This window comes from Papaver somniferum, chromosome 2, assembly GCF_003573695.1.
Source record: "Papaver somniferum cultivar HN1 chromosome 2, ASM357369v1, whole genome shotgun sequence".
NCBI lineage: Eukaryota > Viridiplantae > Streptophyta > Magnoliopsida > Ranunculales > Papaveraceae > Papaver > Papaver somniferum.
Genome location: NC_039359.1, coordinates 143,331,540 through 143,403,628, shown reverse-complemented (window position 1 = coordinate 143,403,628; position 72,089 = coordinate 143,331,540). Strand labels below are relative to the sequence as shown.

Genomic DNA, 72,089 nt, shown 5'->3' with positions numbered 1-72,089 from the left:
TAATGCATAAACTAATGCTAAGATCAACTTCTCAATCTTTGAGTAATTCTTCTCGGCAGTATTAAAAGTTTTGTTAATGTAATAAATGGGTTTCTCCACTCCTGCTTCTACTCGCAATAACACAACACTTAATGCATGCGACGTCGTCGCAAGATAGATCAATAATTCTTCTCCTGATTCTGCTTTTTGTAAAATAGTTGTATTCATAAGATGTTCTTTGATCCCTTGAAAATATTTTTCGCATTCATCAGTCCATTTGAATTTCGCACCCTTCTTGAGTATATCGAAAAAATATTTGCATTTGTCTGAATCTCCCTGCGAAGCTAGAAGTCCATTTAACTTCTGTACATATTTTATCGTTGCTGGTGTTGGCATGTCACGAATTGCTTGCACTTTTTTTGGATCAACCTGTATTCCTTCTTTTGATACAATGTAGCCTAAAAATTTTCCCGATGCAACTCCAATAGTACACTTCTCAGGATTCAGTTTAATGTTGTACCACCGCATTTGTTCAAAAATCTCCCTCAGGTCTTGTACATGGTCTTTGGCTTCTTTACTCTTTACTAACATGTCGTCCACGTATACTTCTAATGTTTTGTGTATCCATTTTGCGAACACCTTCTCTACCATTCTTTGGTATGTTGCTCCCGCATTTCGCAAACCAAATGGCATTTTCGTGTAACAATATAAACCTCTAGGGGCGAAGAAAGCAGTATGTTCTTGATCTTCTTCAGCGAGAGGCATTTGATTATACCGTTTGTACCCATCTAAAGACGATACCCTATCATTTCCCGTTGCGGATTCCACCATTTGAGGAATATATGGTAACGAAAAACTATCTTTAGGGCAAGATTTGTTTAAATCAGTGAAATCTATGAAAATCCTTATTCCTTTGTTTTTCTTTGGGACAATGACCATATTCGCTATCCATTCTGGGTATTTATCTTCTCTTATGATTCCCGCATCAAGCATTTTCTGTAGTTCTTCTTCTATTTGGGAATGGTAAGCTGTTGCGATTTTTCTTATTCTTTGTTTAAATGGTCTCACATTCTTGTTAATATCCAACTTGTGGCATGCAATTGATGGATCTATTCCTGGTATCTCATCCATGCTCCCTGCGAAAACGTCTTTATATTCTCGCAAAAGATTGACAGTTCTTTCTTCTTCTTCTACATACATCTTGGTTCCAATTCTCAATATTAGAGGTTTTTCTATAGTCCCAACGTTTATTTCTTTTGTTGGTTCTGCGGCAGTGTAACTGGGCTTGGGTTCTCCCATTGGTGTTGGTTCTTTTATTGTTTTCACAGGTCCTTCTCCTTCTTCCGAAATTTCGCTGGGTATTCCATTGCCTTCTTTTGCCCTTATCATATATACTCTAAATTCTTCTTCTTTCTTTGCCTCATTTGCCAACTTTCTGCGAAATTGTTTCCTTTTTGCTTGTCCTTCATAATACTTTATTTCAATTTGATGACATAATTTCGCATTGTCAACATCTCCTCTGATTTCTCCTATTCCATTTGGTGTGGGGAATTTAATACATTGATGCAATGTTGATACTACAGCTTTTATCGCATGTATCCATGGTCTTCCTAGAAACATATTATATGGCGATTCCATATCCACCACGCATAGTGTTACGTGTGTTTCGATCTCTCCTAGTGGAATTCGTACCACTATTTCTCCTTTAGGTTTTGTTATGGATTTTCCAAAGCCATGCACAAAATATGTTGAACTGGACATTTCTTCATCTTTAAATCTCATTCCCCTGAATGCATGATAGAATATTATATCCACTGAACTTCCTGTATCGATTAAAGTTTTGTTTAGTATCCATTCTCCCGTGGATTTTGTTGTTGTCTCCTTCTTTTTCGCGTAATAGGCACTGTAATAACCAATGGAGATATGTGGTTCAAATTTTCTTTTGGTATTTCTGCCGCCATGAATGTAATTTTTTGATTTTCCCAATCTTTCAAGGGTGATGTCTTTTCTACCGCCATAACCTTCCTTCCTTCAAAATTTCGTTTATGTATTCTTCCTTTGATGTTTTCATGGAATTCATTAACCATTGTTTTTGTTATCATATTACACTCCAATCTTTTGTCATCTTCATTGACTCTAATAATTTTTCTTTTAACTGGTTCATTGATATATTTAATCACTTTCTTGATTTGAACAATCTCAACAACAATCTTCAACTTTCGATCTTCAGCGTCCCTGTTTCTAGCGCCATTATGTAGTTGCAGGAAATCCTACACTACACCCCTCATATGATTTCATTAACACTCAACTCATTTAAGATTAACAATCTTAATTTTATTGATGAATCTTTGAACAATCTTACAAAAAAACATAAAGGAATCAAGAATAACCACTGCTCTAGATTTTCTCTCTCTTATTTACTTGTTTCTTACTCAAAAAAGATCTCTCTCTCTCCTTTACAACTGAACGACTATTTATAGGGAAATACATAGTGGATGATAGCTAATCTGTCCTTTATTTTCGGATATGACTTGTGACATTCTCGCAACCATACAAATGTTAATCTCGCAAACTCTCTAATTTTCGCAGAATCATTACATTCTTCTCATGATTTTAGCTGACGTCGTTTATTATGTCACTTCTAAAATTATTCTGCGACGCTGTTGTGTTGTGTTGTTGACAATTTCGCTGAGGCATTATTGCTGCGATATTCTGATCCTACAATTTCTTTTCCGCATTATATTTTATATAATAGAAATAATATAGGTTGTGCGTTCGTGATCATCAACTTCTCTAATCCAACTTTTGGTTGTTGATTGTAGTTGATTGATCCTTGGACATTGGTCTTTGGTACCGTCCAAGTTATCTCTCTTTGATAAAGACTCGCTATTGATTTTAGCTTGAGTAGTAATGAAATCGAGATATTGAGATAATAAATCTTTGAGATACTTTTTATCTAGATTGAGTCTGACTGTCTAGTTGATTCTCTAGCAAAGTATTTCGGAGTTAGTCCATACGGATTGCTAAGCGAAATATTGGGTGGCGTTGTTAGACCCCCTCTTTTTCAATTGGTATCAGAGCAGGCAAACACGTTAAAGACCTCATCAGTCTGTGTTTGTAGCTATCTAACTTTATGGATTATAAAGTCTCAATTAACGCTTCACCAGGTTCGAAAAACAACCGCAAGAAAAGGTCTGACAAACTGATATCTCTTCAAAAAGGGTTGGATGAACAAATCCGGATCAACTATGGTCTTGTTGCTGAAATTGCAATTCTTAAGGATTTGATATCCGGAAATACTTCCCTTAAGAGGTTGAAAAATCTCAGATGTTCCTCTCTCATGAAAAGTCGTAAGTCAGGTAGTATTCAATGACAGGATGTTGAGAAAACTGATATGACAAGGAACCAGTCAGACAATCTTCAAAGCATAGGCTCATGTTGCAATTCATCCGATCATTTGCAGCGAGTTTGTATGTACTTTCAAAAGAGTCTTAATGTTGCAAGTAATCTTTGTAAGAAAGCTAAACAACTGTATGACTCCCAAAAAGTTCATACAACCCTACCAAGAAACTCTAAATCGATAAGTACTAGTAGTATGGGTGCCTTTGCTTTAAGATTTACATCTCCTTTTCAATGGTTTCTTGATAATGGATGTAGTCGTCATATGACAGGAGATCTCACTTGGTTTATATCATCAATTGACTATGAAGGAGGTCCTATAATGTTTGGAGATAGAAGATGTTGCTACATTAGCAAAAAGGGAACGATCAAGCTACCCGGTGTTCCAGAAATCCATGATGTGGTATACATTAAAGGTATGACTGCTAATCTTCTTTCTATTAGTCAAATTTGCGACAAGGGCCATCGAGTTGTCTTCAATTCTAATGGATGTGACATTGTTGACAAAACCGGGGAGGTTATCTTTCAAGGAACTCATGGTAAAAACAACCGTTATCTTCTTGATACTCAGTTTAGCAACCGCTGCAATTTGACTAAGGTGGAATCTACACATCTTTGGCATGAGCATTTTGGTCACATCAATTATCGCCTCCTAACTAAGATCATTAACAAAGAACTTGTTAGAGGCATTCCCAAAATCAATGCAAAGATTGAAGGTGTGTGTGGTGCCTGTCAAAAGGGGAAGCAAACGAAAGTTCACCACAAATCATCACGAGATATTCTCACTAAATCTCCACTTGATTTAATTCATATGGATCTCTTCGGACCAATTCAACTACCCACTGTTTCCGGTAAGAAGTATGCTTTAGTTATGGTAGATGATTACACCATATTCACTTGGGTTGTATTCCTACCTCATAAGAATGAAACCCTGAGTGAATTCAAGATTATTGTTAAAAGGATCCAGAACGAACAAGGTCGCAAACTAAAGAAAATTAGGAGCGATCGTGGCAATGAATTCAAAGACACCAAGGTATTTGATTTCTGTGACGAACTAGGGATCATTCAACAATACTCACCACCTATTACTCCTCAAGCTAATGGAGTTGCTAAAAGAAAGAATAGGAACATTCAGGAATTGGCCAGGGTAATGCTCCATAACAAAAACTTACCTTTAAGATTTTGGGGAGAAGCTGTCTTCACATCGTGCTACTTGATCAACCGTGTGTATTTGCAGTCTAAAACCCTTAACACTCCTTATGATCTATGGTATGGAAGGAAACCCAACCTACATTATCTCAGGGTTTTTGGAAGTAAGTGTTATATTCTGAAAGATCGAGAACAGAAAGGGAAATTCGACACCAAAAGTGACGAAGGTATCTTTCTCGGCTACGCATCTGATAGTCGTGGTTTTCGAGTTTTTAATCTCAGAACTCAAGTCATGATGAAATCTGCTAATGTTATTATCAACGACATTAGTAACTTTCATCAAGATAGTCCTCCTGCTGAATTGCCTCCAACTGAGACAATTGAGAAAGTTAAAGAAATTCCAGAATCATTCGAAGTTATCACAACTGTTACTGATCCTGACATTTCTAGTGACGAGGAGAAGAGCACTGATCAAGCCATTCCTGATGAACATGTACGTTTTCCTCCACGACATCTTTGGGTTCAAAGAGGATCATGACCCCAACATCATTATTGGGGGAAGGGATTCTACAGCCAAAACAAGAGGTCAACTTCAAAATATATGCAATTTTGGTTGTTATTTTTCGCAGGTGGAACCAAGGAATATTGATGAAGCTCTGAAAGATCCTTTTTGGGTAAATGCAATGCATGAAGAGTTAAATAAATTTGAAAGACAAGATGTCTGGGAATGTGTATTTTGTCCTCCTAATGTCAATATTGTTGGTACCAAATGGATATTCAAGAACAAGTCTGATGAGCATGGCACAATTGTCAGAAATAAATCTATACTTGTCGCTCAAGGATATTCACAGATTGAAGGAATCGATTTTGACGAAACCTTTGCTCCTGTGGCACGTCTTGAGTCCATTCGACTTTTATTGGCCCATGCCTGCTTTCTCAAGATTAAGTTGTTTCAGATGGACATAAAATCAGCGTTTCTGAATGGAATTTTAAAAGAAGAAGTCTATGTTTCTCAACCTAAAGGATTCGAAAATCCTGACTTCCCTGATCATGTGATGAAGCTTAAAAAGGTGTTATATGGATTGAAACAAGCACCAAGAGTATGGTTTGAAAAACTACTACCTCTCTTATCAGAAAAGGATTCTCAAGAGGAAGAGCTTATAAAACATTGTTTACCAAATGGAGTGAGAAAGATGTTGTCGTTGCTCAAATCTATGTAGATGATATCATCTATGGATCAACCTCTGAAAAACTTGCAAAGGACTTTCAAGTCTCTCTTGCTAAAGAATTCGAAATGAGCAATGTTGGTGAGTTAAAAATTTTCTTAGGGTTACAGATTCAACAACATAAGGAGGGTATTTACTTATCCTAAGAGAAGTACGCACGTAATCTTGTGTCAAGATTTGGTCTGGATAAGTCGTCTCCTAAACTGACTCCTATGCCTACTACTGGTAAATTGCATAGGGATGAGAAAGGAGCAAAAGTGGATCAAAAATTATATCGATCCATTATAGGTAGCCTTTTGTATCTTATAGCCACTAGACCTGAAATCTCTTTCAGTGTTGGTTGTTGTGCCAGATTTCAGGCGGATCCAAAAGAATCTCATCTTGCAGCTGCGAAGAGAATCATATGATGTATAAATCATACTGCTGGGTATGGTCTCTCGTACACTTTTGATAGTAATGATGATCTTTCTGCTTATTCTGATGCTGATTGGGCAGGTTGTGTAGAAGACAAAAAAAGTACATCATGGGGCTTCTACTATGTAGGTCTCAATCTTGTAGCATGGCATAGCAAGAAGCGAAATTCTCAATCCCTGTCTACATGTGAAGCAGAATATATTGCAGCTGGATCATGTTGTACTCAACTCCTATGGATGAAACAGATGCTTGTTGATTATGGAATTGATACTGGGATAATGAAGATCTTTTGTGATAACTCCAGTGTGATTCGAATTACTGAGAATCCTGTTGAGCACTCAAGAACAAAGCACATCTACATAAGGTACCATTTTATTCGTGACCTTTATGAAAATGGTATCATCAGTATGGAATTTGTGCCTTCCGAACACCAATTAGCTGATATTCTAACCAAACCCTTAGACACTGCGATTTTTCAACACTTGCGGCAGTCTATTGGTGTTGTTTTGGTTCATTAAAACGTTTTATTGACTATTTCCCCTTCGCTTATCCTTATCTTTTGGGCAATTGAGTCTAAAACCCCAGTAGGTACTTTCCAGATCAGTTTCTGTAGGTTTGTCGTTTTCATCTTTTTGGTATCTTTTTGTTTCAAAATACTTCTTTTCTTTCGAAATTAAGGTCGTTCTTGTTGTTCCTTTGGGAATGACATCAAATGGGGGATATTTCTTTTGAACTTGTGCTTAATGGTAATATCTTGCGGGGAGTGCGGTTGTGGAATTTTATAGGGGTTATCTTGCGTCTTAAAACTCCTTGATGAATGTTATTATCTTCGGCTATAAGATTGCATCTAAATTAAGATGATATGTTGTCTTTCTATTGGTCATGAAATGTCTCTTGTGGAAATTTCATTATGAACCCGTTCTTGTACCTTTGCCAATTTTATTGACAAAAAGGGGGAGAAATATTGTAGGTCACACTACAAATACATATGGTTTTCGGATCATTGTGTAAGGGGGAGTGGTTTCCATGATCGATATGGAGTATTGACTAAGGGGGAGTGATACATATCACCATAGTATTATTGTTAAAGTCGTGATGCAATTGGACTTTGGTGTTCATAATAATACTATGACATTGTATAATAATGATCGAGAATCTCGATTTCTCTCATTGTTATAGCTATGTTTCTTCAACAACGGTGATACTAAACTTACAACCTTTGGGATCATTGGAGTACTTGGAAGGACGAAGATTTCAAGGAACTTTGAAGATTGGACTATGGAATAGGAGCCACTAAAGTTTATCTTTTTTGTATTTCATATGTATTAATAGTTTTGTCACTAAAATTGACAAAGGGGGAGATTGTTAGAGCATAGCTCGGTCAACCTCGCATGTTTGTCAATGTTAGTGATCAAAACTATAAAGTCTTAATTTCTAACCTATTAGCTAAGTCTCGGACTAGGATAGGAAAAGTGTAGTTGATCTCAAGGACTTCATGGTGATTCAACGACAACGACAAAGATCTACACCAAGGAACCGTGGAACATCATCAACAAAAAGGTATGTGAAGACTTGAACTTATCTATCACTCGAAAGTCTATCTATTCTTCTCCTACTTCTTATGAGACAAAAGTCGTATGCTATATAGACTAGATCATATACACTTGATATTTCGAGCTGAGTATTCATTGCTTATCTTTTACTCGAAATCATGTGTTGGTAAAGCGTTTCGCTATGATCAGGTTTATCTTCACCTAGTGACGAAAGTCATGAAAGTTTCAATCACTTTGGAAATTGCTCTGACGAGAAAGGTTTGTTGTTCGTCACGACTGAATATCGCCCTCTGGGAATGTTTCAATGATTGAAATTAGAGTTTAGATTATATAACCATGTATTCCTTGAACCGAAGTTTTCGAACTTTGCTGATCAAGAGAAATCGGTAGGATTGTGGAATTGGCTTGCCAAGTCCGCGAACTGGCGGAAGTTCTCGACCCGAGAATTTCTGCGGAGTTTGGAAAACTCAACCGATTAACTTAAGTCTGCGAACTTGTTTGTGAGCTTAAGAGGTTATGATCTAAAGATGTGCTCTGAACATGAAACATTAATTATTAAGGAATGCTTTATGCAAACCGTGGTTATAATGTTCATGAGCCGATTTTAATCGAATCGAATCATCTTTGTTTCAATTGTGTCTTGTGTAGTTACATAAGATCTCATAGCAATTGAACAACTCTTAACTAGTTCATTTGAGTCAATTGAACTAGTTACGGTGAAGAAGAACATGATTAATATGAGATGCTCATATGGTTGACCTTTTGGGTTATCATGTTGAACTAACATACGTGTACTCGTTTGGGCATGGTTTTTATCAATCCCAGTAAACATGTACCCAAGTGTGTGTGACAAGCTATGTCTTTTGATCTAACGATTGAGAGATATTGGCTTGAATCTAAATCAGTTTTTTATCTGACGGTGAATAAAGTTTGCTTTGTACCTAAGGCAAAACCCTGATTTGAAGGCTATATAAAGGAGACTTATAGCATTGAGCAAACCTAATCCCCACACTTCTGTGTGCTACTAGTGCTCTCGCTATAGTCGATCTCCATTAACTCTTGAGTTTCTTCTCTAAACTCGAGTTAACGACTTAAAGACTTCATTAGGATTGTGAAGCCAGACCGATACTACTTCTATCGTAGTTGTGTGATATGATATTGCATATTCTATCGTACGAGTACAATCGATTGATTGGCTTGAGATCGTGAAAGTTCTCCGATAGGCAAGATAAAGAAGTCACAAACATCTTCGTCTCACTGTTTGTGATTCCTCGACAATCCGCTTGTGTAGTCAGGAAGGATTGTAGAGAGGTGATTGATTAATCTAGGTTGTTCTTCGGGAATATATGTCCAGATTATCAATTGGTTCATGTTACCTTGATTTTATATCTAAAGATGGAACATAAACTAGGGTTTATCTGTGGGAGACTGATTTATCCTTTCGATAGACTTTTCTGTATGAGACAGATTCGTTTATTATCATGTCTGTGATTTTGGGTTGCAGCAAATCTTTGTTGTGGGTGAGATCAACAAAGGGAATCAAGTACGCAGTGTCCTGCTGGGATCAGAGGCGTATGAGTACAATTGTACCTTGTATCAGTGTGATATTGGTAGGGGTTCAACTATAGATCAGTCCGAAGTTAGTTTGCAGTAGGCTAGTGTCTGTAGCAGCTTAATACAGTGTGTATTCAATCTGGACTAGGTCCCAGGATTTTTCTGCATTTGCGGTTTCCTCGTTAACAAAACTTCTGGTGTCTGTGTTATTTCTTTTCCGCATTATATTTTATATAATATAAATAATACAGGTTGTGGGTTCGTGATCATCAACTTCTCTAATCCAACTTTTGGTTGTTGATTGTAGTTGATTGATCCTTGGACATTGGTCTTTGGTACCGTCCAAGTTATCTCTCTTTGATAAAGACTCGCTATTGATTTTAGCTTGAGTAGTAATGAAATCGAGAGATTGAGATAATAACTCTTTGAGATACTTTTTATCTGGATTGAGTCTGACTGTCTAGTTGATTCTCTAGCAAAGTATTTCGGAGTTAGTCCATACAGATTTCTAAGCGAAATATTGGGTGGCGTTGTTAGACCCCCGCTTTTTCAATTGGTATCAGAGCAGTCAAACACGTTAAAGACCTCCTCAGTCTGTGTTTGTAGCGATCTGACTTTATGGATTATAAAGTCTCAATTAACGCTTCACCAGGTTCGAAAAACAACCGCAAGAAAAGGTCTGACAAACTGATATCTCTTCAAAAAGGGTTGGATGAACAAATCCGGATCAACTATGGTCTTGTTGCTGAAATTGCAATTCTTAAGGATTTGATATCCGGAAATACTTCCCTTAAGAGGTTGAAAAATCTCAGATGTTCCTCTCTCATGAAAAGTCGTAAGTCAGGTAGTATTCAATGACAGGATGTTGAGAAAACTGATATGACAAGGAACCAGTCAGACAATCTTCAAAGCATAGGCTCATGTTGCAATTCATCCGATCATCTGCAGCGAGTTTGTATGTCCTTTCAAAAGAGTCTTAATGTCGCAAGTAATCTTTGTAAGAAAGCTAAACAACTGTATGACTCCCTAAAAGTTCATACAACCCTACTAGGAAACTCTAAATCGAGAAGTACTAGTAGTATGGGTTCCTTTGCTTTAAGATCTACATCTCCTTTTCAGTGGTTTCTTGATAGTGGATGTAGTCGTCATATGACAGGAGATTTTACTTGGTTTATATCATCAGTTGACTATGAAGGAGGTCTTGTAACGTTCGGAGATGGAAGCTGTTGCTAAATTAGCAAAAAGGGAACGATCAAGCTACCCAGTGTTCCAGAAATCCATGATGTGGTATACATTAAAGGTATGACTGCTAATCTTATTTTTATTAGTCAAATTTGCGACAAGGGCCATCGAGTTGTCTTCAATGCGAATGGATGTGACATTGTTGGAAAAATCGGGAAGGTAATATTTCAAGGAACTCGTGGTAAAAACAACTGTTATCTTCTTGATACTCAGTTTAGCAACCGCTGCAATTTGAATAAGGTGGAATCTACACATCTTTGGCATGAGCGTTTTGGTCACATCAATTATCGCCTCCTAACTAAGATCATTAACAAAGAACTTGTTAGAGGCATTCCCAAAATCAATGCAAAGATTGAAGGTGTATGTGGTGCCTGTCAAAAGGGGAAGCAAACGAAAGTTTACCACAAATCATCAGATTGTTGAGTCTGACTGTCTAGTTGATTCTCTAGCAAAGTATTTCGGAGTTAGTCCATATAGATTTCTAAGCAAAATATTGGGTGGTGTTGTTAGACCCCCGCTTTTTCAGTTTTGACTTGCATCTTCACTGTGAAGAGTCGCTCCCTAAGATCATCTTTAGAAGGTCTTTTTTTTGCCCCTGCAATAAGAGAAAGCTTGGAATTGGGTTCCGTTTGTCCGTGGACTTCCTTCGGAGTTTGAGCGACTAGTGCTGCCTTCTTGGCTTCTTTCCTATTGTTATAGTATTTTTCAAGAGGTAAGTAAAAGTTCGTTGCTCGGACTTGAATAGATTTTAAAACGAAAATATATGTACAAATTTGTCACAAGATGTTCGAGAGGTATTGGGACTAAGGACTTGGCCAATTCTTCATGCATGTGGTATATTTTATTTATTCTTAACAATTACTGCTCAAAACATAAATATATGGACTCTTATTTTGCCAAAATAGATTCTCAGAATATTAGTTATAAATCGTAAGCATGGGACATCAAACATTTAAGCAAGCATGCCGCATCAAATAAAATGATAACTAATTAATTAAAATCATTTTTCAATTTTTAATCAGTGCAAAAGTCATAAAAAGAATAAATTAAATTTACCACAATGACGAAAATAGACTCCCTCCGTCGTCCCAATGTTGGGTTTAGCTCCTCATATTAATCATAATCTCAAAATGTTTTATTATTGCTCCAAAGTTGATTACAATTGAGTAAACAATGCAACAGAGAAATCGCAACAGCAGTTCCTGTTGCGAAGACGATGTTGGACTTTTACAGAGAAACAAATGGTGACGGAAAATTAAATGCTGTGGTTTATTTCTCTGTTGCAAAATATGATGAAGAAACTGTTGCGATGAAGATAAACGTTGCAGAGCAGTTGAAGAAACAGTTGCAAATGGATGAAGGAACCGTGGCCGATTCCTTGTTCTTCACGGGCAGCAGCAACAGAGTTCTGAAAACTCTGATTTCTGCTCCTCTGGCCCTCCTTTCGACTCCCAACTCTCGACAGACCTTCCCTGTGATAGTAGAAACCTATTTATACACCTAAGCCTCATTGAATCTCGCCATAACTCCTCAAAAATCTTCACAATGAAGAAAAATATTTTTGAGAATAATTTCTTATTTCTTCCTCTGTGTACGTTAATTGTCTTGGAAATCTTCATAAACTGATTTATACGCATCCTAGGAGAATATCTGGGCTTAACTACACAAACATGCAACATCTTTTACGTGATTTTCTTTCCAAAAATGAGACGATATTCTTTTCTCTGTTTTGATTGGGAATTGATTTTCTGGACAAATTTGATCGATCCCAACCACCATAATATCTTCATATACTCATATCACATATACCCATTAAGTCTAAGCTCTTTAATCTCGTTAAAACACCTTCAAATGTCGAATTGAAAATCTGCCAGTAAAGGAAAGAATTTTCCCGCCAAAACAAATTTTGAATTTTGAAAGAAGGTCGCCCCTTATCCAGTGGTCGCCCCTTATCCAAAAGCGAGAGTCCGAATAACACTTGTCCTCCGGGTGCCAAAATCAACTTTTCGAGCCGAATTTTCTTAAAATATTTATTTCCAAAAAATACCTACAAATACATAAAATAACAAAATTAGTACAAAATCGAGTGCCAACAATACGGACATTGAGGACAAATTAGACACAAAAATGTGTCTATCAAATACCCCCAAACTTATTATTTGCTAGTCCTCGAGCAAAATTTATTCTTGAAAAGTGACCGAGTTAATCTCGGGTGGGTTTATCAGAGGTGTACCCACAAAAACCAATACTCGAGACCCTAGCTATCTACGCAGAACCTTGGAAAGCACTAAAGAACCTCCTTGGTTGGCATACAATTATTGACTCTAAGAGGAAGAACCCTGATGCGAAATTCCAATTGCTGTACACGAGTTTGCACTCAAGCATACTAAAATCCATATAAGTGACAGAGCTCTACTAAGATAGTTTCACGATGGACATCATACTCGGAGTCAGACTAATCACATGAAAAGATTAAGAAGATGGAAAAAGAAAAATGTAGATGGTTGAAAAGAGAACGGTGTTTCCCATATCTGTCTGAAGGCCTCTGCCAAGATGAACCTAACCTAAATGACTGAGATACCGGTCTGACTAATATTAACACACCGACATATACAAGGGAACCAGTGGTCAATAACTTAAATCTAGATCAACAAACTGGAAAATACAAGGGAACCAGCAGTTGACTACACATAACAATAACCATTTTTTTTTTTTTTAACTTAACGGCATGAATAGATCTTTTGGATCCAAGCGCATGCTTCTTGTCAGCAGATTACACGATAGTTCCCACGGGTCCTGCATTCCACGCTTGCTTAGGCGACGGAAACAGGGAGAACACACGCATATTGCTATCCAAGTGTTAATACTTATTCCGATTGGTCTAACTGGTCCGGTCTTTTTTTTTTCTTTTTTTTTTTTGAAAAAGGTAACTCAGTCACTCTATTTCACCCTAGCAAAGGTAACAACTTAAATCGTGTGCCCCACCAAATCACTTGAAACAAAAGAAAACTAAAAATAGAAAGTGAAAAGGACTCGACAAGATATGGCGAAACTATCATGTTATTTCTAACACCTGAGCTCTGTGCTTTTATGAATATACTCTATAGATGTTTCCATCTAGTCATATTGGTTCCTCAACTCCTAAAACAAAAATGTTTCCATCCACTTAGATTGGTTAGTGCTATCCTAAATACGCATAAATTTCTAGGCTCTGGAGTTTATTTATTGCAACTAAAAAGTTTCTCCCATACCCCCAAACTTAAATCTAACATTGTCCTCAATGTTCTAAAGATGAAACTAAAAGCATGAACAAGGAGAAACTGTTACCATTTGAAGCGAAAGAGTTAAGGAAAGATATTACCGTGTTGCATGAGATTGGGTTACCTCCCAAGAAGTGCTAAGTTTAAAGTCTTCAGCCAGACGTAGGAAAGGTTTAGTCAACTCGAACCGTATAACAGTAGCCGGAATAACTGTGGGTCTTTAAAACCAAAAAGAGCTGACAAAAGGAAACTGCAGTGAACCAAGAAAATGTACAAGACTAGCATGCCCTTACCTAGTTTCCTGATAACTATCGCTAATTGCGGTTCAGGTTCAGGTTCTATGAAGGGGTCTAAATAAACTATTTTCCTCGGATGCATTTCCTCATAGGTAGGATCCAAATTATTAGGTCCTAGAGTTTGGAAAAACTCAGATAAGAACCTGGAGTCACAAAATAACCTAAATAACTTAGGATCCTCTAAGTCAATTAGGTATGACTTACAAAGTTGACCACGGTCAGAGTAGTGGTCATTCTGAAGCAAATGTGTCGATTCTAATTTCCTAAAGTACTTAGGCTTAGTCTCAGAACTTAATAAGTGACACATTTGAAATCTATACGTTCCCACAATTGGAAGAAAACTATTTGGTGGGAAAACAAAGTCAATCTGGGTATCATAGCCTGGGCAAACCACATCGACCAGAGGATGGGTTTCTAACGACTGAACCTTTTTCAGGACATCATTAGGTTCGGGAAAACGAGTATGAAGGTAATCTTGTAAAATTGTCGAGGCAGAGATATCAAGTCCTAAGTGAAGGGACTTTCTGAGAGTTAAAGGTAAGGCACTATGAAGGTGATAATCACCCCCAAACTTAGAGTTTTTAGTGTCTCTAGATAGACTAGTTACAATCTCCCTAATTTCTGGATCATTAGATTCTTGAAAATGGTCAATTGATTCTTCCAATTTATTATCAGGTAGTGCATCTTTACTCATCTCTACGAGTCTATGTTCTTCATTCAAGATTATTGTTTCTAAGTCGCTAGACTCTAAAACAGCATTTTCAGAATAAACCCGTTCCTCTAAACCACTATCGGCTTCGTAATCAAAAGGAAATACTACATCGTCTAAAACGGTGGTATTCCTAATCAAATCCTCGTCCTCTTGAATAGGTGAATAATCATAAAAATTATTTGGATTTGAAGTAGAAATAATATAATCACTATAAAGCTCAATTGGATTACTAGATTCCTGATCACTATGCCTACATATTTCAGATTCTTCATCACTACTATCCTCATCATTATAATAGTACGAAGATGATTGAACCTTATCTAAATAAGTAGTGTTACCAATTATAACCTCGTTCTCTTGATTGTGTAAATAACTATCTTCATTCTCAAGGGTATTATTGGATACACTATATTGGCAATTCAAGTAATTTCGAGCAATTCTTTCGTTCGTCTCAGCTATCCGCTTGAGGTGGTCTTCTAAAGAAGGTTCACTCATTATTGTAGTTCTTTCGTCTATAATTATACTATTCATATCAGCTAACTTACGCGTCGACTCAGCTAACTTACGTGTTGACTCTAGTAAAGAGGAATTATCAGAAGGATCATAAAAAGGACTACTTTTCAATAGTTTGATTGTATCCTCTAGAGACGAAGAACTAGTACTATAATCTTCTTGCTCGTAAGACTGATGCATGTGTGGATAGTAATTGGGCTCACCATGGTATGAACCATAACCTTGAAAAGGTTGGCGTTCCCAACTACTATTCCCACCATGGTCATAAAACTGATGATGTCCATATTCAAATTCAGGTCGATACTCATTGTATTGGCTTCTATCATACCAGTTCGACATTCTTAATTGCAAGGGAATTCTACACAACCACAAACAAGGCCGACTCGACTCCACCAAAACAAACCTAAAGATTTCTAGCAAACAAAAAGCATGATGGCTCCACTTAGATTGTTTCTAGACCAGCTTCTATCTTTCGAAAGGGAATTCGTTGCAATTTGAGCAAACCCCTCTGGAATCAATCCGAGTCAAAGTAAGTTGAATTGAGGCGAGGGAAGCTCAGTGGAGCTTTGATACCCAAGGCCTCACCGCTATCACAAGGCGGCGCAGTCACGCATTCAACTCACAGAAACCATCATGAACTTTGGAGTGTGCTTAAAGAGCAACCAATATTTTTCGAACGAGTTTCCTATTAAGCTCGTTACCCTATCGGTCTTGTTCTATTCCAAATTTTAAGGTTAGGTTCGCGTTAGGTTTCGTTTTCCTAAGGCGGGCAAGAAGGGAGCGGTGATGAAATCCGAACCCTTATCTTGTATTGGCCAGGCCTTGCCCTTTACTAGGAAAATAAAGACAGTCCGGTTCGTCCTCAAACAATTATCACCTTAAGGCAGACAGTAACCCGCTTGCAGGAGATTCGCGGGTGTTTCGATTGGACTTACCTCCCGTACCAGACGGGCGATGAACCGTTGTCGTCGACTCGGGCCACGACTCCTATGCCGTGTACGAACCCGAGGGGCCGAGACGATATAGTAATCGTCGTCCTTCCCTGCACACAGTTTATATAATATTTTTTTTTTTAATAATAATACCCTTCCGTAGGGTTAAAAAAAATAAAGTCCAATTGTCCAGATAAAGTCCAAAATAATTAAAAATAAAAAATTACAGTTTTCCTCACACACTCTAAAAAAAAATAAAATTAAATCCTAAAATTGTCCTTTTTCTTCTCTTTTTCGCTTTTCGCTTTAAGCTTTTTCCTCTCCAAGTCCTTAGTGCTCCACTTCGAAACTGCAAAATAAAGAAAAAAAAACGTAAAAAGGAACAAACAATTCTAAAAAAATAATAAACCTAAAAAAAAAAAAATCAATCTATATACAAGTCCGCGTCGGCGGCGCCATTTTGTTATAGTATTTTTCAAGAGGTAAGTAAAAGTTCGTTGCTCGGACTTGAATAGATTTTAAAACGAAAATATATGTACAAATTTGTCACAAGATGTTCGAGAGGTATTGGGACTAAGGACTTGGACAATTCTTCATGCATGTGGTATATTTTATTTATTCTTAACAATTACTGCTCAAAACATAATATATGGGCTCTTATTTTGCCAAAATAGATTCTCAGAATATTAGTTAAATCGTAAGCATGGGACATCAAACATTTAAGCAAGCATGCCGCATCAAATAAAATGATAACTAATTAATTAAAATCATTTTTCAATTTTTAATCAGTGCAAAAGTCATAAAAAGAATAAATTAAATTTACCACAATGACGAAAATAGACTCCCTCCGTCGTCCCAATGTTGGGTTTAGCTCCTCATATTAATCATAATCTCAAAATGTTTTATTATTGCTCCAAAGTTGATTACAATTGAGTAAACAATGCAACAGAGAAATCGCAACAGCAGTTCCTGTTGCGAAGACGATGTTGGACTGTTACAGAGAAACAAAAGGTGACGGAAAATTAAATACTGTGGTTTACTTCTCTGTTGCAAAATATGATGAAGAAACTGTTGCGATGAAGATAAACGTTGCAGAGAAGTTGAAGAAACAGTTGCAAATGGATGAAGGAACCGTGGCCGATTCCTTGTTCTTCACGGGCAGCAGCAGCAGCAGCAACAGAGTTCTGAAAACTCTGATTTCTGCTCCTCTGGCCCTCCTTTCGACTCCCAACTCTAGACAGACCTTCCCTGTGATAGTAGAAACCTATTTATACACCTAAGCCTCATTGAATCTCGCCATAACTCCTCAAAAATCTTCACAATGAAGAAAAATATTTTTGAGAATAATTTCTTATTTCTTCCTCTGTGTACGTTAATTGTCTTGGAAATCTTCATAAACTGATTTATACGCATCCTAGGAGAATATCTGGGCTTAACTACACAAACATGCAACATCTTTTACGTGATTTTCTTTCCAAAAATGAGACGATATTCTTTTCTCTGTTTTGATTGGGAATTGATTTTCTGGACAAATTTGATCGATCCCAACCACCATAATATCTTCATATACTCATATCACATATACCCATTAAGTCTAAGCTCTTTAATCTCGTTAAAACACCTTCAAATGTCGAATTGAAAATCTGCCAGTAAAGGAAAGAATTTTCCCGCCAAAACAAATTTTGAATTTTGAAAGAAGGTCGCCCCTTATCCAGTGGTCGCCCCTTATCCAAAAGCGAGAGTCCGAATAACACTTGTCCTCCGGGTGCCAAAATCAACTTTTCGAGCCGAATTTTCTTAAAATATTTATTTCCAAAAAAATACCTACAAATACATAAAATAACAAAATTAGTACAAAATCGAGTGCCAACAATACGGACATTGAGGACAAATTAGACACAAAAATGTGTCTATCACCTATGCAACCCTTTGGGCTTTAGATGAGGGTTCTTAACCCAACACTTGTCGACAACGTGACCTGTTTACTTGCAATGGGTGCAAGACAAACCTTCCTTGTCACTAGACTTCCCTTCTTCTTTGCTCCTTTCACCTCCTTTGACAGTGGTACCTCTAGATTTCACCTTAGTATTTCCCTTTGAATCAGATTTCTTAAACCTGCCTTCAATGGCATTAGCTTTTACACTTGCTTCGGAGATCGTATCCACCGAAAACATCTTTAACTCCTTCTGTATATACTCATGGAACCCAGAGATATACTTCATATAGATAGCATGATTTTCCAAGTCTAAATCCAAAATCATAGCTTGATTCTGAAATTCCGTAATATATATATTCCTGCACAGTTTGGTTGTAAGTCTGCTTCAAGTTGTACCACTTGAACCATCTCTCCTCAAGTTAGCCAACCAGATAAAACTGTTTCCTTACAACTGCCTTGAATCTTTTCCACGACAATACTCTCTTACCTAAGTTTTGTCTTTGATAAGCTTTCCACCAGGTTAGAGCATTCTTTTGTAGCTTCAATGCCGTGAATGCAATCTTTTCCTTTGAACCATATTCAAAGAAAGAAAAATACGTCTCTAGAAGTTCAATCCAATCATCTAATTTTTCTACATCGACACTTCCATCGTAAAGTGGAACATCAACACGAAAATAAATTTTCATATTCTTACCATGAGGTTTAGTCGATGTAGGACCTTTAGGAAGCTCGCTTTCCATCTTTTCTTCCTCTTCATCTTCTTCCTCTTCTTCTTCTTCTTCCGACTCGTCTTCTTCCGAATCATCTTTTTCCGAAGCTGCAGGTGAAGGTGTAACCTTTTTCTTCCTCTTCGGCTTGGGTGTATGAGAATGAGTACATTCACTCAGCTCCTAAAGGGTAACTTGAATTGACTTCATGTCTGTTTGCAGCGTAGCCACCTTTTCTTCCATAGTTTGAATTGACTTCATGACTTCTCCTTCCTTAGGATCATCATCTAACTTTTTCATCCTTGATCCCCTTGTTGTCTTAACATCTTCTAGCTTCTCGAGTACCTCACCAAGCTTTATGTAGATAGATTTAGTGAAAACCATAAACTACAGGGATTGACCCTAAAAACTAACCTTGCTCGTGATTCCAACTTGATACTATGATCTTTGTACCTTGGTAGCTATTACTATAAAGGCGAAATTCATAATAATAATATACGAGAAACTTAGAAAACAAGAACACAAGTAGTAATTCGAAGAAAAATATCTTCTCTAGATTATGAACAAGAAAACGATTACAATTCTCCCTTTGTTACGTTCACAATCTTCTCTAAACAGTGGATTTACCTTAAACTGTTTGCTAAGCCTGCACAAGTATACCAGCTTTCTCTAGGGTTTTTGTGCGTAATATCTGTGTGTTTAGCTATTAGCTAAAGCTCTCTATTTATAGCCTTCAGCGTACTCAGCCGACCAAGGATTTTTATTAGGAATCTATTTCCTAAACTAAGAGTATTTCCTGAAACAAAAATCTTTCCTAACCAGGAATTCTGCCTAAACAAGGATCCCTACCTAGAATAGGATTCTTCCCTTTATTTATTATAGCTAGAATCAGCCGTCTTGTTGCACATACTACGACCATTGACTACAGTAGAGTTTCTAAGAGTGTCCAGTTTGGATAAAGTCCATGTGAAGAGAGTTGCAGTGTGTAGAATTTTCGGGTTCCAAATCTATGTTGTGTTAGGCGCTAGGCTAGGCGAGGCACCATCTTCTTATACTCCCTTGTGATTTGCAAGAATTCTTGTAACTACTCATGGTGTATATCAAGGATATTCTTTAATTGAAAATATATGTACATAATTAAGTTACAGAAGATAATTTTCCTTATTTCTCAATTGATGAGAAGACCAAAACAAAAGCATAAATTTACATATATTCTTAACATAATTACGGCCGTAATATCAGAGGTAGTAAATATACATTATAAAGGAAATTCAAAATTTACAAATAAAGAAAGGAAACAAAGAACTCAATTTTCTCCGGAGATAAAGCACAATATATGATCAAACATATCTTTGATTGCGCTTATTTATTATGGCTTTCCTTTTATATATTTTGTTAATTTGACAATCAATTTGGTATAAAATCTCTGCAATTAATGTATATTGAAGATATTTGATAACTAATTAGCTATAAAATTTCTGCAATATCTTTGATTAAGAGAACCTATACATAGTTACCATTAATATTCGAGAGAAAAGAAGATCCAGGAGAACGTAAAACGAATTTGGCGCCTTTGGAGCTTAGTCTGGCGCCTAAGCCTTCTGCGAGGCGCCTAAAGCGCTATACTCGCTCGCCTAAGGCGTTAGTGTAGGAAGTAGTCTAAAATCTGGTTTCTCGGGCGCTGACCCTGCGCTTAGTGGGCCTTTGGAGCCTAGGCGTTCCAGGCGCACGCCTTTTACAACATAGTTCCAAATGCACTTATGAGGAAATCTCAAGAAGATATAGCGAAAGAAATACTAGAATTCAAAATCACCAGATCATCAAACACGGGATATTATTTGTTGTAGTTCAGTTGCCATCTCCACTTTAATCTCCTAATTAAGATCTCTTGAAAAATAGAATTTCTATGCTGGACTCATTATTTAAGCCTTATTTAATTTCTTATCAATTTTAAAGATGAATTTTCACATTTTCTTTAGCATTTGCACTGAACAATTGCTTTATCCAGATAGTAAGTTTAGTTGCTATGTTTTTGAATATATATACATGTGATTCCTTTTCTATCATGTACATGAATAATTTTTCCGAGCTTCAAATTCAATTGAATTCATTACGCAATTATAGTAGCAAAACAATAAAAAAGAGAATGAAAATAGTACTACAAGTTGATGAAAACCAACGTACTAGGTTTTAAATGGTAAGCATGATATAGTAGGGCTCTTAACTAAGCCACGTCTAACTAGTTAGGTTCAATCCAATTGCAGTTAGATCTTTCCTTTGTATTATGAAAATCTTGCGAAGAGTATTGATTGCTCCCAACACAATGATATCTACATGTATCAAGAGAATAATATAAAATTCTTTGACCATGTAATCTCGGGAAGTAGATTTTGTTCTCCATGCAACTACTTGGAGCGACTAATGAGAAACTAGACGTGTAGCTGATTAACAATGCATGCTTTCCCAAACAATTCAGTTTATCCCAGACCATCTCCGAATCATCTAATCTATAAATCTCTATCGACTTTCCACTCTGTCCTACATTCACTAGTAATAGCTTATCATCACACTCAACCAAATAACTTGGATAAAAACCACTGAATTGTTTCAAAGACTTTGAAAGTACTTTCCAACTGAAATCACCCGTCGCACTGAAGACCCTTAATATTCCGTTATAGTCTAAGAAGTAGAAATCACCTGTATAGTAAACTGGATTGTTAATACATGTCATAAAATCGCGCGAAAAGTTGCTTGTAGATTCAAACATAGAGTCTCTTGTACTTTCATATTCGAATTCACGAGCAGTCCAGCCAGTTGTACTCTTTCCCGGTTTAGTGACCAAAAAACTAATATAAGATGATCCATCAATCCAGGGATACCAATTGGAGATGGAAATAACTACACAATCGGGGGAAGTTGGTAAGGACGAGAAGGACATTCCACTAAGTGTATAGCCATCTGGTAAATCTCGAAGACGAATGGTTGCTCTTATAAAAGGATTATAAAAGAATAAATTTTCTTACCGCTAGACAACAGAAGCCAACCGTATTTCGAAAAGCGAATAGTGCCACCTACGAGCAATTCATCAGACAGTTTCATGAGATACTTGTCATTATTATGCATCGGGTCTACCATATCGCAGATGGCCTCTTCATCGTGGTCAAAGATTGAAATTAATCACGGAGATAAATATGTATTTGTTGTGATCCTTGCAGAAGCCGATATCCTGTTTAATGCAGGGAGAAAATAGAATTTTGTTTACAGGCTACACGAAAATGAGTGTAATCCACTGGATGAAGAAATCTCGCTATCTCCTCTGTACCCTCATAACCATCAAGAAAATCCCACTGTTTTGATGCTTCTATTTCTGCTCCTCCATTATTTGTTGGGAAAATTGACACCCCGAGCGCAGCGGAAATCGGGATCACAAAGGGGGATTGGTGATTTGGACCAAATATGGGAAAAATAATAAGAGAGAGACAAAATATAAAGAAGCACACACAACCACAACACAAGATATACGTGGTTCACCTTTACAGGCTACATCCACGGCCAACACCACCAGAAAAACTTCCATTAAAACAAAGACCATTACATGCTCTTTCCGCAACATAAGACAAGACCAAAGAGTTAACAAGACATACCCGAGAACACCATCGAAGAAACCATAGAATCAAAATCTCTAACCATTCCTCAAACCAGCCTCATGTCTTCTCTTTTACGCTTTCTTCACAGCTGCTAGTAACAGAGGAGAAACATGGAAACACTAGAAACCTGGTTTAAGGAAAAGCCCTAAACCCTAAACACTAGAACACCAAAATCCTCTCTCTACAAGTTTTTCTCTCACACCGATATTGACCTTCACGGTAGCACACGACCCTCCCTACCAAAGAGACCAAAACCCTAAGCACAAGGATTTACCACTCTTCTAGGTTGGATTATCTACAAACCTACAATTTTAGTCATATATATAGAGAACACAAACTTAGCCCTTAAGAAGCCCTAACTTTGGGAACAAGTTTCCCTAACTTGGCCCAAAAGTTAATTCCTAAACTTTAGGAATAAGTTTTCTCAAGATTGAGTTTAACCAAAAAGTCAAACTCTTGACCACCGGCTAAACCTACAATTCTCCACCCCGGATCATGCTCTCAAGCATGAGACGATCACAGGAAATTACCTCCATCTTCCACCAAAGTTATTCACCATCTCTATATACCCGTAGAATTACTTTTGAAGCTCAGACCCGAACTTCCATCTCTATAGAACCTTCTCTTCGATCAAATACACCATGAAGTTGATAAAAGTATTCAAACCATCTTCTTCAGAATAACACATGTGAAACTGGCCACGTTTCACAAACACCATGAAAATCTTCAATCACCATCAAAGAATCCTTGCACAGACTCCACCATTGATCACCAAGAGAACCACCAAGAAATATCACCGCTAGCTCCACCTAACCAGTAAGCTAACAACATATTGAACTCTAACCCAGAAAGAAAGAATTAGCTTCAATATCATACTCCAGCACATGTCATGATTACCGTGTATCTGAAACAAACAATCAGACATCTCCACTGTGATTAACAGGCTTCAACCTTTAAGCGATTTTCAAAGCCATCACCAACCTGACATACCTTTACCACCATAACACCCAACATACTCGCTTAGAATATATACCATGTGAATGCCCATATTACCGTGGTACATGCGTCCGAGATCGAGCACATTCTTGAAATTACGTGCAAGCCATCAAGAATACTTTAACATAGACTGAAGAACATAAATCTATAACATCTCGTGCATAACTTCGAAGCGTTGCTGGACTTGCTTCTACATGAGACCTCTCAGCCCCATCTTTTCTTCAAACTTTGTAACCCATTATTTATGGTGTATGATTACTAACACTCTTCAAGAAGTAAATATGCATTCCACCTCATTCGGCCTTATTCTGCATCTCATACTACATCACAAACCCAAACAAGGAACATACACTTCTACCAAGTTGAACCTCCGATTTGTAAATCACATCACAAATCCATCTTTATGTAAACACCGGTTGAAACATTATCTTCAAAAAAAAAAATCTCCACCCGAACAATAAACCATTGTTCAATTCCAGGTTCAATCACACAAGCGTCCTTGCTCTAATACCAATTGTTGGGAAAATTGGCGCCCCGAGCGCAGCGGAAATCAGGATCACAAAGGGCGATTGGTGATTTGGACCAAATATGAGAGAAATAATAAGAGAGAGAAAAAATATAAAGACCCACACACAACCACAACACAAGATATACGTGGTTCATCTTTACAGGGTATATCCACGACCAACACCACCAGAAAAACTTCCATCAAAACAAAGACCATTACATGCTCTTTCGGCAACATAAGACAAGACCAAAGAGTTAACAAGACATACCCGAGAACACCATCGAAGAAACCATAGAATCAAATTCTCTAACCATTCCTCAAACCAGCCTCATGTCTTCTCTTTTACGCTTTCTTCACAGCTGCTAGTAACAGAGGAGAAACATGGAAACACTAGATACCTGGTTTAGGGCAAAGCCCTAAACCCTAAACACTAGAACACCAAAATCCTCTCTCTACAAGTTTTTCTCTCACACCGATATTGACCTTCACGGTAGCACACGACCCTCCCTACCAAAGAGACCAAAACTCTAAGCACAAGGATTTACCACTCTTCTAGGTTGGATTATCTACGAACCTACAATTCTAGTCATATATATAGAGAACACAAACTTAGCCCTTAAGAAGCCTTAATTTTGGGAAGAAGTTTCCCTAACTTGGCCCAAAAGTTAATTCCTAAACTGTAGGAATAAGTTTTCTCAAGATCGAGTTTGTAGGATTATCTACAAACCTACATTATTTACCCTGTTCATGTTCTCCTCCTCTATGCTGGTTTCAGTTGTATCTTGGCTTACTAGAAGATCTGTTATCCTTCTCCTTCTTCCAGCAACGTGCCTGCCAAAATGAACTATTGATAATTAGAAAAGGTAACAAATAAAAATGTACTGTAAACCTATGTTGTATTAGGTGGTAGGCGAGGCGAGGCGCCTAGGTGCGCCGTGGAAAACATAGAAAACAACATAAATACGATGACTTTGGCGCCTTGGGCGGCTTTTACAACATAGCTGTAAACACAACGTAGTTACGGGCTGCATTGCTGCTTTATTTACCGGTTTTCTGTTGTAGGCATCATGATCCAAGTGGGAAAAAGGCATGGAGTTGGAAGCTCCAAACACGGCAAGATAACTGTAGTAGCATTGTCTTCTACTTCAAATATGTTCAGGGTTTGATCTTCCAGTAATGAATAAAACAAGCAACCCCTTTCCAGTCCCATATCAGCTGCCGAGCAATAAGCACTGGAAGTTGAATCACACTTTCTGGAACTTGACGTGTCCATGTTTGTGCACAAAAAGAGAACATGATCACCCGAAGACTTCAAAGAAACCCAAGTCATTGATGAGAAATCCAACTTGAATATATGTGTCGAGCCAACTTTTCTAAAACCTCTTGGACTGCAATTTAAAACAACTTTAAATATTTCATTACCAGATTCAACCCAATCTTCCTTGTAATGAGTAAACTCTTCACCTCCACCTATTAGTGGGGGAAATCGGCTTCTACTATAGGGAAATTGCCTACCTCTACCTCGAATTTTCTAAGAAACTGGGTTTGTTTATCAATAATATGATGCCATAGTTTTTGTATATCGATCTCTATAACCCAAATACTCCTAGCAGCACAAAACGCATATAATTTACCTTGAAAGCAAAGCAGGGTATCAATGTTTAAACCACCTTCGGGTTCAGAATATAATTCCTTTGTGCTCCATTGTTTGTCCCCAGGTCGGCAGAAAACTAGAATGTGCTTTTTTCTACAAATTTCACCTCCATCATCTATAATTCTGAAAAGGAGAAATACTGTGCAGCCATCACCATTGTCAGGTATAGACTTTATGCAATTTCTATTATTAGGTTCACAAGGATTATAAAAACTCTGAAATTCCCTACCTTTCCCATGTGGGAAAACAAGCCAAGGTGCTGCCTTCGGAACTGGTGGACATTGCCGTTCACTTCTCTCATCTGACGCCTTTGGTGATACCAACGGTGACTCTACTTGCTTGTCTGTCGCACACCAAAAAGACAAGAGAATAGCGTGTAAATTTTAGTATATATACGTTCTTGAATAAGCAACCTAGTTCCAACTTCCATATTCACTGACACTGATTTTTAGAATTTGTAAAAAAATATAAGTCCGTTTCAGAAACGGTAACCGAAGAATGACCGGAATCCGAAAATACGTGTTTCGTTCAAATAAGGAAAGTGTGTAGCCTATATAAAGCCGTCTGAGGTGTGGTTTTGTTTATTATCTTCTCATTCAATCACAAATTCTTTTGTTCGCTCTAAAGTTGCAGAGAAAAAAGTTAGGGCAAAAATTTTGTTTCGCTATGGAAAACAAATTCGAAGGTGTAAATTCTGATTCAACTTCATCTTCATCATCATCGAATTGCGGGTTCAAGATTAAAAGAAGTATGGGTAATGAAGAAGATGAAGTTAGTTCGAAGAAGGCCAAATTTGTATTGCCTGAAGGGTTTCTTGAACCACTTGATGATCAGGAAATCTTAGCACCAATTCCATTATCTGTCAGAATGCCGGATTCCGGCACCACTACTCAATTCTTTGCTCCTCCAGTTCCATACAGTAAGCAGTTTTGGAAAGCAGGGGATTACGAAGATATTGCTTCCACCCACAGAGGAGGCGGCGACACCACCTTAATCGACGGCATGGATCATGTCAGAGTGCATCCAAGGTTTCTGCATTCGAATGCTACAAGTCATAAGTGGGTTCTTGGAGCGGTGGCGGAATTGCTAGATAATTCAATCGACGAGGTAAGTAATGGCGCTACTTACTGCAATATTGATGTGCGATTGAATAAGAAAGATGGTTCAAGGATGTTGGTGGTGGAAGATAATGGTGGTGGCATGTCTCCAGAAAGAATGCGACACTGTATGTCTCTTGGGTATTCTGCGAAAAGTAAATTGGTGAATACGATTGGTCAGTACGGGAATGGTTTCAAGACTAGTACAATGAGGTGCGGAGCTGATGTTATTGTGTTTTCGCGATGTCCTGGAAAAGATGGAAGAAGCGCCACTCAAAGCATTGGGTTGCTATCTTACACATTCCTGACAAGCACTGGCAAGGAGGATATTGTAGTTCCCATGCTTGATTATCAATGGAAAGGGAATCAATGGAGCAGGATATCTTCGCCTTCAGTCGATTCGAAGAAGAATGTTGAAACAATAGTGCAGTGGTCTCCTTACGTAAGTGAAGCCGATCTTTTGCAGCAGTTCAATTTGATTAAAGATCAAGGTACTCGGATAATCATATACAATCTTTGGCAAGATGAGGCCGGTGATCTCGAGCTTGATTTCGACTCTGATGTTCATGACATTCAAATTAGAGGCGTCGACAGAGACGAAAAGAAGATACAAACGGCAAAGGATTATCCTAATTCTAGGATCTTTCTGACTTACACACACTCATTGAGGAGTTACTCTTCCATTCTGTATCTCAGGCGTCCACCAGGCTTTCGGATCATTTTGCGCGGTAAGGATGTCGTGCACCACAACCTTGTGGATGATATGATAAAGCAAAAAGATGTCAATTACAAACCAACTGGTGTTGACAGCGCTGAGGTGAACGCAAATAAGGGAGTGCTAGGAAAAATGGGGTTCCATAAGGATGCGGAAGCACATCTTGACATCCAGGGGTTCAATGTGTATCACAGGAACAGACTAATCAAGGCATTCTGGAGAGTCTGGAACGCTGCATCAAGTGGAGGCCGTGGGGTTATAGGTCAGCTGGAGGCTAACTTTGTCAAACCAGCACATGACAAGCAAGATTTTGAGCGAACCGTCGTGCTTTCGAGACTGGAGACGAAATTAAATAATTTGCAGAAGACTTATTGGAATGAGAACAAACGTTATATTGGTTATGTTGACTTGAAAGTGAATGATACGCCGGTAAAAGGGAAATCTCCAACTCGACCTGACTTGTCGAATTCGAACTCTCCGGCCAAGGAGATTCCAACCCCAGTGGAGAAGTGCAACTCCCAGGCTAAAAGAGAGACAGAGACACAAAGATCTTCTCAAGCAGGGGAAGCCAAGCTTGGGAATGTGTCTGCGAATAATGAGAGTACAAGAACTAGTGTCGAGAATGGAAAAGAATCAGGTGTCTGTCAGAAGGAGAAGCCAGTTGAGCAGAACTTAGCTGCAAAAAGAAATGAAGAAGTAGCTGATTCGGGAGCGGTAACTGAGAATCGCAAAAGGAAGAACAGAGAAGAGCTTACAAGTGATGTCTTACTGAAACGAGATTGTGCTAGAGTGCAGGAAGATCAAATAAAAGTGGCTCCCCAGGCAGATGCAGCTCTTGTACATGACTTGCAAGTAGAGAATAGTGAATTAAAAGACAGGATAAAAGAACTCGAGGAAAAGCACCGATCTTTAGAAGCTCAACTGACAGAATCAAAGGAGAAGTATGAGGAACTGAACAAAGAGCAAGACGCATTTATCGAAATATTTGCAGAGGAAAGGACTCGACGAGATGCTGCAGAAGAAAACTTTAAGAACAAACTGAAGGATGCATCTAAAACTATACATGAGCTGCAGGACAAGCTTTCCAGGTTTCAGAGGAATCAATCTCAGCCTGACCAGTAAACAGAAAATCACTGATCCCACACCTCCCTCTTCCACGACCTGGAAACATCTATAATCGAAATTTAATTGTTATATATTGTTATTGGAGATTTTTTTATTAGTACATCTTATGTTTGAATAAAACAATCAATTGTTTCATTAATAATGTACATCTTAGATGATTTTTTTATTAGTACATCTTATGTCATCTTTCCAATCAATTTTTTTTTAAAGTCCTCGTCTGAAGAGATTGAATAATCTAAACTTTTGAACCAACAACCATAACTTAAAAAGCAAACTAAACTGAGCCATGCCACCAAAACCACCCATGTCAGGTCTAAACAATAATGGTTTGCAGAGTTTCCAGTTCTTTCATCATCAAATTCCTCCGCCTCAGCAAGCTGGTTGGTGGTTTCAAGCCACTGGATAGCAGCTTCAATTGGATCCTCAATTTTCTTCTTGTCAGCTGGTGCCACTTTTCCCCAGCAATCTTCTCATCCTTGATGGTACCCCACATATTGAAGCATAGTTCTCCAAAGCATTCTTTGACTCGACTTTTGCTTGTGTTGCTCAGCCTCTGTCTTGTACTTCTCTCTGCCTTTTGCACCATCTTCTCATTCTCCTCCTTCGACAACCTTCCTTTGTCATTAGTGATTGTGATTTTGTTCTTCTGCCCTGTAGTCTTATCCTTGGCAGAAACATTTAGAATACCATTTGCATCAATGTCAGAGCAAACACTGATCTGAGGGACACCACGAGGCACAGGAGGAATTCCAGACAACTCAAAATTTCCAAGCAAGTTGTTATCCTTGGTTCTTGCCCTCTCGCCTTAGTACACCTGAATTAATATTCCAGGTTGGTTGTCTGAGTAGATAGAGAAACCTTGCCCCTCCTTGGTGGGAATAGTGGTGTTTCTTGGAATCAATGTAGTCATTACCCCTCCATCTGTCTCGAGCCCAAGGGAGAGAGGAGTAACATCCAACAGCAACAATTGATCCGAGTTCTGATTACCTTCGCTACTGAACATTGCAGCCTGCACAGCCACTCCATAAGCCACAGCTTCATCGGGATTAATACTCTTGCAGAGTTCTTTCCCGTTAGAGAAATCCTGCAACAACTGCTGCACTTTGGCATTGTTCTTGTCCATCTTAGCATCCCTCAAACACTTCTCAACAGGCTCCATACACTTCTCAAAAAGATCCTTGTTCATCTCTTCGAATCTAGCACGAGTAATGGATGTGTAGAAATCAACACCTTCAAATTGCAGTCTGGGCAGCGGACTATCGAGTCTTGTTCGCCCTCTCACAGGCTGTGTCCTCAATCTTTTTAATGCCCTGGGATTTCCATTTATATCCTTCTTGTTCTTCCTCTTAAACTCTGGCACGAAATATTCACTTCAAAAATACCTTCTTCAATAGTCAATAACGAAACATCAAATGTACCACCACCAAGATCAAAAATAAGAAGATTCTTCTCCCCAAAACTCGACGCCTTCTTATCAAGACCATAAGCAATTGCAGCTGCAGTTGGCTCATTGATAATCCGCGTCACATTTAGACCACCAATGGCACCAGCATCCTTTGTAGCTTGACGCTGTGAATCACTGAAGTATGCAAGGACAGTAACAACAACATTCTTTATAGAAGACCCAAGATAGGCTTCCGCAATCTCGTGCATTCTGATTACAACCATAGATTGTATTTCTTCAGCTGAAAACTGCTTCTCTTCGCCTTTGTATGTGACGATAATCATGGGGTTTTCACCTGGTCCAGCTATAACCCTGAAAGGTCATAGCTTCATATCAGCTTGAACTGATGGATCCAAAATCCTACTCCCAATCAAACGCTTTGCATCTACGCATGTCAGAAACAAGAAAAATTCAGTACAAACACTCACAATAACACATAAACAAGAGTCATTCAGTACAAGCACTAACAAAAACAAGAGAAGGCCAAATAATTCAAAATCAACAAATAAAAACTGGTGTCAGCTCTTCTTTTGCTGGATTTGTTCAATTCGACCAGTCTCAAACTGAGTCAAATTTGGTACAGAGAAGAAGACATATTTTGAACGTGGCCACAGATAATGTCTACAATTTGCTCAAGACAAGCCAACTTGTCCTAATCTGACCGGAAAAGTCTGACTCAGAATACAAATATACAGGACTTTGCAACAAGGACACTCGTAAGGTCTACAGCTGCGCATCAGACTCGTCCAATTCAATTCAGCCGAGTCAAGCTTATTTGAATATAATGACACAAACATTCACATTATCTATTAGCTTCTGTATCTACCTCAGTAACACTTGAGCCCCACGCAATCACCTAACTCACAACACAACTCAGACATGCAAAATTTCTAATAGCAAACTAATCCTACTTGACTCAAACCGAGTAAGACACCAAATCTTCAGGCATAATTTAACAATGTTCACAAATCACTGAAAGAAACAATAGAAAAGAAACAAGAGTCTTACCAAAGACAGTGTTGACAGGGTTCATAGCAACTTGATTCTTAACAGCATCACCAATCAAATGTTCAGCAAGCCACCAGCATGAGCAATGAAGGTGTTTAGCAAGCCACCAGCATGAGCAATGAGTCATGCTCCAACAAGCTCGCCAACAATAGCAGTGAAATTAGGAGCAAAGGTGTTCATTTTGATTTTTTTCAAGTCATCATAGAACTGAGCCCTAGGCTGGGAAAGAGATAACATTTGGCCACAGAGACCTTGACATTGTAGAAATCTAGTTCATTGAGCTCAGATCCCACGGATATGACGGCTGCGGCTTTCAAATGAGTCTCAATCTGTACAGGTAGGACCTAAACTGAGCTAAACAAAATACATCCGCTCCACCTTCTCCAAGTTCCACTTAAATAACCAACTTCGTCAATTTCAGGTCCTGCACCACTACCAGCACCCATTGAAGGACCATCCTCATCCATGCCACCAAAACCACCCATGTCAGGTTCAGCACCACCTTGATACATCTTACCAATAATTGGGTTGCAAAGACTCTCCAGCTCTTTCATCTTGTCATCAAATTCCTCCAGCCACTAGATAGCAGCTTCAATTGCATCCTCAATTTTCTTCTTGTCAGCTGGTGCTAATTTCCCAGCAATCTTCTTGTCCTTGATGGTATTCCTGATATTGCATGCACAATTCTCCAAAGCATTCTTCGACTCAACTTTCTGCTTGTGCTGTGTTCATCCTCTGTCTTGTACTTCTCTGCCTCTTGCGCCATCTTCTCAATCTCATTCTTGGACAATCTTTGTCATTAGTGATTTTGTTCTTCTGCCCTGTAGTCTTATCCTCGGCAGAAACATTTAGAATACCATTTGCATCAATGTCAAAGCAAACAGTGATCCGAGGGACACCACGGGGCACAGGTGGAATTCCAGAGAACTCCCATTTACCAAGCAAGTTGTTATCCTTGGTTCTTGACATCTCGCCTTCGTACACCTGAATTACTTGTTTGGTTGTCTGAGTAGGTAGAGAAAACTTACTCCTCCTTGGTGGGATTAGTGGTGTTTCTTGGAATCAATGTAGTCATGACCAGTCCAGCTTCCTTGAGCCCAACAGAGAGAGGGGTAAATCCAACAGCAACAATTGATCCAGATACTGATTACCTTCACCACTCAAAATCGCAGTCTGCACAGCCGCTCCATAAGCCACAGCTTCATCGGGTTTAACACTCTTGCAGAGTGCTTTCCCATTAAAGACTCCTGCAGTAACTGCTGCACTTTGGGTCCCTCAGATCACTGTATGCTTTGGGACAACATTGACCCACCGACTAGAACGACATCATGAACACTGCTCTTGTCCATCTTAGCATCCCTCGAACACTTCTCAACAGGCTCCATACACTTCCTAAAAAGATCAATGTTCAGCTCTTCGAATCTAGCACGAGTAATGGATGTGTAGAAGTCAACACCTTCATGTAAAGAATCTGGGAAGTAGACGATAGAGTCCTCTTCGCGCTCTCACAGGCTGTCCTCAACCTTCTTAATGCCCTGGGATTTCCACTTATATTCTTCTTGTTCTTCCTCTTAAACTCTTGCATGAAATGGTTCATCATCCTGTTATCAAAATCTTCTCCTCCGAGATGGGTTTCTCCAGCAGTAGCTTTCACTTCAAAAATACCTTCTTCAATAGTCAATCACTATACATCAAATGTACCACCATCAAGATCAATGGGTTTCTCCAGCAGCAGCTTTCACTTCAAAAATACCTTCTTCAATAGTCAATCACTATACATCAAGTGTACCACCATCAAGATCAAAATTAAGAACATTCTTCTCCCAGAATTCGACGCCTTCTTAACAAGACCATAAGCATTTGCATCTGCAGTTGGCCCATCGATAATTCATATAACATCTAGACCAGCAATGGCACCAGCATCCTTTGTAGCTTGACGCTGTAAATCATTGATGTATGCAGGGATAGCAACGGCAGCATTCTTTCATGAATTTCGGTAAGAACCATAAGCAATTGCAGCTGCAGTTGGCTCATTGATAATTCACGTCACATTTAGACCAGCAATGGCACCAGCATCCTTTGTAGCTTGACGCTGTGAATCATTGATGTATGCAAGGATAGCCACAACAGCATTCGTTATAGAAGAACTAAGATAAGCTTCCACAATCTCGTGCATTATGGTAAGAACCATATATGATATTTCTTCAGCTGAAAATTGCCTCTTCGTCTTTGTATGTGACAATAATCATGGGTTTTTCACATGGTCCAGCTATAACCCTGAAAGGCCATAGCTTAATTTCAGCTTGAACTGATGGATCAGAAACCCTTCTCCTAATCACAGGCTTTGCATAATGTCAGAAACAAGAAAAATTCAGTACAAACACTCACAGTAATACATAAACAAGAGTAATTCAGTACAAAAACAAGAAAAGGTCAAATAATTCAAAATCAACATATACAAACTGGTGTCAACTCTTTTTTTCTTCAGCATTTGATCTTACTCAAAACGAGTCAAATGTAGTATAGAGATTAGGAAATTTTGAACGAGGCCGCAGATGATGTCTACAATTTACTCGAGTCAAGGCAACTTGTCCTAGTCTGACTGGGTAAGTCTGACTCAGAACACAAACATAGAGGACTTTGCAACAAGGAAAATCACAAGGTCTACAAGTGGGCATCAACTGAGTCAAGCTTATTCCAATCAAATCACACAAACATTCACATTGTTCAATCTATTAGCTTCTATATCCCTTGACCTTAGCAAAGTGCAGCGAATGCAAAAAATGACAGACAGTGATATCGAATGATTGTACCTTCCACTTAAGTCAATTGTTTAATAACAAAATATAATGCTTCGGGTAATGCAACTCATTTTACATTTAAATATTAACTTTAAAATCCAAATAAAATGAGAAATACATTTTAGAAGCCTGGTCGCAACAACCACGTGGTCACGGTAATTAATTCATATCATTCACAAAATAATTACCTAGCAGGTCCAATAAAAAAATATGTCACTTAAGTCTACATATAGCAGCTATCACATATGCCATCAGAAAATGTCCTTACTATAGATATAACCACTTAGGCCTAGCCCTTCTTATGCCTACTTATTGTTCTCAGGAAAGTCATGGTATGTCGACAATAAAGCATTCACTCTAAAAATATGTACATCATTCATAAAGACTATCAACATTTCTGGTAAGATTTATGTAACCATTGTACTCATCTAGGCACATAAAACATCCTTAATACTGCAGACGGCATACAACAGATGACTAAATTTAAAACATTTCATCCATACAACTACAGTTCGAAAATAGAAACCACACATAAGCAATCATAAGCCGTATATAGAACTCTCTACACTAGTACCTTAGTTCTAGCCAGATGATACCTGAACAAGGAAATGATGCACAATGAGAACAAAATATTGTATATTCCAAAACATCCATAATAAGGCTAGACATCATTGTATAGATCTGTTCGTTCCCCAAACTCAAAATTATATATTTCTCCACTGTCTACCCCGAAAGTTCAGTTTATGAAAATGACAATAAAATTCGAACTACAAAGGAAATGGACATAACAACCGCCCACAGATCACATATAAAGTAGAGCTAGCATTATGTTAAAATTATCAGATCTAAGACTTAGCTAAATTCACAAGTAGTTCTTGAATTTCTGTATTATGCCTAGAATATATATATTGTTTTAAGGCAACCTTGCTCCACATATGCTCACTAAATCAGACTCCTTTTCGTCCGATTGTGGTCGATCCCATCTAAATAAACACAATGAAACTAAACATATGACTCTTGATTATACCATTCTCTCCTAAACGTCTTATGCATTCATGCTAATTTATTTCTTGAAATAAAGAATATCAATGACCATCCAGCTGCTGCAGCACCGGGGCTCCGGTATGACACAGACCTTATTATTAAGTAGATAATATGTAATTCAAAGAGTTCTGCACTATCAGCTAACTTCACTGGGGACCAGTACTACTGATATTAATCTCAAAGTTCTAACTATAGTGACAGCATACACGTATTTTAGAAAAACGCATATGAAATGCCATTTACAAGTGGTTTCTGAAATCAACACAAACTGTGGATCCACTAGCCAAAAAAAGTTCAGTTACTAATTAAGGGTTTCCACTTGAAAGGTATTGTGACAACTTAACTAAATGACAATACAAAAAGCAAATTATCAAACGACGACCAAAATATTATATAATAATGGTCCCATACTAATGAAGTGATACACCTTAAAATTGATAAGGTCAGCACCAAAACGAAAAGAGGAACTTGAAGATTAAAAGACAAAAGAGATGATTCATTTCCTTTCTACCAACAAAAGTAAAATAGAACCAAAATCTATTTACAAAATTTAGCTTATCACTACCACCAACGTCATGCATATATTACCAACAATTCGCAAGTACCCACTACTGCCCATTTAAGCTAGAATTAGTTAAGATTCCATGCACCATATACCAATATAGTTAGTAGAAATTGTAACACTCTAATCAACGATCCAATTAGATACCAATGACGGATAATCATTTCACAGTTAAATTGTTGTAATATTTTTATAACTCTCACATAGCAGACAACGTTATTAATGAGCAAAGGAATAAGTTCCTCACCTGCTTTTTCGGCTTTCGAGTCTTCCAGACTCAAGTTTGCGGTCGCCGGAGGATAAAATATTGCATCCATACAGTAGTACCACTCGAACAAATTCAGCTTCTGATGGTGCTGATGCCAGTGGTAGTCTTGAACAGGTGCAGTCGGTAAACATTTTATCAAACACCTGGAATGCATCTGGAAACTAGTGATCCAGAACATCTCATGTTGTGCTATTCTTCTCATTTACATATCATTTAGTTCCTGCAACTCAAGTTTGACAATAACCCATACTCCTCAAACCATCCACAACTAAAAATCATTTATTCTCACCATTCTGCCACTAAAGTTACAGTAGGAATTTCATGGATACGAACAAAACCGGAAGATATAAATTTAACAATGTTAATACGGCTAGCTAGAGAAATACAAAACTATAATCAAGAAGTTCAGCCAACATTTACAAGGCATGATATAGAGAAATAAGTGTTTGAATATGGGGAAAAAGAGAACAAGCTAAATTAACCTTCTAAACTTCCAATTTAGAAGTCTCAATCCTCCATTCACAAATTGAGTTTGCCTATACACTCTATGTAGATTAATTATTTGATTTCAAAATCAAAGGGGATTTCAAAAACCAACATAATCAGATATCGAAACCCCAATTTCATTGCTATAATTGTGGCAGGAAAACGGCAATTAGTTTTGATTTCTCAATCTTCTCTTGCTGGTCACCATTTGGGAAAATGTAGATACAATCCACTTCCTTAGGTTAACCCACAAGGAAAATAAAGCATGCCATTCATTTCTAATAATTATTAGACTAACTATCAATTTACATAATTTGAATCAATAAACCTAAAATTGACACAAATTACAGCTAACTCATGCTTTAATAAAATCTGAATTGAAGTTAATTCATCTAACTCTTTGAAAACTCAAAATCGTTATAAACCCTAGTTTCACTGTATTTACAACTTCAATTAAGATTATAATAGAGAAACCTGATCAAAGCTTGCACCAGGCAAGGTAATCAAACCGATCAAGTTATGAATCTCCATGATCAGTGGGTAAGCGAATGATTACCTCCTCGACTTCAACACTGAAGAAAAACAGGAGAAGAAGTCCCCTACAGATAACATCAACAATATCAGCAACTCCAAGTATCCAAACCTCTACAAATCTAACTCATTCGTGATTTCTGTCAGGTTTCCCAATTTCCCCATAGACGGAAAACGAAATGAGAGAAAGAAGATAAAGAAGAGGAGCATGAGTTCCTCAAGTTTCAGTCACACGAAGAGGGGAAGAGAGAAAAGAGGGAGAAGAAAATCTGAGCCACCCCATTTTCTTTCATTTCCTTTAGTTTTATTTTAATTTAAGATTCCAAATATGACACGTGCAGCTCATGCATACATGCCTATTAAGGCACCCATGATTCATATTTAGACAGACTCACTATTTAAAAGCTAAGTTTCACCATTAAGGCATCCAAAATTGTTAACCACACACAAACATTAGATTTTCATTTTCTTATCTTTTGCACGCCTAGTGTAGAATTTGATAGTGTGATTTTTATGAGCCAAATCTAGAGAATATTTCGATGAGTAACCCGATGCTAGTAATACATATGTATATTTTTTGATTATCTAAAAACTTAAAGGCCTAGACTAATAAAGCTCTCACATTCAACGGTGAGGAAATCCTCGTTTCCTATTGGCCGAAACAAGTTTTTTTTGAGTTTTGTGAAACATAATTTTGGTGAGGACACTTGGCTAAATTTTATCAGAGGAAATATATTTTCGGATTCCCAACTTTCCTTACATAGCTACGTTTCCTTATGTAGTATCCTTGCCTAACTGCATTTCGATTCCTTTTACTGTTCCCGTTTGAGAAACCTGGCCCTTATCTTTTCTTCTCCTCTTCCTCCATTTCTCTTTAACCTTGCGCCGACAAATACCATACTCTACAAAATCAAACATAATTCAATCATGACGTTTGTGTTCATGATGACGTTGTTGTTGTCTAGAGTCTTTTACATTATTTTAGCACTTTCTGAAACTTGGGGTTTGTTTGTTTGTTTTTTTTTTTTTTTTTTTTGAGTTCGTAATACAAAAAGCAGGATCAATGATGGTTTTTTTCATAAGGTGTTTAACACCGCACCAATGCTTCTATTATGGGGTCATCCTATATCACCTAATGCGGCCAAATTCCACTTCAACCTGGATATCCCCGTAGTAACAAATCTAAAGGTGATTCTAGAAGTGCTTCTAAAATTGTAGTGTACGAAATTTACATTACCATATTACGTACACCTGATTATTTAACTTTTGTTCTTTCATGTCCTATCTATGGCTATGGATTGCACGTTAAAACATAAATTATGGATCTATAACTTATTTTTCATGGACTCCCTACTTCTTTCTTATAAAACATAAATTATGATGTGCATGGTGTGTATGTGTATGTGCACAGATGGACGATCAGTAAAGCAAAGCTCCGGCAGTTACGAAGGGATTTGCAAAAAGCTCTTGCGGGTACGGATACAGTTCTGAGATATGCTTCTGTTAATTTTTTTTATTAACCTATAACTTCTGTGAATATGTTTTTTGTCCCTGAGCAATGTTTTGATTCGATTGTAAACAGGCTAGACAAACATTTCGGCAGCTAATTATGTCCCAGAAGATTGTCCATATTACTTCTATTAGCCAAGGTTTATTATCATTCCCTTCTATGTATATTCAACACTGGCATATAGCGATCTTACTCTCATCTTTATCTTTAACGCGCAGGAAAACACCGGAAAAGATGGATTAGTGATCAAGGCAAGGATTCTAAGGACCTGAAAGTGTGGCACCAGTAAACCAATGAAGTATATGGCATGATATATACTCAATGCCTTCACGAGAGCTGGAAAAGAAAAAACAGGTAAGGTAGTTGCTTTGTTGAGTGCTTTTATAGTTTGTTAGCTATAGACTATAGTTAGACAAGGCCCAAGTTTTGAGTGAAATAGATAACGTAATACACGGGTTGGGTGTATGTTTGAATTCTCATTTGTTGTGGGGTAAAACATTCATTGCCTTCTCAAGAGTTGGAAAAGAAAAATTAGCTAAGGTACAAAGGGAGTATGTTTAATGAGTGCATTAATAAATTTTTTTAATCAATAATTAGAAAAGGAGCAAGTTTGGAGTGAAAGAAGTAATGCAACACATGGGTTCGATATCATCCAATGTCCAAATTGGAGTATTCAGGTGTGAGGAGAGAATATTAGTGACGATAGTCTAGCTGGGGTACATCACGAAAGGGAGGCAAAGTTTATGGGTACTCTTCAATCTGATCCGACCTACGGAGAGGAAGGAATTCTTGACATGATTGCATCTACTGAAATAACCGAAATGACAAATACTTATCGTGGCCTGAATCTTACAGGTAACAACGACTTTAATGTGTAAAAATAGCTCCCTCCGGAAACAGGCTTCCAAAACTGTCACCCTTAATTAAAATATACATATAACACCCTTTTGGAATTTTATAGACAATTATACCCTTATTTAGAAAAGGTCCAGACCCTATTGATTGAGTCAGCTACCACCTCAGCAATTAAATCTGGCAGAGTCACCTACCAACTCAGCAGAGATATTTATCCCGTCTTCTTGTTTTTTCCGTCAAATTTTTTTTCACTTCGTGATCTCCGTCTCTCTTATTTCCTTCTTTCTCAATTTTCAAAGTTCCATCGACTTCTTCCTTCCATCAACATCTTCAGAGATTTCTCAGTTTTTCAATTTCGTCTCAGATTCAATCCGCTGCATACCCATTTCGCGAAGAACTAATATATATATATATATATATATATCTGAATATGGATTGAAAAAAGAAGAAAAAAAGAGGTATGATTTAGGGTTTAGAATTATCTGTCATCAATTTGAATTGAGGATTCAATTTTTGGTATGTATGAAATGAAAGTTTAATCGATTTCGTTATTTTAGGTAGATAGGAACTTAGTGCGGTTTGTAGAAGAAAAAAGAAGAGCAGAGCAATGGATTGGGAAATTTTGATGTTTTCTAGATTATGAAATAGGTATTTTCATCAACTTCACTTACGATTTAGGGTAACTGAGCACAAAAAAATAAGGTATGATTTAGGTTTTAAAATCTCATTTTTTCTGTTCATGTCGTTAGAGTATTTGGAACTGAGACAAATGAAAATTTTTGCGATTTATTCCGTGGAAATTAGTATTTTGCTTCAGTTTTGATTTTGATTTCTTAGGTTTTTCAGAATAGATTTTGTTTTTTTGTTGTTTTTTTTGTTAAATTAGGGTTCATACTTTCATCACTGTAGCTTGTTGTGAATGAGAAATTTTTATTTATTTGTTTTAAAATTGGGTGTATTATGTTGGGTTTCTCTCTAATTCTTGTTTATCGGATACTAATGATTTTGTAATACTTGTGGATCCTGTGCTCAGAGATAGTTGGAGTTGTTACTTGAATCCTAGTTCAGAGCATTGACGTGGTCCACCTAAGTTTAAGTGCAGGTAAAAAACTCTTGTCATTCATTACATAATTAGTACTCTTCCTTGTTTTCCTATGCTTTGTCATGGCCACCAAAAGCTTCATTGTTTTAGATTCAACAATAGCTCTAAATCATGAATTTGTGGATGGTTGTAACATGTTGTATGAATAACTATTTAACCACTGCTAGCTCTAAATATGGACATTTCTTGGCTTAAATTACAAAATATATTAACCCAATCAGCATATAATTAAGATAGAACCAAAATCCCAATTAAGTTACACTAGACTACTGAGTAGTGTATTCCTTTTACCTGCATATTCTCATCCCAACCTGCTAACAAGAGATCGACTTTGTTCCCATTATTTTGTAAATTAGATTTGTTGTATGATTCCAACTTCATCGAATCGATTGGTTTTCTTAGCATAATTGGTGGCCTTTACACGGATGGTATGATGGTGTTTGTTTGATACAACTTCATTCATGGGTATACCATTTTAGGTTTTGCTATCATATGGTACTTGATATATTGTTTCAAAAAAAACTCTCATACGTATTATTATACACTGCCAATGGATGATATTCATTCAATGTATGATGGCAGTTTTGGAAGCTTGTTTTTTGTACAAGTTGTAGTTTCAATCTAATCTATTAACCTCACTTGCGAATTGTTTATAATGTCATAATAATGTCATGATGAGTATGTAGTTTTAGGTAGATAAAACTTAGTTTTTCTTAATCACTATAACTTTGTGTGCGGAGTGTACTTTGAGTAACTAAAGAATATGAATTACTACTATGTTATTACTAATCCTGACTATATTATTTTTGTAGGTTCCAAGTTATGGGTGTAGGAGGGAAGAAGAAGAAGAAGAAGTGTTCTCGAAAAGTGAAATCTACGATTCATGTGGATGAAACAGTGTTGGATGCTACTGTTGAGGACAAAAGAGTGGTATCTACAGATGGTGTTGAAAGGTAGATAGGTGACATTTAGCCTGTTAAGGCTAACCATTCATTTTATGTTCTGTGTCTGGTCACTTCTTTTTTATTGCTGGAGATTCACATAAGATATTTCCTGAGTATAATAATCAGTAAAGATCGAAGAGCTGAATACTTACTTTTATATATAGTTTTGAATCTACTTCTTCTAATAGATGATTGTATGGTATAGTGTAATCGTGCCACCGTTGAGCATTCCCTGTCAAATGCTGAAATGTATGCATTAATAGCCTAAAACCCAAGCTACTGCCTATCTGCTCACTATTTTAAGAAGTTAAATTTGAACAATAACAATAGTTTAGTTATTTATATATAAAAGAAAGTTAGATGCCTCTATGCGAATCCTATTTTTTCTATGTTGCTGCATTGTTCTTTCTAGGTGTATTTGGTATAAGCCACTTGTAAACGGAAACTAGACCGGTCATTCGTTGAGTCACTTTTACAACTTGAATACAGGTGGTTATTAGATTATTTGGAATGTACGACTATTTATCTTTTTTCAATGTTGCTGCTTTCCGCTCTCAAATACTTAATTCTAAGAACTTGTATGTTGTAATTGGTGTAACTATTTATTTCTATGTTGTAGGATGTTTGTTCACCCTGCCAGGTACCGGGCTTATACGTGCAAGGTAACAACATACTCGAGCCCGAAGGTTTTTAAGTGGGTGCGTAACCTGCTGTCTCCTGCCGAGCAAGAGAAATTTATGTCAACTACAACTGGACCCTTACTGCACCTGCCAATGCAAACGTGGTCTAGTGCCTTGTTTCATTTTTTATTGGCTAGTCAGATCTCCACGGGTGATGAAGGTGATAAGGGTAACCGTGAAGAAATGCGCGTAATGGTTTGTGGAAAGGAACTCTCCTTCGGAAAGAAAGAGTTCGCATTGATTTCGGGGCTTAGTTTTAGGAAGTCGGACCATAAGTTTTCTCGTCCCGCCACGAAGCCCTGCCTTAAGATGAAGCATTTCCCCGATGAAGGAAAACCAGTAACTGGAAAACGTTTGAAATTATTACTTTTTGGAAAAGTGGAGGAGGACGACGACGACGACGAAAAAAAATCGAAGAAATGTAGCAAAAAGGAGGACAAAAAAAATCGAGGAAATGTCACCGATCAAGAAAAAAGGAGGAGGAAAAAATATCGGGAGAATGTCACCAATCAAGCAACTCTAATGCTGAATGTGAAATTGTCAAAGTCCCACTGGAATCTGATGACAAGGTGAAATTGTCGTTACTATATGTTGTCCACAGGTATGTCCTGGGAAAGGGAGATGACAAAGTAGTTGAGCATGATCACTGGTACCTGGTGGATAACCTCGTCGACTTCAACTCTTATCCTTGGGCGGAAATAGCGTTCAGCAGAACTATTGATAATAACAATTCTGCCTTAGATTATCAGATTAACGCTAACAAACCTGTTGGAAGTGAGGTGACTTACAAAAGTCAAGGAATGGCCCATGTCCTGGTGGTAAGAATCAGTTGGGTTGATATTTTCTAGTTGTCTAATTTTTTGTGATTGTTGTTTTAAAGGTTTTCCTTTTTTCACCAAGGTTTGGGGTCTGGAAGTGTTGCCGAAAGTGCTTGATAAGTTTGGAAGCAAGACTATTTCTGCAAATTGGCGCCCCCATATGCATAGTGTTACATGCGATTTAGTAATACACCATGAGCCTCTACTTACGATTTTGGAGGAGTCAAAGGTATGAAGTAATAACTACCTTAGTTACTTTATTTTTTTGTTTGCTACATTGTTAATTTGGTCGAGTGACTTTATAAAATTACAGGGTGAAGTGTGTGATGACATTATGTGTCATAAAGAAGATGCAAAGCGTTTGGTAATGTTGGGGTTATGTGAAGGTCCCTTGGTAGATGACGAAGAATAAGTTTCGTTAAAGAATGAAAATGTGGTGGAGAACGAAGATCCGTTTGAGAAGGGTGAGGAAGAAAATATGTTAGAGTCTGAAAATGTTTTTGTGGATGAACAGGTTCCAGAGGAGAGCAGCATGGATGATGAAGAGGACGAAGAAGATCTGTTAGGGAATGAAAATGTGGTGGAGGAAAAAGATCTGTTTGAGAAGGATGAGGAAGAAGCACGTGTGGCACATCCTCGCTCCCAACTTGATGTTCTTTGTTCTAGGACATCAACTTCAGTCATTGCTTCTTTCGAGTCTTTTGTGAAAAATTCAATGATTGGTCATACGGAGGATTTGAAAATGACGGTGATTGGTGAAATGGAGGTATTTAAAAGTGCAGTGAAGGGTCAGTTGGAGGATTTAAGTGTCCAGGTAAGTAATATCCATAAAACAATGTTGAATCATGTGGAGTGTTTAACTGCCGAGATCAAATCAATAAAGGATAAGATTGGTGGAACCAAGATGTACAATGCATTGTCAAAGACAAAAACGGTGAGTTAATTGGAAATTCATTGTATTAAGATAGATAGAATGTCACATCTATTCTGATATTGAAGTTTTATTGAACTGATATTTATGTTGTTTGAACAGGGGACTCCACCTGGAGGACATAATGAAGAAGAAGATTTTGATGGTGCGGCAATGCAGAAGCCAGATGTGACTCCTGGCAATGGATCCAATAGTATTGAATTAAATCCACCATATCCGTACAATCCTCCAAATAAGGAAGTTGATGTGAGTCGAGCTGTTGTAAGTATTTGTTGCATCTCTAGTTTTTTTGTTACATTAGCACGTATATATTTTATACTTTTTTCACAAAACTATCGTGGTATGACTTTTTGACTGTGTCGGATATGTAGGTAAAAAACATTTGTAACAGCTCAACGGGGAAAAAAAAGAAAGCGTCAGAAAAATAAACCCTGCACTGGCCCTTCTGCACCCATTATCGTTCTTTCTGATGATGTTACAAAAGGTCATGGAAGGTCTAGGAGGAAAATAAACCCTGCACCTTCTCTGTTTCCCCCGTATACTCCTACAGGGAAAGTGGCGAAAAAGAACGCAAAAAAGTTTCCGACAAGCGAAGAGCCTGTTATCATGAATTATTTTGAAGAAGACACATTGGATCAGCAAATAACGAAGCAGGATACAGATGATATGAACAGATTCATAAACCTTGGGTTAGCCTCATCCCTAGTATACCCTTTTGTTTCTGTGTCTTGTTGTTTCTCCTCCCTAGTATACCTTTTTGTTTATCTGTGTTGTTGTATATGTGAAAACTAACAATCATGGTATTGCCTTATAATGGATCTTAATTTACCACAGTATCAAGGAACATGGCGATAACTATAATGGTGATGGTACATCATCATTGTCTTGCTCTGAGTATAAACTACTACTACGTTCAACTGGTTGGTTATGCGGTAATGTGAGTCATATTGCATCATTTGATATTGACGATTAAATCTAATAATGAGAACATCATTTGGGTTGTCAGAAGTTTTATGTTTATTGGTCTTCCTGCAGATTATTGACAGTGTATTGGTGCTTTTGCACAAGTCTTATCCTTCTAACAAATCCACTGGTACCTGGTCATACTTTAAAAGTCACTTACCGGTAAGTTTTTGTGCAGAATAGATTGGATATTTTCTACTTATTTATATTATTGCATGAATACATTGTGACTGAGCTTCCTTGCTCGTGAAACAGCAACATTTTGCGAATGGTGATTTTGTCCAAGTTGATAGATTCAGACTAGGGTTAGCAGGACGCCGTGGTTCACCACCTAGTGAGCATTTACCCTCTTGGGATAAGGTTGATGTCGTATATGGTGTAGTTTGTATTGAAAATATTCACTGGGTCGCAGTCTCCATTCAAGTAAAGGAGAAGACAATTATAATTTATGATTCTCTTAGACCGAATATAAGAAAACCATAACCGTTGCCACCAATATAAGCAAACCATAACCCTAATTATTACTTTTACCTGATGTATCCCCTCTCTCTTCATCAGTTCATTTGCAAACGAGAACCAGACCAGCCAAAATATCTCCTCCTTTCTTTGAAATCCACCATTACCAACCATTTAAGCCCTATATGACAAAACCTCATTAAAATTCATTATGATTATTAACCTTCAACATCTCTCAATTGTGCAGCAGTTATGTTTGATTTTACAAAATCAGCAGGTACAGTTAGGGTTTTTATCAAAAAAAATTTCTCTTCTTGATTTTTTACTAGTCGATTTTCTTAATGGGGGTTTAACAATTATTTGTTCTGGTTGTTTTACGGTAGATCGAACAGCTTAAGTTGCAGTTCAGATCTTCTACAGGTAGATCTTAACATCTTTAGTCGCAGTTCATATCGGGTATACTTGATTTTATTCGATTTAGGTGATTTTTACCTTTTGTATAATACTGATGTTAGGTTTGACTTGTTGATTTTAACCAATTTTTTTTGTTTTTAGTATTTTTATGCAGATGCATGGAGTTAGGTTTTAATATGGGATTTATCGGTTTGTTTTTAGGTTAGTTACTTAAATTGAATGACTTGAAATTTAATTTGATATGAAAGTTATGTATTGGTGTGATTTTTTTTTTGTTGTTGATTTTTCAGGTTGAGAACCTAAAGAAAGAAAATGAAAAAGAAAATGCATGTGAAGATGAATAGAGAACTAAGTTAGGAACATGGAAACACGCCCAACTGAAGCTGAGAAGAAATTGAAGGACTCCAATTTGAAGCTAGTGAATGTAAGGACTTCAACTGAAGCTGAGAAATTGATATGGAAGTTGTGGATTGGTGTTGTATATATATATTTTTTGTTTGTTTGTTGTTTTTGAGAAATTGATATGGAAGTTGTTACCTTATTGGAAGGAACTTTGTAACTACTAACTAGTGGCCAGTTTCTTGTTAGACCTGCATATGTATATACTTCCTTATTGGAAGTATATATACCTTATTGCTATATATACTTATTGTGTGATGATTGTTGAGTGCCCAGCATATAGTTACGCGTTGACCAATATATGAATTATAGAAAATATACTATGGTTTTTCTGCTAACAAAGGGATATCTAAATATAATTTTGATGGGTGTTTGACCCCCTTTGAGATGGTAACATTTTGAACATTATGTATGCATTAGTTTTCTTAGAAAACTATGTTGAAGAAGTTGAATTATGGTAGATAAATACCTTTCTATATTTTATGAAAATGTATGTTCGTCTGATTCGGGATGTATTTTGATAGTTTTGTTCTGGATCAAAACTAAGCTGATGGTTTTGTTTGTCGTCAGTTGTGCAGTATGAAGCTCGCTGAATATAAAGGGAGAGCAACAAAGTAGCAATGGAGAACTGCGATATTGTTCGTAAATTTATACTCTGAAGTACTATCCTGCTGCATTGCACTTGCACAACAACTTCAGTTACTACCAAGTAAACTGAACAGAAGATAAAAGGTATACTAAATTACCACTCATACACATTGCTCTAAATAAACTTTTTTTTACCATAATACTGCAAGAGAAAATGATTGATTTTACTACCACTCCAGTTAGATATTAGTCCCCTGTAGAGCAGAATACTTCTTCCGATTAATCAATCTCCTATTAAGTGTGTTATTCTCAGCTCTTATAGAATTAACACATTTGACCAGATCATTGTATGTATGGTGTAATAGATCTCCAAGAGGTGGCAACGGCGTAACTGGAAGACCCAACTCAGTTGTTTCCTTTCTTAATCTACGACCTTCTTCAATCGCGTCATACCATTCCTCATAGGACATAACTCCATTGGCAGAAGTATCCAGATTTGTTAAAGACATACTTGAAGAACCCTCATCCGCTGGTTTTGGTAGGTTGTTGGTTTGTTGGTTGCTTTGACGTCTTGTTTTTGAAGGAATTTTAGAAAAACATTTTTCCAAACATGATTTTCTCTCTGATCTTGAACCCATTTGATCGAAGTGGGTAGTTTAAATTGTAAGGAATCACTCCTAAGGGTTGGATGTCAGGGTTGGATGTCATATATATATATATGTATGTATAGAATTGTAGACTGAGAAAGCATCTTCCTACCTCACTCATATCTAAGTTGTGTTTGATTTTCCTTTTGTTTATATTTTTTTTTTCTTTGTTATGTTAAATGACTCACCCATTTTCTTTGAAATTTGAATAAGCATTTACTTCCCAACTCCCACACCCGCACCTGATTTGACTTAAAATAAACTACAGGCCGCCACAATAATTTGTCCCTTATTGGACAATTTTTATGCACAATTTTTAATAGTGATAGAGGTAACGGCTTGTCCCCTTATGACATGGAGGTGCTGTGGCTAATGTGGTGAAAAGAAATTGGTTTTCACTTTTCAGGTACATATGAGAGGATTTGAAGGGAATGTTGTCAATGTGTGTAAACATTACCCAAGAATGGGACAAGCTTTAAATTTGCTTTTTTCTTCTTCCTTATCTCTTTTGTTTCTGAAAGGTAACACAACCCGTAAGCTGCTAGCAGAAGACTAATTGGGAAACGTGAAAAAAAGAAACAAAAAAAAAACTTTTTGACTAATTGTAATTAGTAAAAACCAGCTTGCTTTTTTCTTTTCAGTTACACATGAGAGGTGAACATGAGAGGCGCCAACTATATTTAGTTGGCATTAAATTCTACATGTTTGCCAACATAAGTATAAATGGACATCATTCAGATTCGTTTGTGCTTAATAATCTCTAGGGTAAAGAAAATCACTGTTATTAGGTACATTTGTTTACAAGTTTTTATCTCAAATCATCTGAAACAATGGAATGATCCTCTCAACAGTCTGACGTAACCTCACTTAATTCAACTGCCCGAACAAGAAATCAATATACTACCATATATGGGAGGAATGGTGTTGCGTCGGATGGTGATGAGTTTGTTGACTCTAAAAAACTTATTGCTAAGCGTGTAATAACTAATTTCTACACAACAAAAAACGGTAGCCAATTCTGTAAGGAGTGGTTTGAGTTAGTAAAGGAGGATCGCCATTACGTGAAGAATGCAAAAGGTTAAGGATATCAGTCCCGGAATCATGTATCATTCCTTATCATGGCATCGGCGTATGGATCAAGGAAGAGAATTTTGGACAGAGTTTTTTTCAAGATCTTTCCCTTGTTGAGCTGATGAATGGTGCAATGAAGATCGATATTCGAAGGCACAAGAACGCAGAACTTGAAAAGAAAAGTGATGAAGAATGGTTTAAGATAATGTCTGATTAGTTTATTTTATATTTGAAGTCCTTTTTATTAGGTACGATGGAACTGTTTTTACTTCTAGGTTGTCCTAGTTATGGCTATATAATTTTCGTTGTTTCAATAAGAAAAGTAAATGAACATTAGCACGTTTAAAAGAGTGCATCACCTAGCTACCAATAACTAAAACAACATGGTAGTAAATGATTTTTGATTCTTGTAATCAGTTCACATGAAACATGCCAGTAAAACTTACAATTAATAAACATAAGATAACTAAGGAATTCATTTTCAAAGGGTAATTCCCAAATTCAATTACAAAAGACCTACTTTCCGAAATTTAAGGTTTAATATCAAGTCTGAGAAAAACTAATTTACCCTGAGGATGAAAATATGACTAAATCCACTCTACTAATGATGCCGCCTAAACTATTTCAAACAAACATAACAAGGTAAGCAATGTCAGCAACCAAAATCACACCAGTTCTAAGACTTGGGACAACGTTTGTTGTTAGCATAATGCCCTGTCTGGTGACACCTTGAACAAGCTCTTTTCTTTCTAGGTTTTTCAATGGCAGACCTTTTCCTCTTGATGCTCCGACGACCAACTTCCGGTGTAGTTTTTGGAGGAAGCACCACCCGTTCTGCCACCTCCGCTGGGATATCCCAAGTTTTTGGGCTCAGCACACCATAGATTTTAGGTTCATACATAGATCTCCAAACCGATGTTTTATAATATTCCCCACAAAGGCCTTCTTCTTTTATCTTATATGTCTCATACACTGCAAGTACGTGGGGACACGGATGATGATGATAGTCAAACACTTTGCACGTGCAAGACCTTCGGTCAAGATAGACGGTGTGCTGCTCTTCATAGTCACCCTCGTCCACTTCATATTCGTCCCCATCGACATGGCAAGCCACAAACCTTTTTGACACAACCCACCGTTCTTTGATTATATCCCGTGCATGTTGACTTAAAGGATCTTGCCGATCACGAGCTAGTTGTATACGTTCGCAGAACCATTCCATAAGGAACCTGCGAATGTAATCGACTAAATGACAGATTGGAAGACCTTTAACATCAGCTATTCTTGAATTGAAAGTTTCACAGGCGTTTGTAGTCATGAGAGTAAAACGACCTGTTCTAGCCTTCACCCTGACCCACATTTCCGGTCCAAGATCCACTACAGATTTTAAAGCAGCGGGGCTCACTAAACCTAGGTCTCTCATAGCAAGTTCATACTCATCATTGCTAAACGCTTTTGCAGCTCTTGTAAATGCCACCGAAGCCGTGGCGTTGTGGTAGGTCTGTTTGATATTTTCTGCAAGGTCAAACATTACAGGATTGACCTATAAGTACAACATGAAGCATGCATATATATATATATATATATATATATATATGTCTGAAATGTATCATACAACAGGATGGACAACAAAACTTGTTTGGACTGTACATATATGCAATATGATGCTATTGATGCTACAAAACTTGTTCTGCCACCTCCGCTGGGACATTATATGCAATATGATGCTATTGTCATTGACTTCATAACTCTATCTAGATACGCACACATAAAGACCTACAGTCTGATAAGTTACACTAAACACAAATCAAGGTTAACGTTGTGTCCATTCAGATAACTAACATCAAATCTATTTAAACACAAAATTCGTGTGTTTATAGTATATAAAGTCTTGTTAAATACCTGAAAGATGGTGGATGCAGTATACTTGATTAGCACAAGGAAATGCCAACCTTATGGCTTTACCGATCGATGGGTGCCTGTCTGTTGCCACAACAACGTCTTCATTCATATCATACTTATCGCCAAGTACTCCGACTAACTTTCTCATAAACCATTCCCAAGATTCATTATTCTCTGAATCAACAACAGCAAAAGCAATAGGATAGATCGACTCGTCGGGATCCATTCCAACGAATGACAGTAGAACTTCTTGGCGTGGCCCTGTAAGATGTGTACCATCAACCGCAAATGCGGGTCTGAAACAGTTTTTGAATCCTTCAATACATACTCCAAAAGCAAAGAAATAATATAGAAAATAATCATCTGAATCAGTTACAATCTCGGTAATAGTACCCTTGTTACGAGCACCAAGCATGTGACTATAACCAACGAGGTGTTGGTACGATTCATCAGGGTTACCTTTGATCAGCTCAATACCACGCTTGCAAGCGTTGTATCCCTGCCGGTAATTGATAACCACTCCATAATCCCTTTTTATGTCCTTAACCAGTTGTTTGGGCGTAAATGCCGCATCTAGTTCTTTGAATTTGTGCTTGAAAAGCTCTGCAATTCCAGTAGCGGGCGCTTTGGTTCTTAATTCAGGGTCAGTCCTTTTGTTGCTTTCACAAGTATGAAAATCGTTTGCAACTGTGAGTTTCCACCACCCACAAGAATCTAAGGGAACTGCCCGCAGACGCCACTCGCATGTCTTGTCTTTGCATTTGGCAATAAACCTCTGGCTGTCGGATTTAAAAGCTTTGTACTCAAAATTTCTTTCTACTTTGGATATTGCAAGTATAAGTTTCAGCTCCCCCTTCCTTTTGAAAGTGTTACCCACACATAAATCATTGTACTTCATATCCTTCGGGGGTTTTGGAATATCCATAACCGGCGCTGGAGTTGTTGTCGCATCATGAAGACATCGGAGTTTCTTGGCTGATGGAGTCATTACTGGTTCAAGACATTTCCTAGCCTTTGTACCACTAGTACTCGCTGAAAAAATAAAACATTCAACATTAGTGTGACTATTTGGTCAGGAAAAACATAATACAAAAGTACAATAACAAGAGGGACAAATAAACATACCTTTAACACCACCATCTCCCTTGATGGTTTCATTCTTGTACTGATAATCCTCACTGGAACACGACGTGAGATTGTTAAGAGGGGTCAAGGGAGTGTGAGGAAGCATCTTGGATCCGCTGTAATCTCCAGTAATTTTTTTGGGAGTCACGGGAGGAATATCTACTTTTACTTCTTCTCCATATTTGATTGTGTAAAAGCTTGGGACTCCACATGTCTGGCCAACATAAAAAATCAACATTTCTTCACTAACAATCTTAATCCTTTGCTTAAATGAGGTTCCCGGGACATCTATGAGGCCATACACATCAAAACAAGGTTTGTGCACGAAACCTAAAACATCCATTGCTCTCTTCTTCACATCCTCAAAAGTGTACTTATCAGGTACCCCCGCAAGATGTGTGATACCTTTGTAGTCATCATTACCTTTTTTGTGCACCCATTCACCATTGCAGTGGATGAGAACAGCTTTGCTTATCATTATGGCGACGACAATTTAGGGTTCTAAAAGCAACTTCATTTCACAAAACATACTATCAGTTAGTGGATGAGAACAGCTTTGCTTATCATTATGGCGACGACAAATTAGCAACTGCATTTCACAAAACATAACATACTATCAGTTATAAGATCATCCTGTATCATGAACCCTACATAAATTAAGTAACCAAACCACAAAGTTAAAGATAACCCATACCTCATTTCACTGTAAACTATATAAATAAACATGGATTCGAATCCCCAATACATATTCAAGAACCCTAACTTTGAGTTTGAATTAACCCAAATTTAATATCGAATTTGAAAGAGCTAAAAGTTAAGCTCACCTATAGATCCTTCCTTCTCTATCTCAGTTGGATGATTAGCTTTTCTGGTGTAGCAGCTGCCATGAAAAAGAAAAAAAAAATGAAAGAAGGAAGAAGAAGAAGATGAACCGCTAAAAAAAAGAATGAAGGTGGGTTATGTAAGGAAAAGAGGGGTGTAACGGGGGTGTAAGGAAGGTGAAGCGTTAGGGTCCCGTCAAATGGTAGGGTCCCGACATAGAGAGTCTTGACCCTAGTAATAATGTTATCACTTCGTTCATCCCCGTTGTCACCTACATTGCACCTACGTGGTCGACTTGAGAAAGGTCCTTAGCTAAGGGTCCCGACTTCTTATCTAAAGGTCCTGACCCTGGTGCAAAAGGTCCTCATCTTGTTCGTTCTACTTGTCATCTACATGGCGCTTAGGTGGTCAAGTTAAAAGGTCCTTCAACTAAGGTCCAGATGGTCCTTTACAGAGTCCCGACCTTCTTGAAGGGACCCTGCATACTTAAGTACATTAAAAAAAAACGATTTCTAATATTTTTTTAATATACGCCTAGAGTTCTGTAAAGAGTCCAGACCCTTTGTATAGGAACCTGGCAGTAAAAAACCACATAAAAAATAATTATTTTAATTTTTGAAAGTTGGAAATAATATCAAACAATTAAGGGTCATGTATTATTAGGGACATAAATGTCATATAGTGGCATTTTTAGTAGGTTGGGGTTAGGGATGGCACTTTTGGAAACTCATTTCCAAAAGTGGCATTTCCACCAATTGAGCCCAGGTAAGCGCTGGGTCAGATTATGATGTGTAGAAAATTCAATGTGTATTTCTTTAGTGGGAAGGTTTATATTTTTTTTTTCACTTTTTAATATCACTAGATCAGTTTCCTATATAATGTCTGATGATATTTGTGCCCGTAGGCTTCGAATTTTCTTACAGTGGTAGAGAAAAATATTTTTCGCGCGCCGTGAAAAGATTGTGGAGTTGAAAATAACATGGAAGGTTTTGTTTATACTACTAGAGAAATTTCTTTTGATCCCGTAAAAATTGACGGCAGGGTACTCCACATTCTACAATTCATTCAAGATTAGCACGCACGTAGACGGTCGAATGGATGGTGTAGTTTAGGTGTTGAGAATTGGGCTTTGCTTTTTCACTGATAACAATGCATGAACAAGTTAACTACGTCCGGTTACTGATGGCGGGACGAACTAAAAGAAAAGAAAAATCTAATACCAATATGCGCTTTGTTGAGTCATGCTCTATAGCATCCCTGAATGAAGGAGTCCGCGTATATGAGATCAAGGTTAGAATCATAAGGTTATGGCCTACGTTTAACGAAACAAAATCAATGATGCGTGCACAGAACATGATACTCATTGATGATAGTGTAAGTAAAGCGTAAAAAATTGTCAATTTTTTCTTACGCTCTTCAACTTTTAATATGCAGAAGTATGAATTGATTACACGTAGCACATAAAATGCAGGTGACGTACCACAACATCTACATCACCGCGGAAAACGACTACAAGAGCACAAATATAAGAAATTTCGAAGTGTGCAAATATAGAGGATCCTATAGACCATTACAAAGACAGATTCGCTTGCACTTCACCAAATCCACCTCCACAAAAGAACTTCATGGACTTCGAATTTAAATACCCGCAACATAAGTTCATGTATACCAAAATACATGATCTTATTAGGACTTGGATCGAAAACGAAAGCAACACGACAGGTAATTCCTGAAATAATACTACTAGAGAATATATGCTTGGTGTACGTCTCTACAAATTATACTAACAACAGACAATTTTGACTGGGTTTTGCAAATGTGAGGGGAAAATTCGTTTCACATAGAAAGAAATATTACAAGTGTCAGGGATGGTGCAAAAAATGGCAATGTAGGATGAAAGGGAGAATCAAACTAAAATAACCCTACCAAACTATTGGATTTATCAATTCGATGACCAGTTCAACAAATCAAAAATCAATGGTCCGGCTTATGTAATGAATTTCGTAAGAACCGAACCTTCAAAAATACTAGGTTCGGCTTGTTAGTTAATTAGTATATATGTTGAACCTTATTACTAATTTTCCTTCGTAATATCTAATCTTGTGATATTTTTGTAGATCGTGCTTGATGAATATGTACCGATGGACGATCAACCGGATCCTGTAGACGTAATTCACGAAAAACTGAAGGATCACTTTCAAAATGATTTGGTATGTAAGAATTTGGTGTTTATCTTCATGTTGTCGGAATATTCCTAAGTTTTTATTACTAATTATTTGTTTTTGAATGAACGTTGACATGGAAAAGTAAACTTGAAGCAAGGGTTTGGGCTGAGGAACACAAAATGAAAATACATTGTGTACTAGTTTGTGGACAACAAAGCCAACATGATCGGTTTGAAATGATTTGTGAGTAAAGTGGAACCAGCGATAAAAAGTCTAGAAAGGGTTCTGTATATATTGGGAAGACCGGGATATATAATAGGACAAAGACGAGGAAAAAAAGTGCCCTTTCAAGATCGTTTTCAACCTCAAGAATAAGTCCTTCAACAAAGATGAAGTTTAATGGGTTATGAATAAAACTATGGACTGTCGTCATGACCACCCACGTCCACTTGACCTTCACGGACATGCAAAAGTTGCACGACTCAAATCCAACAAAATGCACGAAGAAGATAAAATGAGACGAGCACATATGGCACCGTTAAAGATTCTGTAGATTGAAGGAGGACAATAAAGATAACAAGTCGACTACGCAAACTATATATAATGCAAGAATTATATTACTTTGAGAAGAAATAATTTGTAAGGTAGGATGGGATGCAACAATTGATGTGGTTAGGGGTGAAGCATAACTACGCTTGCCAAAAGAAGTTGGATGACTTCGGTCAAGTCACACACCTTTTTCTTGCACACCCGGAATGCGTCCAATTGGAACTATGCTTCCCATAAGTTATTATATTGGATTGCACGTACAAGAATAACAAATATGATATGCCGTCGATGAACATAGTTGGGCATACGTTGACAAACGCACCGTTCATCGTGGTTTTTCGTTTCTTAAAAAACAAGAGGAAAGAAAGTTACATTTGGGGGTTAGAACAATTGAAGTTAGTGTTCCGGGTGGGTGCTTTTCCTAAAGTATTCGTATCCGATTAAGATTCATCGTTGATGTATACTATTAATAAGGTATTTCCGGATGCAACCAACTTTCTTTGTACGTTTCATATATGGAACAATGTGAGGAAAAAATGTCAACCGATAATTCAACCACTTATGTTGAAATAATTAGAGAATATTGCTAAACTATCGGAGGAAAAACGAGTAAAGAAAAAGAGAGAATTCATGAAAGAGTATGACAAGAATGAGAGGTTGTGGGAATGTTTCTCCGGCGAGTGAGAATCTTTGGTATGGTCAATCACCGAGGAAGTCTACGAAGAAAAGGTTGAAATGCTTATTGATCATTGGAGGACCGACTACCCCGACGTCATTATTTATTTGCTCAAAGACGTGGAACCTCATAAAGAAAGGTTTGTGTCTTGTTTTACCAATCCACACAAACACTTTGACAACCAAGCAACACTTAATTATGGTAAAGTCGGCTGATTATCGGTGAAGAAGAATCTTTTTGGTTGCATTGATACATTTGGCACGATATTTGATGCAATGAATAAATATTTCAACAGTGATGTTGTGAGAATTAAAGCGGCATTTGAACATACCAGCCTTATGTTCAAAAAACAAATATTATGATAGTAAATTGATACGGTGATTAACTTAAAGAGGCTCTCATCTATGCATTGACAAAGTGAAGAAAGAAGAGGAGTTGATTGAGACATTGTCCTCTAACTTGGATGAAGAGTGTGTTTCTAAAATGAAGACATCTATGGGATTTCCATGCCGCCACGACATACTTCGGTACAAGGATGATATCATACCATTTGAGGATATTGATCCTTTTTGGAAACAAGTCTCTCCCAACCGAAGATGACGAGGATGATCTAGAGATTTGGGACACGGTAAATGGAAAAAAGATGGCGGACATGTATATGAAAAATTGCTATATAAATAAATTAACTATGAATTACCAACTTAACATGTTTGATAATGAGTACAAATTATTTAACCATTATGATACAACCTGTTAACTATTTTTCTAAGTTTCCATCATCATTTTTATCTTTTTCTAGTTGATATTTCTTTTTATTAATTGTATAAAGGCTACTGCCTCAGATGATATTCAATGCATGCACATTATATTTATATAGATACTACTATACTTATATTAGAGAAACACATGACCGCTAATCTTTTCCTAATTCAATATAAATAATTAACTATGAATTACCGACTTAATATGTTTGATAATGAGTACAAGTTATTTCACCATTATAATATAACTGTTAGCTATTTTTTTGAGTTTTCATCATTACTTTTTTGTTTAGTTGATATTTATTTTTATTAATTGTATAAAGTCTACTGTCTCATATGATGTATAATGCATGCACACTTTATTTATATAGATATTATTATACTTAAATTAGAGAAACATATGATCATTAATCTTTTTCCAATTCTATATAAATTAATTAACTATGAATTACCGACTTAACATGTTTGATGATGAGTACAAATTATCTTACCATTATTATGATGTAATTGTTAACTATTTTTTTGAGTTTTCATCATCATTTATTTAGTTGATTTTTCTTTTTATTAATTCATCATCATTTTTTAGTGGATTTTTCTTTTGATTAATTGTAGTTATTGTTACGAAATTATCGGAAAAAAAATTAGTTGTATAAGGGCCTCTAATCAACTTCGTACAAGGCTCTCCAGGACTCGGAATCGGCTTTGCAAATAAGGATGAAAACCATGGGAAAACGAGGGGTTTTGTTTGATTATTAAAGTGAGAATTTGAAAACCGAAGGAGAGAGAGCTTTGTTAGATTATTAAAATGAAAGGAGGTTGGACATACGACTTTGCTACATACCCAAAAAACCTCCCTCCGAAGCCTCCGACGTGGCTTCCATCCAAGGTTAACTAAATAGTGGATCGGTTAGGTCCCGTCCGTGGATCAGTATCTTCACGACATTTCGTGGGTTTAGGGTAAAATTCAAGGGATACAAAGCATTTTCGGGAGGGTGGCCGGGAAAACTTACTACCGTATATGTTTGGGTTTGTTGTGCAGTTTTAGTCATGAACACGACCGTTAGCAGTTTTCACGCGACCAAGCAACCAAGAATGAATCGTTCACAACTATTTTATCCAATAACTAGTTTCTTAGATACCGACCCATCCAAAATCACGTCGTGGGCATTAACTTTTCACCAAGATTTCTATGCTCCCTTTTAAAAATGCTCTTCAGGATTTTAATCTCTGTATGACGGAAAATTCAGGGTCACATAATAATTCTTCGCATAATTATAAATCTCAGAACTGGTCTACTCCTCCATCCCCATTCATCAAGATAAATGTAGATGTTGCTTTCATTCCAAACAACGCTGCAGCATGTGCAGTTACCCGTGATCACCATGGTGCTTTTCTGGGATGTGTTACTCATACCTTTGATGCGACATCTCCTTTACTGGCAGAAGTTGTGGCTTGTAGATTAGGTTTACAGCTTGCTACAAGATTTTGTTTTACTGAAGTTATTATTGAAGGGGACGCCTCTAATGTAACCTCAGCTGTTCTTGGAGAATTATCTGATATCCCATGGAGTATTAGATCCGTCATCTTAGAAATTAGGGATATGGCTGCTTCTTTTGTAGATATTAAGTTTCAGTATGTTCCTAAAAGTGCTAAAAATGTAGCACATGTATTATGTCAACATGCTATGCATGAGAATGTAAATTTGTGGAGGAATGCGGATTCTCCACCGATTTGTATCCTTTCAAACCTCTATCCTTGATGTCCTTTTATAAGTGGAGCTCTGTTGAGCTCCTTTTCTCTTAAAAAAAAAAAAGAAATTTTTGGTCGTAAACCAAGACCATATGGGAGATTTGACATTTTTACTTGCACACGACTAACATAAATATATGTTAATGGGGATTAAAATGGAATTCCGCTTGATTATTTGGTCACGATACAGGCCCAGAAGTCACTTTGTTATCATTAATATTAATTTACATTTCCAAACAAAAATTTGACATAAAGATATAACAGTAAATAAGTAATCAATCAGTTCATAATAAAGCAACAGAAGGAACTATATAAATACAATGGTTATAAACAAATTTTGCAAAATCCAACATTAAAACCATCTAATCCCAAATATACCCCTAAAAGGGGAAATGAGGAACCCCTTTTGAGGAACGGTGGGTCCTAAATTAAAAAGTGGAAATGTTATAAATACTCTCCATTTTGCTTGATCTTGCACAAATACTTCCGAGGGGTAAAAAATAATGGGCTTTTTAACAAAGTGTCCATGCTTTTGAAATGTATTTCAGAAAGTGGTAGTTTTTTCAAATGTTTATATAAAGTGGCTGATATTGACATTTTCCATTCCGTTTTTTCCAAAAAACGGGTAACCCCAGTTAACTCAAACGTGTCAGCTGTAGAAGACTTAAAAGCCCCTAAAACTTCGACTAACCTAGATACGTCTCCCTGATCTTCAATTCCTTCAGCTCATCGCAAAATTGAGATGATACATATCTCTACAAAATCAGCTCTAATCTAAAGTATCCCAAACTTCAAATTGATTCAATTAAAAATAAAATTTTATCAATCATATAAAGTTACAATTTCCCAATCCATCCAGTAGCAAACCAAGTTGATACATATAGTATAAATACAAGATGACATAATCAATTTCATCACTACCTAATTTCATCAACAACAAAAAGAAACCATTACTTTTCATCATCATTATTCGATGCTTATGGAGTTAATACGGCATATGGTGGTTAGATGAAAAATCCAGCACCGCAACATAGCAACAAATAGCAACCACCAAGCTACCACCAAATCACAACCATACTTGAACAAGATTACATCGAATGATCACCACATACCAAGATCGAAACCAAAAACACCATGAACCAATAAACCCCCAATTTTGAAAAACCCTAAATTCAATTTCTACTCCATGTAACAAATTAATGCAATTAACCATCTAGTACGACCAATACAAAGATTAATAAAAATTGGGTTTGATGCACTTACTCTTTTTAAAGACCTATATTGCTTCAATTTAAGAATTACCTTCTTCTTCGTCTTCCTTTAATTTCAACTTTCACTGTAACAATAAGTTGAAGACCCAGGTTATACTCTTGGTATACCATTAAATCTTCTAAATAATCAAACAAGTCCCAACTTTATTCTTTAGTGGTACCCTAATCCTCGAATATTTATTTTCACTGGTGTTTCTGGTTTGGTTTCGATGGTAATGGAAAAAATACAATGCGTAAACGAAGAAGAAGCAAATATACATGTCGGTTTCCTTAATTATTACGCACTTATAAGGATATGTGAGTCATTATACCCTAAATAATTGACTTAGTCAATGTGGGAGACCGATTTGGTGGGTTCAGACGTCTAAACTAACAGAAAGGCCACTTTAGAAAAGATTAAAATTTTCTGGCCGGTTTATTAATTATATGGACGGAAGCTGGACAGTTTATTAATTTTCCCAAAAATAATTTTTTTGGAAGAAACTTATGCCAGTTGCGTCCACTGCTGGAAGCAACTTGTGCCAGTTGCGTTCACTTCTGAAAGCAACTTGTACCAGTTGCTTCCACTTTTCATAAGGTAAGGGTATTTTTAAAAATTGAATAAGGGTATATTTTAAGGGATGGATTTTGAGGGGTATTTAAATAATGTTCCCAACTAAAAATTATTGGACCCAAGTGAAAAGTTATGTGAGAGGTAGTCTTAGTGTTGTTTCTTTAAACGGTTCATCAAGCACTTTTTATATAAATATGTATAATTTGATTCACAATTAAAAGAAAATCAATTGATTAATTATAAAGAACATCATTAATTAAATATCGTGTGGTGTTAATAATTTTGAAGATCATCATTAAAATAATATAAAATACTCTTAGTATTTAACATAGGTAAGGTACAACTGTAGTGCAGAATATTTCCAATTTACTCCTTCGTCCCACAAATAGGTGACCTAGTTCAAGTTTGCACATTTCTTAAGCCAAGGAGAAAATATAAGTCTTTAAGAAGTATCAAAATTTAGAAATGATTTACATCTCTCGAATTATACCATGGATATTAATTCATAAACTTTATACCATTGAAAAGTGAATAACGAAAGCTAGAAGATTTGGTGAAATGTTTCACACTTCATTTGGTGGAAGATAAGCTCTTTATATACAGATTACAGTACCCTAAAATAGGTTTGATTTGCATTAAAAGAGAATAACAATAATACGATAATTAAGACACTGACATAGGCATGGAAGTGATTGAGTCTTGGCAGCTGTATCATTGAAGGATCAGCGACAATTAAGCCATTGGCATAGGCTTGGCAGCTGTATCCTTAACATCCCTCCTCAAGTTGCACATGAGTTGTTGAATGTTCAACTTGTCTCTGAGATATTTAAACCTTGGTGATGGCGTCCTTTTGTAAAGATATCAGCTAACTGATCTTTAGTCGATATGAATTGCACTCGAAGTTGCTTGTTTGCTACTCGTTCACGCATAAAGTGGTAGTCTATTTCTATGTGTTTCATGCGAGCATGGAATACTGGATTAGATGTGAGTTATGTGGCTCCTAAATTGTCACACCATCCTGATGGGATTGTAACTGTGATGCCTAGATCCTTTACCAATGACTGAACCCATATTAATTCAGAAGTTGCAATGGCTATACCTCAATATTCATCCTTTGTACTTGACTTAGATACTGTCTTCTATTTTCGTGCGCTCCAAGAGATAAGATTGCCTCCAAAGTAGATATGAAATAGCCAATGGTGGATCGTCGATCATCTAAGATACCAGCCCAATCAGAATCTGAATAGGCATAGAGTATAGTATCTGAAGATTTCTGTAAAGATAAACCATGATGAAATGTATACTAACTCCTAATGTCCAATGTAAGGATCCTGCATGTACTGACAGACTTAATTTGTTTACGGCTACTGCAATATCAGGACGAGTTAGATGCAAGTACTGTATTGCTCCACATACACTGCGATAAAGTGTTGGATCTTCAAACTTTTATATACCTAATTTACTTATCTTTACATTCACAGCAAGATGAGTGGACACTGGTTTTACACCATCCATTTTCGCGTGTTTGAGAGATCAGAAATATATTTTTGCTGACATAAGATTATTGACCCATCTTGCTTAATAACCTTTTTCCCAAGAAGTATCTCAGGTCACCCAAATCTTTTATTGCAAATACCGAATACAAAACACTGATGAGTTTTGTAATGAGTGAAGAGTTAGAGCCTGTGATGACAACGCCAATGACATAGACCAGTACATAAACAACCTCATCTGAATTTTGTCGGATGAACAAGGACCTATCATCCATAGAACCCTTGAACCCCAATTCAGTAAGATATGTGCTTAATCTTGAAAACCATGTTCGTGGAGCTTGCTTCAGACCATAAATCGATTTGTTTATCTTGCAAACATGAGTTGGATAGTTCGGGTCAACTTAACCAGTCGAGTGATGTATATAAACATTTTCAGTCAATACACCATGTAAGAAAGCATCTTGAACATCTGGTTTTCCCAAGGACCAGTTATTTGCAAATGCAATCGATAAAACAAGTCTGATAGTACCAGGTTTTATCACAAGAATGAACGTTTCATCGTAGTCAAAACATTCCCGTTGATCAAACCCTTTTGCCACCGACCATGCTTTGCGTCTGTCCATTTTACCATCTGACTTTTGTTTAACCAATCAAATTCATCCAAGATTCATATGGTAATAGCTCCAAGTGCCCTTGTGAATGTGTACGTTTATCTCATCATCCATTGGAGGCCTCCACTGTGGATCTTTTAATGCTTTTGTATAGCAAGTATGAGCAACAAATTATGTCTCCCCTAGTGGATACTTTGATGCAGTAAGGCAAAGCTTTTTAACATGCTTTTTGATGCCATCCCTAGCTCTAGTAACCATTGAGTGCTGCTAAGGTGGTGGTTGTGCTTGTGGTAAAATTTGTACTACTGGTTCTGAAGAAGTACTCACTGTTGTGTCATTATGTTGTGCAATGATGACTGGTGACGGCACATCATCTAAGTTAGGTGACAGAGGTGGGGTGATTGTAGATTGAAAAATCAAAGGTGAAAATGATTCTGTGGCGCCCCAAATACTAAACCTGCTTATCTGGTAGGATTACATCCTAATTGAAGCATCAAAACTAAATTACCGATTTTAAGAATCATAATTATAGAAAGTGTTAAATAACAAAACCCAAACTCTCTGATATTATATAAATGAAAGTCTTTCGAGTTTGTAGATGGTGGATTTTCGACAAGGGCTAAAATTGTAAACTCGTAATTATACGAAGCTCTGATCCAGCAATCATACGTGAGTATGGAGACAGGGGTCTCTCATCGAATTCTCAACGGAGAGTACTTTCTCTCAGAGTACATGTAGATATGTAGTCTCACGACTGGACATCGGCATATCTCATGAATACTGAACACTTTCAGTGATTATTTCTATATAGTATCACGAGATGGACGGCTCCTAGACAGCTTGCTCTGCTAGTATAGAGCGATAACGTCTTTAGGAACAAACAACGAGTTTACCCTGACTATGTAAAAGATATGACTTACCGACAAGCTCATATCGGGATAATTAATGCTCCTAGACAGCTTGCTCTGCTAGTATAGAGCCACAAAATTAATTATTCCTAATTACAATTGCTCCTATTCCATGGTCGAATCCACGACTGGTCCCATGGAATGACGATAACAATTGCTCCTATTCCATAGTCGAATCCATGACTGGTCCCATGGAATGACAATAACAATTGTTCTGATTCTGTAATCGAATCCACTGCTTGATCTCATAGAATAGCAATAACTATATTATCTCATTACTCCGATTTCATGATCGAATCCATAACTGGTCTCCTAAATGGTAATAGATAAATCTTAATTACTCTGAATCTATGGTCGAATCTACGATCCCATGGAATGGTAATGCTCACTTTATTATTCTGAATTCGTAGTCGAATCCTCAGCTGATCCTGTGAATTAATAATGAACATTTTATTACATAGTTTTGTGAATTATTCTCAACTGAATTCCACAATTATTAATAAATAATCAACAACAGGGCGTCTGAGCTACCTCTAAGTAAGCCCCGATTCAAATGGTGAAGGTGTATTCAACGACGATACACTAACAGTCACCGCACGAATGAGTATTTCAAAAATACAACGAAACGATGAACCTATGCAAAATAGAGAAGAAAATAATAAATAATTAAAAATATTGACCAGGGTGCTGGGAGCACGAACACACGACCGACCGACCGTGTCGTGGTCAATCCCACGCCATTTTTATATTTTTAATGCATTTTTATTATTTTCCACGATTTGATGAAAATTCTCTCATTTTATCAAATCTCCTTCGTCTCGAGGAAACTCCTCGTTTTCATGGTACTTCCATAAATCCATAAAAAATAATATAAAATTAAGCAAAGGAGTGTGGGGCGTGACCATTGGCCAACCGGCCATGCCTTGGTCCCAACCGGCCTCACCCCCCACGGTTTCTTCTTATAATTATTATTTTTCTGATTTCATGAAAAAACTCCTTGATTTCATGGTATTTTTGCACAAATCATCATATAATAATAAATAAAATAAAATTATGAAAAACTTGTGGGACCGGGCCACTAGCCGGCCGGCCATGCCCTAGCCGGTCCCACACACCCTTTGCTTTATTATTTTATCATTATCCTATTTTTCCTTGAATTCATCAAATTCCTTGATTTTATGGTATTTCTCTCAAATTAGGAAAAATTCCCTCAAATCATCAAAAATACCTAAAAATATTAAAAAATTATGAAAAACTCGTGGGACCGATCCATAGCCGGCCGGCCATTCCTCCATGGTCCCACACACCCGTGTTTTTTATTATTTTAATATTTTGGTTCCATGAACTCATGAAAACTCCTTCAATTCATGGAAACTCCCTAAATTCATCAAATTTCTCAAAATTCATGAATTTTTCATAAAATCATCAAAATATTATAAAATTAAGGAAAAGGCACCACGGGACCGTGGTCACGACCGTCCGACCATGCCTTGACCACGGTGGTCCCACGCCTCCTCATTCCTTATTTTATAATTATTTTTCATCATCTCATGGTGTTTTCCTCAGTTTCGTCGAAACCCTAATTTTGGCATATTTTCTCGAATGGATGCTCAATTGCACGCCAGAAAATATCAAAATTCTCAGGACTGGGACGCGGACGCCTTGGGGACACGAGCACGCTATCTTGATCGACCAAGATTGGCTCTTTGGCTCACAGAAGCCGGTCCCATCAATTTTCACAGTTTTGACCTAATTTGCACAATTGCTCGTATTAGGTCCAAACACTTTGGATTTCATGAAGCGGTCGTCAGGTGGTCACGGGACAACCCAGGGCCGGTTTCATGACTCCATGGTCGGTCCCTCGCTCGTCATAATTAATTAGGTTTTCTCACCTAAGGCTCAGACGAGCATTTTTGAATAAATGATTAAGCCAGCATTTAATCATTCTTCCACCAACAAATCGTCAACTCTTCGGGAGTTCTTCGTATTTGCTCACGTGAGCATATGTACACTACATGGTTGATCCACGGTCCCATGTAGTCGCTCCCTCCTTCATCCCATGGTTGAAATTCTGACGAACCATGAATTGATCATCAATTGATCAAATTAGGGTTTCTGAATCCAAGGATCATCATTCCAGATTATAACCTTAATAATTTTACGACGACCTCATGGTCATTAATTTTATTAATTATGCTCGGTTCAACGACCAGTATTCTAATTAATATTTTTGGTACGCTGCCAATAATCCATCAAACGAGCAACACATGCTCAGACGATCAAATATTCAACAATTCATCACATGAGCAACACTTGCTCAGATGATAAATATTTGCTCAAACCAAGGAATATTGGTTCAACAATCAATATTCAACGATCCACCGAATGAGAAATACTTTCTCATTTCATCGTAAGAACTATACCTCTGTCTCATGACATGTTCAATTCATGAGTTTCAGAACATCATGTTCGACACTCAGCAACTACATGGACTCATCGTCCCATCAAACCACGAAGTCATCAATTGACTAACAAACCACGAGACGTCAATCATGTCACTTGGGGGGATATCACTCAGGGTTTTGGTCTGGCGGTCTACGGCACGTGTGTTCAAACACACGATGGAATGTGAGCAAGTCGTGCAATCAGTTGAAGGAATTCACGAGGTAGTGGGTGGAAAATCGACCAAGTCTCCACACGTTGAGCAACTGGTTTCAAACACGATCTCCACTTCCCCACTCCTTGATTCCATCAACTGTCACACTTCATGGAATCATGGTGTCTAAAATTCCAACAATATAAATAAGTCTCTAAATCATGATTGAATGATCGACATCATTAGTATCATCAATCTCACATCAAACCGACAACACGAGATCATCAACTCATCAATTTAGCAACTACTCTCAGTTGAGAAATTTCAATCACTCAGAGCTTATCATATTCAGAATTCACACACCCACAATCTTTGATTACCATTGATTCTGCACATTTCTCAGCTTCCCTCCTACATATCAACCCATCCTCTCTTGTGACCGAATTTAATCTGGAACGGTCATTGTCTTGATTTAGGTCGTAGTACTACAGATTGATCTCTCGAATCTAAAGCACCCCCTTTGCAGCGGTGCATCTGTGTGAGGTTTAACATTTCGCCTTGTTCGAGGAGTCTTCTCCGTACGGTCGTCTCCTCAATTCCTTAAAAACCAGCAAATCGTTTTTCCCCATCTACAGAGTTCTAAGAATAAATAAATGTGTTGTTTACAGAATAAGAAAGAGTACATATAGTAAAATATGTACAACGACAACTGATTAAATAAAGTTCATATCTACGAAACAGATATCTTCGAGCGCTCCATTCCTTCAGATTACTTAAAAACGGATGTGGGAACAAGTGAGCACATCATCCCAAGGGGTGCCCAATGGAAACAAATAACTCTCAAGTAATCACTAACATGCTTCGCAGTTCTAAAGATAAAACATCAATGTGATCAAAAATTCACGTATCAAGAAGCAAAGGTTGGCCAAACAAGCATAATATGCACGCGAGTGATTTCCCTTAAATAAAATAATATATATAATATTCTGACGGATGGCGTACCGCCCTACTAATATTATTGCCGACGGATGACATACCGCCCTACTATCTTTATAAGCAGAAAATATAATATTATTGCCGACGGTCAATGTCTAAGTCCAGGTCAAGTCAATGGTCAGCAAGTCAAGGTTGGTTCAAGGGTCCACTGGTCCAGGTCTGGTCTTGGCTCACTGAGCCGGTTCTAAGTCAAGCCGATTCAACTCAGTCAGATTAACTGAGTCAAACAACAACAAATCACAACAAAAGACACTCAAAGAAAAGACCAAAGCCATGGCCAAGGCTAACCGACAACACGAGATCATCAACTCATCAATTGACCAACTACTCTCAACTGAGCAATTTCAATCAATCAGAGCTTATCATATTCAGAATTCACACACCCACAATCTTTGATTACCATTGATTCTGCACATTTCTCAGCTTCCCCCCTACAGATCAACCCATCCTCTCTTGTGACTGAATTTACTATGGAACGGTCATTGTCTTGATTTAGGATGGAGTACTACAGATTTATCTCTCGAATCTAAAGCACCCCCTTTGCAGCGGTGCATCTGTGTGAGGTTTAACATTTCACTCGGTTCGAGGAGTCTCCTCCATACGTTCATCTCCTCAATTCCTTAAAAACCAGCAAATCGTTTTTCCCCATCTACAGATTGGCGACCACAGTGGGAGATCATTCTCTCGGTTGCAATCTCAATTCGGCAGGATGGTCGGTCTTAGGTATGATTCAGTTACCAATCCTGGTTCAACACCCAACTCTAAAATTGCAAGTCCTAGTGGTACTCCCAGCAAGTACTACTCCTATTAACGTTGGAGGCTCTAGTGGTAGCGCCAACACCACTCCTCCGGCCATCAATATCACGTCACATGTTACTATCACTCTTCCAAGCACTGGTGCTCCAGAGATCGCCCCTGCAAGTGACGAAACTGGCGCCATCAACAGTCCACTATTCGGTTGGTCTCTTGAAGAAACCAGAGGAAATCAGCTTGATCTCATGAAGGTTCAGACTGACGTGGCTGCAACACAGAAAGAGTTGTATGCTTATCTCAAAACTTTCACAGAAAAGTTTGCGTCTGAACGAACTCAGCCTCAACGCGAAAAAGGAGAAGCTAAAGAAACATCTTCAACTGCTAATCCTGAAATCTCTCCAATCCATGTTGTACAAGATGAAGAATTCCGCAAAGCTGCAGATGACTCTCCATCAAAGGAACTTGCAGGCCTCATCGCTCGTGAGGACCTGGAACGCTTCATGGAGGATCGAGGAAAATACAAAGCATCACATGTTCATCGTTATCAACCTTCATACCCTGTTGCTATGCAAATAGTTTATTTCCCGAAGGGCTACACTTCCCCAACGTTCGCACTATATAACAGAACATGGAGAGCTCGAGAACACGTCTCTCGATCCCTGAAGGCACTAGGAGAGCATGAACAAAACGAAATGATCCAAATCTACAGAGCCTTTCTCTGCGAATCCAGATTCCCTCAGAACTTCATGAAGCAGCCAAACGATCTGCGACTACTACACCTGCTTTGCTGAGCAAAGTCTACAAGGTCGAGGAACCTCGGAGCAGCCGATGCCTGATCAACAAACAATACAATGTCCAACCTTCCATGAACGTTATTGCTCAAGCAAAAGGAAAGCTCATGCTCAAACATGAGACATCCAACACCTTATCCTACAAAAGCATCAAGAAAGGATAACCAATCTTACACAAACCTCGATCCGGCATTAACGAACGGGGAGATGATCGGACATACTCAAACTTATCATGAAGCAGTGATCGAGTTACTAGAAGTATGGGTTCAATATGGTGCAATCAAATCGCTCCTCATCATAGAGAGCTAACTGAAGAAAAATGAAGAAACCCAGGTACTGTCACCTTCATAGATTCATCAAATCATCCAACAAGTAACTGCAATATTTTGAAGCAAAATTTCAAAGAGAAGGTTGATCCACAATAGCTTCAACGAGGGACTTAAGGAGTACACAAGAGTCCTTTCCCAATCAGAATCTTTACACTCTCTCTGAACAACCTATCAAAGAGGCAGTTCAATCCCGGTCGAACGTGAATTACTCTATAAGGCACGAATGAGAGACATGTTCACAGCACTAAACACATCATGTAAAGAAGTCCATTCCAAAAATACTTCTTGAGCCTCCATCCACGGACCAAGAGGTGTACGACTGGGGACTGCTTACCACAGTCAATCTCAGAAGAAACGAATTGGGAAGAACGTTGATCGATGCTGACACCGCCATCAAAAACATTCCACTGAAAACCATCGGATCCACATGCATCACTCGACAAGAAGATGCTCATGCTCCATCTCAATCAGAGACCTTGAAGGAGCGCTCGGAAATACTTATGGCTACATCATTCTCAAAGTGAACATAAGTTCAACCTGGACAGAAACTAAGTTTCACATAATCAGGAAGATCCAGGATATGACACGTCCTTCAGAAGAGCGTGGATCCACGTTGAAAAGATGGGTACTTACAAAGCGCCTTTGGTTACATATCTCTCCAACAAAGAAAGTTCTGATCCAGAAGATTTGACGGACATTCCATCATCAGAGCACTTGGAGGAATTTTGAACTTTGACGAGATTGAAGCAAGAACCTGCAAAATATGCATAGAAATTCATCAAGAGGTTCCACACTCAGGAAAGTCTCATTCCTCCCATGTCTACGTCATTTATTTCCTCACATGCTATGTAGCATGGGGACTTAATTCTGCTAGCAACTCTGCAAGACTTTATGAATGGTAACTTCACCGCATTAGTATTTTACCAAGTGGTTGAATCTGACATTTCTCTGAATCGAACACTAAAACATTCATTACCGAGATGATGTCCAAACATGGCAAAGAACACTTTGGGTGTTTCTTCTGCAAGTCCATGTGTTCCACAAAATCAGAAAGCTCTGATGTCTGCACAAGTGTCGAATCCCACTACCGCAACGAAAGGGATGATGAATCAATGGAAGATACTCTAGGGCCGAGATGATCAAATATTCGATGCTTAAGGAATATACGCTTCAACGCTCAAGAATCTAAGAAGCCATCAAATTGTACTCCCAATCAAAGAGTACAGCTTCAACACAAATATCTCGACGATGACACATTGATTCAACACCAGCACATCAAAATGTAACTAAACTATAAGTCTCCATTATCCCATGATAAGACTTCTGAAGCATATGCAACATCATTCATACATGGATGACACTAACTCCTTCAATATATACTGGGCAACCTGAGGTGATTTCGTGAAACTTCATCAACGGTTTTTTGCTACATCACAAGCCCCTGCATGATTGAGGAACTTTCTCTCTTCACCAATCACATCCAGTATGAAAACTCTTGATGCCATTTACCGCAACAATGTCGACTCACTGACAAAGCCAGTTCTTGGTAAAGTTATGCTTTCAAGAGCATTCAGGTTGAACTCTCAGTACACCTTCATCTTACGGACGCTCAACTCATCAACTAGTTCGTGAATGTAAAAGTCTCACTGGATGGAGGAGCAAAGATTATATTTATAATCATAGTTCTAGCCTTTTTCGGTCTTTGGAGCAATTCCAACCATGGCATCAGCATCAAATAATCTCTAAAGGAACACCATCCATGATCTCAGCATCGACAAGATCTGTGGATCGTAATCATTCATGGTCTCAGCACCAACAACGGTATCAGGAGCAACATCCTCAGGGCTTCATCAACTAATCATTCTCTTAAGTGTTACTCATGAAGCAGACTTCTCCAATAACTAATGATTCATATCAAGATATGTAGACCTGATAACATGCTCACATGAAAGTCTTCCCAAAGCTGGCACGATTGGTGGGCATAATCCAAAGTCTCCTCCAAGATGTTCTCATCGCCTCTACAAATGAGATACGACATGCTCCGGACCATGGGTTTACAGAAACGTACCAATGGGTGAGGAATGGGACAATACTTCCTCAACAAAATATGTTCTTCTATGTTTCTTCTACAACATACCAAAAGGGCGCATTAATCGGACATACGAGCTGAAAGATATGGCCTTTACCGTCAGGTCTACGGAATCTGAAAAATTTGTACGGGATTACAAATTGCAAATGCGCACGCTTAGTTGGATGACCTCTACAACTCCAAATTGAGTGATTCTTTTCTCATGTGATAACTCAGCCTCTTAGCTTCGAAAGTTGGGGTGAAGCATCGAATTCCTACCTTATATGAGGTCCCTACAGCTTCTAGAGCGTACAACATGCAAGCAACAATTCTTAGACGGGATTCATGACTTACACAGATCGGTGTCCACCAAGTCTCTTCGCTAAGTCCTTCATCAAGGTACCTCCAACTTCGACCACCTAGGTCTTTACATCAATTTTTCTACCTGGGTCCTCTATCTAGGTCTCACCAGAAGAAGGGAAAACGAAAGGGAGAGACTTAACAAAATACTGGGGACTGACGGTCCACTTGTCAAGACGATCGATTTCACAATCCAAAACCGATAAAGAAATCAAGACCAGAATAAAACCTCACATCTCTCAGAAGTCCAAGATTCAAGATATCATGGAAAGAAAACTAAAGAAAGTCAGCAAAATAAGATTTCTGCTTTTCTTCATCCATCTTCTACAACACGACATCACTGGTGGTGAAAGAAGTGTCACCTTCCACCGCTTTCCTTATAGCATCAATCTTTTGACGAAGCCACTTCAAATTGAAGCCAAGTTCTTCAGCTTTCTTCAAATTGTACTCCCAATCAAAGAGTACATCCAGGGTGATAATATTTCCAGTTGTGATGCGGATATCATTTATAACACGCAATATAGCTTCTACTTGCCTCGTCAAGAAATAACTATGCTCCGGATCCTTGGAAACGACGATGTGCCCATACATCTTCCACGGTTTCTCGTACAAGCCTGCATATCCAATGGGAACGCTGAATTCGCCAACTAGTTCATGATATGGGAGTGAAGCATCGAACGGAGGATCAACAGCAACTCCTGCACCACTATACGGTTCTCAATTACTGGAGCAGCCTCCAGGGCAACAGTTTCTTCAGTATTCTCTACTAGTGTTTCGGTTTCTTCTATCACTGAAGCAGCAAAAATCTGAGTTTCCAAGACTTCAATGACAACCTTCTCATGGCCTTGAAGTTCAGAGATGGTTTTCTCTTCATCAATAACTCCAGGGCAGTTTGAGTTATCCTCATTGATTTCAATATCCTCAACTTCGGTATTTGGCACCTAATACGAAGATTACATGAGGTTAGAGTCATTTAAGCTTGAAACCAAATGAGATCATAAAATACATCATACAATCAATCCAAAATTATTAATATTAATCATTATACACTCAAGGCACGAGCAAATAGCATGAAAGTCATGAAAATACGTTTTACGGTAACCTCGTCTGAAGAAACTGTACTCTTCCCTGTACTAAAAGACGAACTGGGAGCAATCTACGAAGAATCTGAATATGGGTTATATACCATTATCTTCGTATGGATGTACTCTACAACGTCTCAAAATTTCATGACACTCCGATGAACGACCAAAGAGATGTGGCTAAAACATGGAGCAACATGCCATCTGAAAAAGTTCTGAAAGTCTCCTGGAAGTTCACTAATTCGCCTTTTTCAGGCCCTAAACATGCTCAAACTTCAAAGAGCTTCTTTGAAAAAGCTTGTAAATTTCCAGGGCTTGAAGATACATATGCAAACCGCGAAAATCCGACTTCGGACAAAGATTCTACAACGTTTCTAGTAAAATCTGAAGTCT

The 72,089-nt window shown here is 37.6% G+C and overlaps 3 protein-coding genes and 1 pseudogene across 3 annotated transcripts; 1 reads left to right on the top strand and 3 right to left on the bottom strand.

Moving 5' to 3' along the window:
* Nucleotides 1-26,343: 26,343 nt before the first annotated feature.
* On the top strand, nt 26,344-28,611 carry LOC113352122 (protein MICRORCHIDIA 4-like). Its single transcript, XM_026595989.1, has one exon. The coding sequence runs from the start codon at nt 26,344-26,346 to the stop codon at nt 28,609-28,611; it is 2,268 nt and encodes a 755-aa protein (XP_026451774.1).
* An 83-nt stretch (nt 28,612-28,694) lies between these two features.
* Nucleotides 28,695-32,463, bottom strand: LOC113349333 (annotated as a pseudogene).
* Nucleotides 31,772-32,451, bottom strand: LOC113352121 (heat shock cognate 70 kDa protein-like). The gene is made up of 3 exons (XM_026595988.1): nt 32,379-32,451; nt 32,218-32,325; nt 31,772-32,121 (listed from the first exon to the last, which is right to left on the bottom strand). Exons 1-3 carry the CDS (start codon nt 32,449-32,451, stop codon nt 31,772-31,774), a joined length of 531 nt encoding a protein of 176 aa, XP_026451773.1.
* A 16,349-nt stretch (nt 32,464-48,812) lies between the features above and the next one.
* Nucleotides 48,813-51,641, bottom strand: LOC113352120. The gene is made up of 3 exons (XM_026595987.1): nt 51,164-51,641; nt 50,039-51,070; nt 48,813-49,651 (listed from the first exon to the last, which is right to left on the bottom strand). Exons 1-3 carry the CDS (start codon nt 51,639-51,641, stop codon nt 48,813-48,815), a joined length of 2,349 nt encoding a protein of 782 aa, XP_026451772.1.
* Nucleotides 51,642-72,089: the final 20,448 nt, after the last annotated feature.

Coding starts and splice junctions, on each gene's coding strand:
- LOC113352122 (XM_026595989.1), top strand. CDS start 26,344: ATGGAAAACAAATTCGAAGGTGTAAATTCTGATTCAACTTCATCTTCA.
- LOC113352121 (XM_026595988.1), bottom strand. CDS start 32,451: ATGGAGCCTGTTGAGAAGTGTTCGAGGGATGCTAAGATGGACAAGAGC. Junction 32,326..32,378: donor TCATGATGTCGTTCTAGTCG/GTGGGTCAATGT, acceptor CCCAAAGTGCAG/CAGTTACTGCAGGAGTCTTT. Junction 32,122..32,217: donor TGCGATTTTGAGTGGTGAAG/GTAATCAGTATC, acceptor ATTGATTCCAAG/AAACACCACTAATCCCACCA.
- LOC113352120 (XM_026595987.1), bottom strand. CDS start 51,641: ATGATAAGCAAAGCTGTTCTCATCCACTGCAATGGTGAATGGGTGCAC. Junction 51,071..51,163: donor GGGAGATGGTGGTGTTAAAG/GTATGTTTATTT, acceptor TTATTTTTTCAG/CGAGTACTAGTGGTACAAAG. Junction 49,652..50,038: donor CTGCATCCACCATCTTTCAG/GTATTTAACAAG, acceptor TTGACCTTGCAG/AAAATATCAAACAGACCTAC.